Here is a 70,964-nt window from a genome sequence, read left to right as displayed (position 1 = left end):
TGGGGCTGGTTGTTACTGCAGCATAATTCGCCTCTCTTGACTGACAAAGCCCGTCTCCGGAGAGCTGCCGGAACAAGGCTGTTCGAGGCATTCTTCGCTTACCGTCAGTGCCGGCTGGGAATTGCAGGCCTGGACGTCGGGTGGAGGCAGAGGCCTGAGGTTCTGCTGAGCGCCCCGTGGCTGCTGGTGTGCACTCTCCAGGAACCACAGAGATGCAGACGCCGGCGAGCGAAGGCTTTGGAAGAGAATGGGAGGCTGTTGCGAACCTTCCCCCATATCCGACCTATAGCTTCTGGACACTGTAAGACCCAGACCAGCCCCAACTGTTTCATACATTCACTGTTCTCCGCTCAGGACGGTGGGAGCTCGGAGTCTTTTAATGCCTATGGGATTGTTGTAGGGTAGAGAAGAGGGCCGTTCTACAAGAGACCTCTGAGCTCTTTCTAGTTTAAAAAAAAAAAAAAAAAAAGAATGAATGTGTAATAGGAAAAGCAAACAAACAAAAACTACTTGAGATTCGGAAACGGAAAGACCTGAGTTTGAATTCCAGCTTCCCTACTCACTCGCTGTGCAATTTTAGGTGAGTTACTTCACTCTGCGTGGGCCTTGTCTGAAAAATGTACGAGAAGCAGGAACACCTATGAACCACTCCTGGTTCTATGAGGAGGAATTTCCCCCTAAATACCTCTCCCACCTCCCCATGGAGCCAGCGTTAGTCATCTGGTTGTTGGGCAAGAGCCGCCAATCTGCGTTTTGCAGTTGGTTGGAGTTGTTCTCAGGGTTTCTGAGCTGAGGACATTGGCTCTTCTGCAGGTGTCAGTGGGAGGAAGTGACTGGGTGAGGGGTCTGTTATGCCCACTTGTACTTCACCCCAGAGGGGAGCTAGAAACTAGAATGCTACCAGACCTCTCCCCGTCTCCCTCTCCCTCTCCCTCTCAGTATAACTGTCTCTGCACACCAGCTTTCTCCGCTCTCAGTTCATCTGGCTGAACACAGGCCACCATCAGCCCGAGTTTATATGTCATGTTTCGAGTCGCAGTGGTGTCGATTCCAAGCCCCAGTTAAGAGCACGCAGGAAACAGTTGGCCCAGCTTGGGACAGGCCTCTACCCCTGGTCTAATCAGCTATGGCTCAGCATCCAGAGACGCAGGGTTCAGACGTGACTGTCAGGACACGCTCTGACGGCTGGGGGCTTCGGGCCTCCATTAGTTTCCTGTAACACATCAGCACAAACTCAGTGGCTTAAAACAATGCAAGTTTGCTGTCTTACAGTTCTAGAGGTCAAAATTCCAAAATGGGTCTCACCGGGCTAACACTGAGGTATGGGAAGGGCGGCGTTCCTTCCTGAAAACCCGAGGGGAGAGTCCACTTCTTTGCCTTCTCCAGCTTCTAGAAGCTGCCCACATTTCTTGGCTTCTGGCCTCTTCCTCCATCTTCAAAGCCAGCAATAGCGGGTTAAGTCTGTCGTACAACCTGCCACTCTGACGACTCCTTTCTCTTCCACATGTAAGGACCCTTGCGATGACGTGGGGCCCACGCAGGCCACCCAGGGCCGTCTCCCCATCCGAAGGCCGGCTGACTGACAACCTTAATTCCGTCTGCTGCCCCAGTTAGCCCTTGCCGGGTAACATACCACAGTCACACACCCCAGGCCTTCGGATTTGGACGGCATTCCGCCTGCCACCAGGACGGAACTCCGCCAGAAGGACAGGGTGCTCATGAGCCGGGCAGACACCCTTGCGGGTCTTCCCAGATGAAGAGGGAGATCCACCCATGATTTTCCATTTCTCAAAGGATGTTTCTGGGCCTGCTCCTTGTTCACACTCCGAGGGGCTGCAGAAGTAAGGGAAATGGAAGCAGCGCCCTGGAAGGATCTCCTCTAGCAGGAGGTTCTCACGTGCCCAGAGCACAAGGCGGCGTTGGTCTGCAGTCTTCTAGCCTGTTCTACCTCCCTTAAGGAACTATCCCACTTTGCTTAACCCATCTTAAAAGACACGACATGCAACAATGTCATTAACAGTTTCCAAAGGCCAAGGCCTCCCTCTCCCTCCACCCCCGCAGGTTTGGAAGTTGATGCTACTTCTCCCCGGCACTCACTTGGTCCACCCCAGGAGTTTCATAAATCACCTCATAAAAACTCATTTACTGGTTTCCCCAACATAATGGCAGAAATAAACTGCTTGATACACGCTTGGAAACTCCCTCCAGAAAATGTGTACGGCGTTTTGTTGGCACGGCATCTTGGTTTCCTACCTGGATTCCTACCACTTTTGCTTTCTGACGGTGTCTTCCATAATTAGGACGACTGAATCCTCTACTTTTTATTGAGTTGGATGGCAAATCACAGAATAAATGCTTTCCTTTGCACTTTAAAAGGATTTAATGGGAAAATATTTTTCCTACATCCTGTTTCAAGGGGAAAATGTGATTTTAGGGGACATTTTATAGTTCACAACAGGATATTGAAGGGCATTTGGTTTTGCTTAGTTTATTATGACTGTGTTTCTCCGGCATGAAGTGGTGGGTTTTTGTGATTATTTAGATAAGTCTGGTTAAGGGAGGTGGATAGCCAGAGAACTGTGGAAATTTAGGACTGGAAAGGGCCTCAGATGTCATGCCGGCCAACTCCCCTCGTGTTTCGGATGAGAAAGCAAGTGACTTGTCTAAGATCACACATTGAGTTAGTGGGAAAAATGAGATTAGATTCTTTATCCTCCAGCTGTTTAATGCCGTCAAACCAGGGATTTTTTTTGCAGTGTGGATGGGGGGAACGGCATGCATATAAAGGGAACCGTGTGTTCTGTACCTGTAAGTGTTTTTGCATTTGAGAATTGCGGTGATTAGTGAGTGTGGGTTTGTGTGCGTTTCATCTGCCCACCCACCCACCCTCCCTTCCTTCCATGCACGCCTACACCTATTCATCTGCTTATCCATCTGTCCAGCCATTCACTCATATTCCAGACGCATTGTGTCCGCTCAGCCAGTGTCGCTCTGTGGGCCCCGAAAGTGTAAAAACAGACCGGAAGGCCCCGCCTTGGAGCAAGTCAAAGACTAATGGGGCAGACAAGTTTATACATAGTAATTATCATTAAACACAACAGGTGCAAAAACAAAGTGAGCTGTTTTAGACAACATCGCTGAAGAATTAAAGTAAAAAACAGCTTTAACCCTGGCCAGGCGGCTCAGTCAGTTGGAGCGTCATCCCATACACCAAAAGGTTGCAGGTTCGATCCCTGGTCAGGGCACATACTTAGGTTTCAGATCCGATCCCCAGTCGGGTCACATATGGGAGGCAACTGAGCGATGTTTCTCTCTCTCCCTCCCTCCCTCCATCCCTCTCCCCCCATCCCTTTCTCTCCCTTCCTTCTTCTATCTCTAAAATTAATAAATGTATCCTCAGGTGAGTATTAAAAACAACAATAACGACAAAAAACGTCTTCACAGATCACCCACCTACTCTCTGTAAATAGGAAAAGGTTATGAATGAGAACATGAATTAGATAGAGGACTTGACCCCAGAAATAAGGTTGTAGAGAAGGTATTCTTGTGATCCTGTCTGGCCATTTCCGTCATCCTAGTCTTGATGGACGTGTACAGAGCCAGAACCAGGTCCTGGCCTGGCATTGCGGCAAGTTCAAATCCCAGCCACTCATTAGCAGTGAGAGCTTTAGAAGTTAATTCTTCATCCATGAATTAAAGATAAAAATATCCAACAGGGTTGTAAGTGTTAAATGAAATGATCTACATAAAGCACATAGCAGCTTCTGGCACAAACCTAGTAATAAAAATATAACCATTTTGGCATGGAGGGGGTTGTGGATGATAACAGACAGGTTACCCTTCACAGCCGGAGGTGGTAGAGAGTCTTCTTCAAATGGTGGATGGAGCCTTGGTTCACTTTGAATGTGGAATGTTCAAGATGAAGGCCTAGACAGCGCCCTGGATGAATGTTGGAATTAAAGGAAGCACTTAGAAAGTAATTGGCCACCGTGGTTTGGGTCAGCCTCAGAGAATGTTTCTGGGAGTTGGAGTATTTATTCTGGAGACGACAAGCCTTAGGGGTGGATGAAATAACGATCCTTAAGCATGTGAACCAGGGGACAAAGAGCAGCTGTTCCCTATTTCTGCTCTGGACTGAATGAGAGCAAACTGAAGCATGAGGGATCTAGGCTCAGCCTTGAGGCTCCTGGATGCTGAGGTTGTTGGACCTCAGAACACGTTCCCAAGTTCAGTATCAGACGCCGCCTCTTCTGACCGTGCATCTTTACGTGTAGGCGCGCTGACTGCGTGTAGGGATGGCTACACTCTCAAGCTCTTCCCAAACTGGGGCATCCACAACACTGACTGAATCCTCCAACACAAGGCCACGCGTCTCAGGCAACCCCACACCACTATCCCAGACCTTGGTCTATCATGAGAAAGGATTGAGACACCAGCTAGATGATCGCCTCTGGCATTCTGCAGTTCGGACATTCCACAAATACCACGGTTGCTTATGTAGGCTACTCCAGAGACCAAGCACCGCCCCTCTTTGAAATTTATTAAGAAATTCTCTGTAGGGCTTCTTTCACCAAAAGTGCATTTAATAAAGCTTGGAATTTCCTCACAACACATTTATTCTTGTTGCTATATTTTTAGGTCTCCATTATGACTTGTCTTCACCTTTCTGCTTTGTCGGCATGAGGCGGGCCAGCACGGCGGGGTGCCGAGGGTTATCAATAACCAGGAACTGGTCACACCGCTGGAGCCCTCCCCAACCCGCCCAGAAAGGCCGAGTTTCTCCTTGTTAATTTAGGAAGCCTTTAAGCCAGTCACTGGTTTTAATAATTATTCATTAAAAAGGCAGGCAAATTACAGCTTGAAGTTCAAAACTGGACATGAAAGTCTCACTGTGACCATCAGTGGTAATAGTTTTGAGTCCCTCTCACCCAAAAAGTACCTTCTGATGGGTTAGGATTTTGTTTTAAAAATGGATTTAAAGTTGAGTGGCTATCACTTTGGAAGAGATTTTGAACAAAGAACCAGTATGTTGGTCATTCAGCTGTGATCAAATATGCCCCTATACACCCCAAAGAATTATTGTTGGAAATGCCTAATTTATTATAAGAATACATTAATTTAATTTATAAAATCCCTAATTATACCCCAAGGGCTTTCACAGGCCGGATGCCCCCATTACAAGGCACAATTACAAATGGGCCCAGTCTAGCTCTCTGTCCCTTGTTGTGGCCGGAAGGAGCCATGGTTTCCATAAACAAACAGACTTGCTCTTATCAGGTAAGTCTCCCACAGAGTCCAGGAGAGGGTGTGAGTCCTTCACTTCAAGCTCCTACCCAACGCAGTCGGCAGAGGGAGGGGCGGCCGAGGCCGCCGCTCTGCCCAGCCCGTGTCCCAGCCCCTGGGGCCAGCGTGGACCTTCGCTCTCCATTCCTGAGGCGCCCCGTGGCCACCCTTCCGGTCTGCCCTCAGAGACCTTTTTCTTTCCTGCCCCTTCTGACTCCGGGGTCCGCAGAGGCCCTGGAGGCCCCCTGGGGTGCTACCCCTCCTGGGGTTGTCAACCATCTTTACTTCTGCTGCTCACGCGAGGACTACAGGCAGGTTGCTCTGCACCCCAGGGCGGGCTGTGTGAGCCCCAGACCTTCCATCCGAGCTTCCAGGGCATGCTCCGCTGCCTCCTTCCCCACCGGCGTCTCCTCCTCCTCCCAGGCAGTTGTAGTCCCTCTGTCTCTCTGCCCCGTGGGCAAGGTAGGGTCCAGGAAGGGGGAGCTGAGAGCGTGGTGGAACATCCCATTTCCCACAGGTAGACAGACTGAACATTCTTGCTCAGGTGACTGGTTGTCATTAACCGGGGCAGAGGACGGTGACGATGATGATGATGGGGTAGCAGAGAGCTTCCAAACACTGTTTTAAGTGCTTTATGGATAATAAATCACACAATCCCAAGACATTGGTAATCTTATCATTGCCATTTTAGAGATATGAAAAAGTCAAGGCACAGAATGGTTAAGACACTTGCCTGAGGCCACACAGCTAGTAATCACGATAGGAGGGCAGCGTGGAACCCAGGCAGCCCAGCTCCAAAGCCTGGAAGGCCTCCCGGGAAGAGGGCCGCCATGCTGGGAGTGTCTGTGGGCCAGCCCGGGGGAATGGGGAGTAGCTACCGGAACTGTGCTTTGAGGCCAGAGGGCCCCAAAGACCAGGCCCAGGGGCCATCTCTCCTCTCAGGTTCCTGGCCAGGCCAGGCCAGGCCAGGCCTCCCCGCTGGGCTGCTTGTCCAGCTCTGCCTTGCTGGCCGCCTCAGCCTCGTCTCCTTTCCTCCATGTCGCTCCCTCCCACCCACGCATCCTCATTAAAACCACCCAGTACCGCCCAGGCGTGCCCAGGCTTCCTCTACACTCCCTGCCCTCGGACTTGCTCCTGCTGCCAAAGTTTCTGCCTCGCCATCATTCCGTTGCCCGCCCGCCTGCCCGTCCAGCCCCCGGCCCCCGGCCCCTGGCCCATCAGCGTCCCTGGGGGGAATCGGGCTCAAGGGAAAAAGCAGGCGCAGTTAGAGGGGCCCTGTCCCGGGGCCAGAGCACCCCCCCCCCCCGGGCGGCTCTCTTGGCCCACTCTGCCCCGCCCCATCTCTGCTCCAGCCGCTCGAACAGGGAGAGGCCATAGCCCCGTTCAAAGAATAGAATTTACATAAAATAGTTTCCAAAGTTATTAAGGGAGCAGACAGTGAAAGGAAACCTGTAATTAAGGAGGTTTTGCACGCATTTGATATCTTTCCACTGGCTCAAGTATCGTCTTCCTGAATGAATGAGGTCTGGGGAAACACTGGGTACAAAAGGATACTCCGCTTTCAAGACTTGGGGCGTTTGTCGTTGTGTGTGGGGCAGCGGTGGGGGCAGAAATCACAGGGAAGGGTTAGAGGCTGATCCTACGTGGGGACACACAGGAGAAGGAGCCTGTGTCTGTATGCAACTAGCTATCTACCCGTTGATTTTACTGTCCATCGTCCATCCATCATCTGGCAAACTCGCTATCCACCCATCCTTTTAATACTTACATTCTACCTTGTTTTCAAAAGCCAGAGATCTGGACCCAAGAACAACCAGGGGGAGAGCAGGTCGGGGTCGGGTGGGTAGCAGGAAATGCCCAAGATCAGCTTCGCTTGGGCCGAAGGCCACTCTTTCCTGAGCGACAAAGAGACACCACTGGGTTTGGAGTCAGGCACCGCTGGTGTTGAATCCTGACTCAGCCAGTTCCCACCATTGACGAGTCCTTCATTTCATTTCTTTGTCCCTAAGCTCAGAGTCACACTTAACCACTAATGGGCTAGGAGGTGAACGGCCCTGTTAACAACATGCGCATTACGTGTTGCCTGTCATCAGGGCAGACAGCGGCTGTTCCATCCATTCTGTACGTCTCCTCTGAGTGCCTGCTGTGTGCCAGGCACTGCTCTCCAGCAGGAACTAGGATGGGGAAGCGGATAGCCCTGCCCGCACTGAAATTTCTCCCCCTACTCATGGGCCTTTACTCATTAAAGCCCCTGACCCAAGGTACAGGGTAACATGCAATTCTCCTAAACCTTGGAGGCCAAGCAAGTAAGAGGATCAAGACCCAGAATCCCAGAGTCACATGCTCATGTGATTTCATTACAAAAAAGTAACAGGAGGTTTTGCTGTTTGTTGTTTTTTAGGAAACTTATAACTGTTTATATAAAAGAAAAAGTAAATATAATTCTATGTTTCAGCTTCAGGCGTTTTTTTCCTGAAACCCACAAAGGGTTGTTTTCACTTTTTCAGAACGTCTCCCGCTCAAACACACACTGCCCCCCGCCTGTCTTGCTTTTTCCTCCAATGGAATAAGATAAACAAACTCTGCCTAAGAACATTGTATGAAAAACACACCAGCGTAGAAAACATGTCACCCCTCACACAGTCGAGAGAGTGCAGGATTCACCCGTTTCTTCGTTCATTCATTGATTCATTCGACAAATGTTTGCTAACAGATACTGTTCAACAAGTATTGGGCTGGCCAAAAATTTCGTGTTTTTTTCCGTAAGATGGCTCTAGTAGGGCTTAGTTGTCTTTAACTTCATTCAAAACAATTTTGTTAGATTGTATTTTGACAGCTGTCATATCATTGTGTGTCTTTAAAAAACTTATCAAAATTGGTGAATTTTTGTGTGGCTATTTTAATATTGAAGTTGGAAGAAAATATGCAAGATTTTCAGTATATCTTGCTTTATTATCTCAAGAAAGGTAAAAACACAACCGAAACGCAAAAAAGATTTGCGCAGTATAAGGAGAAGGTGCTGTGACTGACTGAACGTGTTAAACGTGGTTTGCAAAGTTTTGTGCTGGAGGTTTCTCCCTGGACGATGCTCCATGCTCAGGCAGACCAGCTGAAGTTGAAAGCAATCAAATCAAGACGTTAATTGAGAACAATCAACACTATACCATGTGGGAGATAGGCAACATACTCAAAATATCCAAATCAATAAAGCTATTGGTGAAAATGAAAAATGTGTCTCCTATTTTACGGAAAAAACTGAACAGACTTTTTAGCCAACCCAATACTACGTAAGCCTTAGTAACAAAATGGCCAAAAACAAACGGCTCAGGCTTCAACGAAGAGGCTGGTACACAGGGAGACAGTGGACTTGCTCCACAGTGACCCTTTAATGAGGTGACACAGACGCAGAAGCAGCGGGCATCCCCCTTGGGGGCAGGGAGAGGGGAAACGGCTCCATGGGGTCAGCGCCCCCCCATTAGCCACCGCTCCTTTCTTCTTTCCTCCCTCTCTCCGTCCGTCCTCCATCCCGCCCTTCTCTATGGACATAACCAATAGAGGGGAAGTAAATGTCTGAGAGTCCAGACGTGGGGAGGGCATTACCATCTAGACTTTCAGAATAAGATTCTCAGGGCTTAGAACTTAGCTTCTATTCTCAAAATGTCACTGGGTGCTTCGCTCTCTCCTAGTGGGGCAGCATAGCGAGAGGCTAGGAAAATCCCTTGGTAAATGGAAAGGGGAAACTGGGGCAGACAGTAATTTACAGCCAGATTCAGGAGGTCACCAGGGCGGGGAGTCCGGGGTGCCTAGCCACGGGCCACACCGGTGGTCTCTCCTCCTCTGGCATGTCGCTGGTCACCAGGTTTAGACCCCTGGCCTTTCCTTCCTGCAGATGACATCCAGGCCTCAGTTGTGTTTCAGCTCCAGGCCCAGAAAAAGCAGCAAAACAACATGGGCGATGCCAGAACCAGCTGCAATGACTAATGACGCCCCGCCTTGGCCACAGCCAATCGGTAGAGACCACGACCCTGAAGGGGCACACCTGGAAAAGCTTGTTTCTGTGGATATTCTCCTCTAAGACCGCCCCTAATCGTCCAGCCTTTAAAAACCCTCAAAGCAAGGCCCCAGCGCATACTCTTCCTCCTAGGAGCCTGCCCACACCTTTCTTCCCCCGCAGGCCTACGTCTCCTATACTCTAAGGGACCCCACGGGACTTGCAGCCAGGGGAGCAGTGGGCAGAGCAGCTTGTCCCAGGCTCACCCCCTGAAACTGCCTCCAAGGCCCCCTCTTCTCTCACTCCCCAGTGAGCTGCCAGCAGCCCTGCCTAAGCTCACTCCCTTCCCATAGCATTTCTAGGAGCCAAAGCAGCCCCACCTGGGCTCTCTCCTGTTGCTTCTTCAGTCCTCAGCTTTAATAAATGTACTCTCAAAATCACCTGGATGGGCTAAGGTTGTGGGTTCAATCCCCGGTCAGGGCACATAGGAGTACCAGCCAATGAATGCATCAAACAGTGGAACAAAAAACTAATGTTTGTCTTTTTCTCTCTCTCTCTCAAAAAAAAAAAATTTCCAATTAAAAGAAATCACCTAGACTCATAAAATCTTTCTCGTAGAAGTCAAAACCACCACAGGCCTGCCTGAGGCAGGTCCTCTCTGGGTCTGGTCCCGCCAGAAAAACTCCAGCAAGGGGGAATTTTGTACTTAAATACCTCCATAGATGGAGAACTCCTCCTTAATGGGAAAGTGCGTTCTAACCCACAATTTGTTCATCCAGCAAATACCTACGAAGCCCAGCACGTTTCTGGTTCTGTACCAGGCCCTGTCCCGGCTCTCCAGCTGCTCCCAGCCTTCCTTAAGGCCGCCTCGCCTGCCCTGCTGTCCCCCGTTTCCTCTGCTGTGATGTGGCATCTTGTTCGGTCACCATTTGCCCTGTTTCTCCCCAGAATTGAGCTCCAGACCTCAGGTGTGGTCTAACTCATACGCCTCTCGGGTCTCCCGCTCTGAAAACTGTGCTTGTATTAAAGCAGCTCAGAAGCTCATTAATGCTCTCGGCAGCCAGGCCCCAGTCCTGACTCCCGGGAGCGGGTACCCCGTCCTTTGTTGCATGTGCTGCTGTTAAGCCTCACCTCCCCCATCGTCTCCTTGGGTAGGGAAGTTTGGGACAAATGTTCTGAGTCCAACACCTGCCCTTGTTAAACAGTCTTATTACATTAGTCCCCTTGTTTCAGCTTCTCGAACTTTTGGATCTTGTTTCCGTTACCCAAGAAGACCTCAAAAGCGCCGCATCTCCTGTGAAAAAGTATATGTGTGTGGGTGTGTGTCCGCATATACACATGTGGGGGCAGCTCTGAGGAGCCCACCCTCAAAGCTTTCTGAACGCAGCTTTCCGAACACTCCTCCATGAATGCAGCTCATTCATACACGAATTCATTCTGCAACATTTATTCGATATTCCCTAATAAAACTGTTGTTCTCGAGAACTTTTTGCCTTGGTATTACAAAGAAAATGAAGCAAAGTAATCCATCCAAAGGAGTGACTGATTGGTAGTATTCACTCTTAACTCTCCCAGGGTGTTTGCTTGTTACGTGAAAATGTTTACTGGTGGCACAGAGGACAGTGATATCAGGAGTCAGCGGACGCTCGTTTCAGTGTTCAGCCATGACAGGGACCTCTCAGTGCCCTACCCAGCCCTCTCCTCCATTGGAGCTTCCGGAGAAGGAGGCTGGCTACCCCAAGGTATAGAAGTGTTCAGACACTCTAGCCCTGGCTGGTGTGCTCAGTGGATTGAGCGCCGGCCTGCGAACCAAAGGGTCGCTGGTCCGATTCCCAGTCAGGGCACAGGCCTGGGTTGTGGGCCAGGTCCCCATTTGGGGGCACGCGAGAGGCAACCTTACATCAATGTTTTTCTCCCTCTTTCTCCCTCCCTTCTCCGCTCTGAAAATGAAATAAAATCTTAAAAAAAAAAATTGGGACACCATGCAAATATCATATTAAAGTTAAACTTGAAAAAAAGTGGAGAATCTTCAGCATACACTCTGCTGATCCAGTTACCCACCAGTGAACTGCATTGAGCTCAGAACCCTGAGATTCTCAGGTCTTTCTCCAGCCTCAAATTTCTCCCTTGGTATTGGAAGAGCTGTCAGACTTTGGCTCAAGTCTGTTCCTTACCCAGGCCATCCTGGGCTCCAGTACAACTTCAGCTCACCATGTTGGGGTGAGTACAAATGGCCTGGGGCTTGGGCCGGAGGAGTCTGGGTAGGATAGGAGTAGCAGAGCTTTAGTGGAGCTGGCCTTGGGGGCATATCTAATGGGATAATAATACAGGGTTACCCAAAAGTGGCCTCAGGGCAGGACCAGCAAAGAGGAGGGATTTCCTGGGGGAGCAGAGGCGCTGCTGGGTCAGGCAGCGAGTGGGACTTGGCCTACCTGCTGTCCTTGTGTCCCCTCGGCCCCTGTCCTGCTCTGCTCTCCTCCCGCCCCCCTTTCTGCTTCCTCCTGGGACCTCTTTCTTAATAAGTCCCTTGTCCACTAATTCTTGTCTCAGTCAGCGTCTGGGAAGCCTGATCCAAGACACTGTCTACCCCACCCCTCTGCTCCCTGCTGCCTGGCTCCCAGGCGAGGCTCGTGGTCCAGCCAGGACTCCAAACACCTGGTCTGGCTCCAGATTTCCCGTGCGAAGTAAGCCAACGCGGGCGTTGAACGCAGGAGGAAACTTTTGGGGAGTGAAGGAGGACCTTGGAGAAGGGGGTAGGAGCTTAGTAGGTAGAACATGAGGGGAGGAGCCTTCCAAGGAGAGGGAATAGCTTCTGGGGTGAGTGGTTGCTGCAAAAGGCCACAGATCGGGGAAAGTGAGCGTGATGGGAAAGTGGGAGAGCGTGAGTGTTGGCTTAGATTGCCCCCCATGTTTCCATCTGAGACTGACCACGTCCCTTACAGAGGCCCCCACGCCCCCACCACGCACCAGCTGTCCTCGTGAGTGCCCGCGGCAATAAATCGGGGGCGCCCAAACGTTTGTGCGCCGAAATGGACAAAACGCATTGCGTTATTGACCCCTTTCGGGGAAGGTGTACCCCTGACCCCGCGCTAAAGGAGTCGCTGTGAACCGCGAGCCCCCGCGCCCGCAGCCCTCGGTGTCCAGGGCATGGAGGGGCCGGGACGGCCACGGCGCCCTCTCGGCCGCCTGGCCCCGTCGCTACGCGGGCACGGCCCCACCGGGATTGCCTAAGGAGCTGGCGGGTCGCGCAGACTTTGAAGTGCGGACGCGTCTAATGAGGGGCTTGCTGGGCGGCGGCATCAAGTGTCAGCGCCGCCCGGAGACGCCGCTGGGCAGACAAAGGGCTCTGGGCCGCCTCCCGTCTAGGGGACGCGCAGGACAAAGGCGGAGACGGACGCGCGGCGGGGTCCCGCGCGCCCCGTTCCTGCCCCCGGGCGCCCGTTCTGCTGTTCCCGGAGCCCCCCAAAAGTTTTCCCAGGCGAGAACTGCTGCGCAGGGTACCCTAACCACAACAAGCACACGCTTTTGCCCAGCGCGGGCTCGAACGGAATTTTGTTTGCGACAGTGTGCCCTTGCGCGTCTCCTGCAAGGTGAGATATTCCGAGTGCAGTCCTTGCTTTGCACTGTGGCAGTAAGAATTTACAGCGCCTAATTTGCGGGGCCCTCTTTTAAATCTTTTAGCCTCTCGTAGCCCGTGTCCTCCCAACGCTCGAGGCAAAAGGAATGGCGCGCTCCATTGCGCAGGTGCAGAAACCGAGGCCTGCGCTGCACCGCCGGTCACGTGTTGCCGCCGGACTGGTCCGCTTCGGGGCCTCCGAGTTGGTTATCTGGCATCCCGCGTGCGCCCGCCCTTTATTTTGCTTGCTTGCTTTATTCTTTTTAAGTAGTGCATTAAGCTATCATTTCTCAGGTAGTTTTGTGCCCTCTTAAACTTTGCATCCCAAAGGCAGTGCGGTTCTGCCCAGCGGGAACCCACTGCTTCCGCCCGCTGGGCATGGGAGGCCTTCAGTTTCTCCCAACAAGCTCCTGCAGTTGGGGCTGCTGACTCCCCGGAATGTCTCAGAAGGGGAACTAAAACCAAAGTTGCCCCGGGGTTTCTGGCAGGGCAGGCTGACACTGGCCCTGAGCTAGTTAGGGCACCAGGTGAGGGCACCAGGTGAGGGCACCAGGTTACGGCAGGATGCGGCCCTCAAGCGGCGCTGTTTCGGAGGGCCCGGCCCTCGTCACAGCAAGTCCCTGAGAAGAGCAACATCACACACATTGCACAGAGCCTTTTTTCTTACACAATTTTAAAGGATTTTTAAAATAATTTTAATTTAGCTTTTACTTGGCTATAAGGCCCTAATTTACAGCGGCTGCGATTTCTGAGGATTGAGCAAATTGGGAAATTCTTGCAAAGTGAGAAAATCTAAGCCGTTTTCACATGTAATGAAATTTTTAGGAATAATTAATTTAGCAATTTAATGATGTTGACACGGTGCTACCTTCTGTAGACATTTAATTAAACATTTATTAATTTTGACTTCGCAGTTTTCTTTTCTCATGGTAGAGCCAAAAAATGACTATTCCAGGTCTCCCAACATTTTTGTTGGAAAGCCCTCCTAGCAACTCGTGATTCCCAGGCACTTCGCCTAAAATACCCAACGCCTAGTTTTAATCTTGCCCACCCCGCCCCATTCTGCCCATCCAGATCCCGCCCACCCCGCGCCTGCCCCGCCCCCACACTGGTTCTGGGCGGGGACACCTCGCAACCTTCAGGAGTGTGGCCTTCCAGGAAGCGGGACTTGCTTAGCTCAGTCCTGCTAGGTGGGGGCTTTCCCAAGGCAGGGCCTAACTGTAGCCACATCTCCATCACCACCTACCCCAGACAGAAAGAGGACACTCGTCACTATTGGTTGAATTGTGACTTTCTCATGGGAGGGGAGGAACATGGATGTGAGACAGAAAGTGTACGGGAAAAGGTGTGGGGGTGCAGGTGCTCCTACTAGTGCGGGGTGTCTCCAAGGAGGCCTCTGCCGCTCTCTGTTCTCCATCGGCCCCTCTGGCGCATGAAGATGCACCAGGAGACTGCTGACCGGATGCCCCTTTCAATCTACGGGTTGGCCACCGCTTTGAGGAGAGAAGACAACTCCCTCCCTTACCTTGCTCAGCCCCCTTTCCCCTCAGCCCACCTGAAGCAGAGGCCCTGGCTACAGGCAGCTGTCGGTCAGGGAGCCTCGGAGCCTGGGCGCTGGAGCCCAGGCCTGGCGCACACGCGCTTTGTGACTCAGCGGTCCCTCGCCGTCTGTGAGCCTTTGTTTCCTTGGCAGTAAACCAGAAGCTGAGCAAGGGCTGGGCGCATCGTCTAAGGATGCTGTTAAAGCACAGCCTGATTCTGGAGGCCTGAGGTCTGGGATCAGGTAATGCCATCGACCCTCCCAGTCTTTGGACCAACTTTAAATAGCAAGGACCGAGGGGACCTCTGAGGTTACTTCTGGCTTGGAAGGGCCAGCCCTTGAGCCCTGGCAGCAGGCACGTGGAAAATGACAAAGAGTTGTCTAGATTTGGGCCAGGCAGGGCAGGGCAAGGCAGAATATAAAATGATTCCAAAGGGTCCTTTCAAGCAACAGTTACAAAAATCGTCACCGTCATCGTCATCATCTACAACAAACATTTGTGCAGGGCTTTTCACCGGCCAAAGCAGCTGTCACATCCTTGAACCCAGCTGACCCCTGCATGCACCCTGGTGGGAGCGGAGGCGGCGGCTGGGGAATCTATTCAGCCTGAGCCAGAGAATCTGGGCAGGAGCACAATAGCCTCCTAAACTATTGTTTCCCAGCGGCCCTTTGATTCTGGGAGCTTTGTTTTTCTGGTGCCTGCTCTCTAACCTCGTCCTCCTTTGTCCCCCCCTGCGCCCCCTCCCGGTTCCTCATTCTCCCCTCTCCCAACACGCTCTCACACAGTGTCGGGGGAGAAACCCAGTGTATCCACCCCCAGATTTCCCACTTTTGATCCTCTCCCCTCTGACCAAGTAGAAGTCGGCACAGAGACCGGAGTCCCGGCCCATTCGGGGGCGATCCGAGGCAACTGGTCTCAACTGATTTCGTCTCTTCCGCGCCCGCTCATCTCACTGGTAACGATGGTCACGTTCCCTAAGGTGACACTTGTGGAGGATTTATACTGCAAGGGGCTCTATGCTCAATGAGTCCATCCTTACCACAAGCCTAGGTAGGAAGACCTAGGACTGTCCCCACTGAGTGATTGGGGAGGACAAGCTTTAGGGAGTTTACCTGCTTCAAGTCAGCCAGCTGGTCCGCGAGGGAGTCAGGACGTGAGACCGTGGCTGACCGACACCAGACATTACTGCAGGATCACGGGCAGCTGTAGGAAATGATACAGACCTTGTGCGCTCTTCATCCAGTCTTTCGCAGTGATAGCATTTTGCAAAGCCCTGGTACGCTCTCACAAGCAGGATAGTGACGTTGGTACAATCCACCGATCTTACTCGAATTTCCTCAGTTTTACTTGTACTCATGTGTGTATACACATATACTTAGTTCTATGCAACTTCGGCACATACCTAGGTCTGCACATTTAGCAGCACGGTTGAGATCCGGAACATCTCCCTCCCGCAAGGACTGCTCGTATCGTCCCTGTGACGACACCTCCTCCTCCCCCCATCCTGCACCCTTAACCCCTGCAGCCACAAAGCCTGTTCTGTTCCAAGAATGTCCTATAAATGGAAGCATACACTTGTATGCTTCTGGGACCGGTTTCTTTTCACTCAGCGTAACTAACTCCCTTGCGATTCACTCAGGTTGGCCCTTTTTTACTGCGGAGTAACAGGTGGTCCACGATACGGACTCACTACGGCTGGTTTAGCCATTCGCCCACTGCAGGGCGTTGCCCTTCATAGCCTCGCCCACCCCTTCCCCTACCCCCCACCATCCTTAACTGCTGGAAGCTGCTCCTCCACTCTCTATCCCTAGGTTATTTATGGAGGTTACTGTAGTGGAATAACACAATGTTATCCTTTTAAGCTTGGCTTTTTCCACTCAGCATAATTTCCTTGAGGTTTCCAAGTTGTTGCATGAATCGGGAGTTCATTCTTGTTTATTGATGAGTCGTATTGCAGGGTTATGCGTTACATGGTGTCCCCCAAGCAGGTAGTTTGAAGTCCTAAGTCCTGGTGACAAATATGTTACCTTCTTGAGAAACAGTCTTTGCGGATGTGTAGCCGAGTTAAGATGAGGTCCCTGGGAAGACCCTAACCCAACAGGCCTGGTGTCCTTTATAAGGAGAGAAAACAACACAGAGGGAAGGGGCCATGTGACGACAGAGGCAGGGGTTGGAGTGATGCAGCCACAAGCTGAGGACGTCTAGAGCCACCAGGAGCTGGAGGGGACAGGGAGCGTTCTCTCCTGGGAGTCTGGGAGGGAACAGGGCGTGCCAGCACCTTGAATTTGGACCTCCGGCCTCCAGAACTGTGAGAGAATAAACTTCTTTTTTTTGTTGTTTTTTGTTTTCAACTACATTTGTCTCTGCCTACCCCCAACTTCTGTTGTTTTAAGCCACCCAGTATGTGGCAATTTATTACGGCAGCCCCAGACACTGCGCAAGGGACAGAGGTGCCACTGTTTGTTTGACCATTTACCCGTCAAAGGCAATTTGGGTAATTTCCAGTCTGGGTCTATTACGAATTGCCTACTAGGAGCTTCTGTGTACAAGTTCCCGCAGGAAAACCAGTATTATTTCTCTCAGAAAAATGCTGTGCTTGTTTTTAAGGATACAGATCATCAAATTAAGGAAGATTCCTTTTCTTTCTAGCTTGCTCAGGCTTCTTATCATGAATAGGCACTGAGTTTACCAAATACTTTCTATCTGTTGAAATGATCATAAGACTTTTCACCAATATCTTTTTAATATAGTGACTTACATTCATTGATAATTGAATGGCAATGCGATCCTGAATTCCTGGAATGAACCCAACTCATTTATGATGTGCTCTCTTGTTTATGCTAGAACACGTTGGGTTTGATCTGCTGTAATTTTGTTTAGGATTTTTTACCTCTGTGTTCATGAGGGAGGCTGGCCTGTCCTTCCCTTTTCCTGCAACGCCTTTGCCAGGTTTGGGAGTCAGGATCATGCAGGCCTCATCTGTTGGGACTGTCCCCTTGTTCTCCATCCTCTGAAAGCGTTTGTTTACATGGATGTGAGCTCTGCCGGAAGTGGGGTTGGGATAATTGTTGCAGTCTTGCAGGCCTGGAGGTCGCTTGGTAAAAAGGTTTTATTTACAGACTCAATTTCTTTAATAGACATAGGAAATTCAGGTTTTCTACATCTTCCTACGTACCATTATGAAGTTTTAGTTTACAATCTGTACGTTTAATCTGTTTCCAAACTTACCAGTATAAAGTTGTTCATAATGTCTTTTTATTATCTATTTAAAAAATGGCAGCATTTGTAATAATGTCCCTTTTTGGAAAATGGAAATGTGTGCTTTCTATCCCTCTTTTTCCTCAAAATGCTTGCCTTGTCTACCAGCCTATGTGCCTTCAGCAGGTTCCCAAAGGGTCCTGAGGACAGAACAAAGGCAAAGATGCCATGATCTGATCTGAGAAACAGGCCGCCCAAGATGGGGAAGTATCTTCATTTTCTCAGGCAGCCACAACAAAACACCATGGACCAGGAAGCGTAACCAACAGACATTTACTTCACCGCAGATCTGGAGGCTGGAAGTCCAAGATCAAGGTGCCACCGTGGTTGTATCCGGTGAGGTCTCTCTTCCTGGGTTGCAGACGGCCACCTTCTCGCCGGGTCCTCACGCGGCCCTTCCTCTGGGCACGCAGAGAAGAGTGAGTGCTTTGGTGTCTCCTCTTCTTCCCGTAAGAACAGGAGTCCTATTGAATTAAGTCTCCACCCTTAGGACCTCTTTTAACCTTGTCTCCTTACAGATCCTGTCTCCAAGTACAGTCCCATTCCGAGGTCCTGGAGGTTAGGACTTCAACATAATTTAGCGGGGGACACACGTCACCCTGTACCGTTAGGCTCTCCAAGGCTACGGTTAGTGGTAGAAACGAGACTGAAGATGGGACAACCCCTCGTACCTCCCTGACCCCAACAGCGAGTGTCCCATCAGAGAACATGCCTTCTCGTCGAGTAGCTGCTCAGTGAGCATCTTATGGAGCCGAGTGAAACTGAAAGAGCTGTCACTGGGATGTCTTATCACTCTACAGTTTTTGCCTTTTGTAATGTAAAAACTGAGGCCCAGGGAGGGTGAATGGGTTGCCCACGATGGCACAGCAAGTTGGTGTCTAGAACCCAGGTCCCCCGCCTCTAAGCTCAGTGCTCTCTCCCCTAACCCCCGCCGGGTGGGCCTCTTCCAGCCCTTCACTCCCTGCTAAAATCAGAGAAAAAGGGAGCAAATCCCTACATCGGGAGGCAGCACCAGCTCATTTCCTCTCACAGGATATTTGTGCTTAACTCCGCGCCTGGCCGGAGAGAGAAATCTAAGCCATGTGTGTGCGCGCGGGGCTCTCAGCGTTCCGCAGGGCTGGCTGGGTGGGTGGGGGGCCGGGGCCGAGGGGCAGGGTCGTGCTGGGGAGGTGGATTTGCCTGGCCTCCTGATTTTCCCATCCCTGACCCTAGCCTTGTCTTCTGATATTGGTGTGAGCGTGTGCATGTGTGTGCGCCCATGTGTGTGTGCAGAAAACTTAAAAGAATTGGACTGGGTTTCTGCATCTAACACTCCAGTTTTCCAGCCCCAAATCCTAGATGAAAGGAAGGCCAAATTAGCTCATGTCTTCATATCCAAGTTACAATTTAAAATAATAAATGAAAGAGAAATGTTCCTTACAATGTCCAGAAAAAAAAGGATTTCGGTTTCTTGGATGGAGTTGAAAACAGCCTTGTCCCAAAGCGAACACCTTTCCAAGGACAGGAGCAGCTCTCTCACTGCTGGTTAGAGGTGCCAAGAAAGCTTCCTGAACCTTCTGAGCCTGTGCCACTTTTGACCTTGCCAACCAGCGGCCGGCTGGTGCTTGGCGTGTCACGTGCCCTCTCGGGGCTGCGACTTTCTCGTGGGCATTAGTTCGTTCGTGGAGGGGTTAGTGGTGGGGGGCCGGGCCCCCCTTGCGGTACAGCACAACCTGCACAGGGGCCCTTCGCAACCCTCCGACCTGGCCGTGCCTCAGTTTCCCTGTCTGCAGAGGGGACCATGACAGCGTCCACCTTAAGGGGTTTCCGAGAAGATTAAGTAAGTAAAGCTCTCAGGTGGTGCGCGGTGCACTTTCAGCCCCAGACCCAGAAGGCTCTGGAAGCTTTCCTGGAGGCTTGACCAGCAGCTCGAGACCTGAGCCTTTCCTAAGTCACTAGCTCTGTGGCAGTATTGTTTTCAACTTTGTCCTGAAGATAGAGTTTTTTCTTAACATTTTAAGCACTGAAATCAGCGTGAGCTACTAGCCCCACTTTTACCGTTCCAACCTGCACTTTGGAAGGGTGGGAGCCAGGCTCTCTGGTGATGAGCCACAAGCACCCCCCGCACCGCCCGCGGCCCCTTGAGCGGCTGGGCGACCTCCAGGAGGGCAGGCGTTGCTCTTGGAGACCCTGGAGAGGCCGAGAGCAGGCTCTGCCGGAAGGACGGGGTGCAGGCGCGGGAGCCGATCCCCCCCCACCCCGCCCCCCCGGAGCGCAGCGCCAGGCCGGTGCTGCTGCAAGCCTCACGCCGGCCCTTTCCCATGGCGCATCGCGCTCCCAGACTGAAGTCTAGCAGAGGGACAACGTGGCCGCGAGTCTCCCACAGCTGCTGTCACAAATCACCACGAACCAGTGCCTTGGAACCACACGAATGCAGGGAGGGGCAGGCAGAGGCAAGAGCGTGTGCAGGCCGATGAAACCGCTCCGTGGGGCAGCGTGATGGTGGGCACACGCTGTCAGATGTGCATCAAAACCCATAGGATGTACACCGCCGAGAGCGACCTTCAGGGGACCTTGTGGCTGACTGAGTGACTCGGGTCACGTGCCTACCTCTGGCAATGGCATTCGTCAGAGCGACTGAGACACAGCGGCGGGGCCCACGGGGCGGACGTGCTCACGCAGCAGGTGAGGGGAGGGGCCTGAGCGTCTGGGCTTCTCACCGATTCCAAGGTGGTGCTGAGCGGCAGCTCGGACCATACTGGGAGCTTCTGGGCTAAGGGAGGTGGTGTTCCTCCGGCCGGGAGTCCTCTCACATGGACTCCACGCGGCAGGAACTTTCCTAAACGGCTGCTGGGGCGCAGGGGCACTAACGCCCAGGTTGTCTGCGGGGTCTACCGTGTATGACCCCGTCCACGCCGAAGGCGTGCTCAGAAATGGCAGAGCCGGGCTGGGGGAGACCATGTGGTCACCGAGCCCCATGGGGTAGTGGGTCCCGAGTCCTGGTGGAGGGTCCAGTGGCCTGGCCACCGACAGTCCCGCAGGGACCGCAGGCTCAGGGGGCCCCTGGAACGTGGGCTCCCAGCGACGCCGTTGTTGGGACAATTTTACCTGGATCTTGAAGGCAGAAAACAAGCCAGAGGGAGAATCTGCTTTTAATTCTCAGAAACGAGGAGCCTGGATCAAATGACCGGTGGGACCAGCTGACTGGCCCAGCCTGCGATCCTGCGTGCCCGCGTCCCGCAGCTAATGATGTCATAGCCCTGGGCTGTGTCGGCGCTGCGTAGCTGGTTGATGGGGTTAATCAGCTCATGTTAACATGCTGATGATCATGAAATAAAGACGACCATTTCAATAGGAGACTCCGGGCTGAGGGACTGAAGTGAAATCATTTGGACTTTTACAAAGGTCACGGTTGAATTATCACAAAACTTCCTTTACTCAAAGCAGATGCTTATTAAGATTAATTTAGTGTGAAAAGTGAACCAGACTGAGTATAAAAGACATTGTCTCCTCAATTATGTAACGGGACACCTCCTCATTGTCCTCTGCTCACTGGCAATGATTGTACTCCTCCTCGGGGACATTTCAGCGCACAGCTGAGTCGCCGCGCAATCCCTCTTTTGGGGATGCTCAGCGAGCTCTCCCTGTTCACACGCAAAGTGGGCGCGGACAAAAGGGGAACATCAATTGGGCAAATACGGGCTGAAGCCAGGGCCCATGTTTCGCCTAAAACCATGTACTCAGCAGTTCCGAGAGATGTGCCCCTTGCGTGAAGACGGGAAGCAGGCAGGGGAAACGACTTTGCCTTCTTGGGACGAAGAGGCGCTCGCGTGCTGGGGTGTGGCGCCGGTCGGGGGGCGTGTGGGCTCAGGGAGGAGCCCTGGGCAGCGCTTCCGATGAGGACCCCATTTATCAGACTCACCTCCCTCTGGGCCCCGGCAGTGGTCTGCGTCTTCTCCGCATCTTCTTTCACCTTGAAGTAAAGAATTTCTGCTCCCCTTGTTTGTGAGTGCATTACAACACGTTCCTTCTTAAAATTCTTTTCCCTTTGCTTCTGAGACTCTCTGGGGCCCTGCGCCTCCTACCTCTCGGCCTCTCCTGCTCCCTTCCCAGAAGCCTCTTCCGAGGGGAGCCTCTTCTGGTGGCTGCTGGTCCCCAGGGCTCCACGCTCTGTGTCTACTCCCTGGGAACACTACTCTCCCTGGACTCAGTTTGTCCAGTCCTGTGGTTTTTACCGTGACTTGGCGCCTAGAGATGCCAGGGAAGCAATGCTACCGCCCTTAATAAAATGAAACGAGAGTCTCCCAGGTGAGCCCTGCGAGAATTTCCTGGTGGGAAGGGGTCGAAGGCCACGTGGTCCCTGTCTGAATCTTTTTTTTCCTTTGGATTCTTGCTCTGTTCCCCTCTGCAGCATGTCAGGAAGGGCCTGCCCTTCTCTGACCTACGAGGGAACAAATCCGTTCCCCCCAGTGTTCCTAAAGCACAGCTGTGATGAGACACTTTCTTAATAAGCGGCTGCATACAAAGGCAGCCGGGAGAGGAGCAAGCGCACTGAGACCGAAGAAGGCAAATGACTTGCCTGCGAGGTCTAGGCCCGCCCAGCTGCATGAGCTCTCTGTTTCTGTGCAACCAAGGACCTCGGGATGTGGTGGCATCACCCAATCGTTTGTCCTCCTCAGGGTTCCCGGGGTTTCCGAGGTCTCCCGCGGACGTCCCTCACCAGAGGCCCTCCTGCAGTTGCGCTCATGTATCAGCGGGGGCTGCATCCTCTGAAGGCTTGGCTGGGGTTGGCGGACCCACTGCCCAGGTGGTTCCCTCCTGTGGCCGGCAAGCTCCGACGGCTGCTGGTGGGGTGCGGCTGGGGAAGGCTGGCCGGCGCCGGGAAGGGCTGTTGCAGGTCGTAGGGTGCTTCTGTGAGCTATGGAAAGGGGGGATGCTCTGGGCCGAGGCAGCCCCGCCCCAGGGCCCAGGGCTTGGGGACGGAGTCTGGGCTCGATGTCAGTCTCCTGCGTGGTCTCTGTTGTGTGGCTCACAGCCTGGACAGCCATGCCTGGGCCCTGGCTGAGAGGTTGTGGGGCAGCCGGACGCTTTTCTCCCCAGAGACGAACTCCTGGCTTCCCGTGCACGTCACCCCCGTTTGCCACTAACTCGGCGGGGGTGCCAGGACTCAGAGCTGGAGGTGCATCTGCTGCCCGACTTTTATTTGTTTATTTTAATTTTTTAATTGACATGCAATATCCTATTAGTTTCAGGTGTACATATAGCGATTCAATATTTACGCACATTACAAACTGATCCCCATGGGAAGCCCAGCTACCATCTCTTGCCATGCAGAGTTATTACAATATTATTGACTGTATTCCCTCAACTGTCCTGTACATCCTGTGACTTATTTATCTCAGGACTGGAACTTTATGCCTCTTAATCCCCTTCAGCAACTTCACCAGCCCCCTTAACCCCTCCCCTCTCTGGTAACCATCAGTTTGATCTCTGTGTCTGGGGGTCAGGTTCTGCATTCTTTTGTTTATTTGTTTTGTTTTTCAGATTCCATGTATAAGTGAAATCGCATGGTGTTTGTCTTCTTCTGTCTGACTTATTTCACTTACTATAACACTCTCCAGGTCCACGCACGCTGTCATGAGTGACCAGCTTTCTCCTTTCTCGTGGGTGACCGGAATTCCAGTGGGTGGACAGAGCACACTTTGTTTATCCATCGTCTGTTGACAGACACCTGTGTTGTTTCCACCTTTTAGCTACCGTGAATTGTGTCGCTGTAAATACGTACGTGCACATCTTTGGACACCTGTGCTGTTCTTTGAGGGTGTATCCCTAAGAGTGGAACGGTTGAGTCGTGCTGGAATTCAACGTGTCACTTTTTGAGAACCCACCAAACTTGTCCACAGCAACTGCACCATTTTGCCTTCCCATCAGCAACGTACGAAGGTTCCAATTTCTCCACATCCTCGCCAACACTTGTATTTCTCATTTTAAAACATTAAAGCCATTCTAGTCGGTGCGAAGTGGTATCTCGTTGTGGTTTTGATCTGCATTTCCCTGATGACATATTTTCATGATGCTTGTTGGCCATTTGTATACCTTCTTCAGAGAAATGTCTGCTCAAGTCCTTTGCCCATTTTTAGATAGAGTTGTCTGTCTTTTAGTTACTGAGTTGCAAGTTATTTATACGATAGCCCCCTTCTCTGCGGGGCAGATGTTCCAAGACCCCCAGTGGATGCCTGAAAATGCACCCACCGAATCTTATATATATTCTTTTTTTCCTATGCATACATACCTATGATGAAGTTTAAGTTATAAATTAGGCACAATAAAAGGGTAAAAATAATAACTAATAATAAAATAAAACAGCTATAACAATGTACAGTAATAAAAGTTATGCAAATGGCTTTGGGGCCATTACTAAGTAAAACAAGGGCTCCTGGAACTCAAGCTCTGTGACATTGCAACAGCCGATCTGACAACCGAGGTGGTGCCGCTAAGTGACCAAGAGTGGCAGCCTCCCCAGGGTCAAGACGTTGAACATCGCGATGATTCAGCTCCCAGGCGGGAGGGAGCGCTATTTCATCAAGCGACTCAGAACGACGCATCATTTAAAATGTGTAACTTTGTTTATTTCTGGAATTTTCCAGTTGGTATTTTCAGACCCTGGCTGACCGTGGCTAACTGACGCTGTGGAAAGCAAAATCACAGCTAAGGGGCGGGCGCTACTGCATGCCTTGGGTGCTACCTGACTTTTATTCTTCTACGTCAAAGGTGCGTTAGGCTAAGTATTGTCATTTGAAAGGAAGAGAAATCCTCAGTGTAAATATTTTCTCTCTGACTCTTGCAAATGTCAAGAAGTTACTGAGCACCTTTGAGTGTCAGTTTCCTTATCTGTGAAATGGGGGTGACGAGAGTCCCTGCTGCCCAGGGTCGCTTTGACGATCAGATGAGCTAATATGTGTAAAGTGCTGGGACAGCGCCCGGTTTGTAATGTGAGGGCCCTGTAATGATTAGCTATTATTGTTATTATTACTATTATTTAACTAGCACAACCATTTTCGTGAGCATCTTCACTTTATGTCCTAAAGATGCGCAGAGGTGAGGAGGACAACCCCGTTGGCAAGGTCCCTTAATGCTAAAGTCATGTTCCTTGTGACTTTCAGATTTCTCCCCCCTGCACCCACTGGAGGTAGGTAAAATGATGTCCACCTGAGGAAGCGGGGCTCAGGGAAACTGCCTACCATCCACAGCTTGTAAGAGTATGATGGGCAGCCAGGTGCCACTCAGGCCGCTGTCCCCAGCCGTTGCCACAGCTGCTGTCAGCATTCTGTCGAATTTTTCAGAGGAAAGGGTCCCCTCGCTGAAGGTCACATTGTCAGGGAGGCCTGCATCTGACTGGCCAAAGAGAGGGTGACCCAGCTCCAGAAGCAGTCGCTGGGGGTCCTCGGAGGTGTGGCGGGCCTGTGTTTATTATAAGGAACTGGCCACGTGACTGTGGAGCCTGAGAAGTCCAGACCCAGGCGAGCCAGTGGCGCCCGTCCTAGTTCAAGTCCAAAGGCAGAAGCCCCATGTCCCAGGTTCAAGACAGTCAGAGAGAAGGAACTCTTCCTTACGCAGCCTTTCAGTCCACTGAAGCCTCCCAGGGGCGGGACGAGGCTCCCCCACGCTGAGAGGGCAACCTGCTTTGCTCCATCCACTGACTGAGATGTCAGCTTCATTGAAAGGCCCTTGGAGATGCATCCAGCATCGTGTTTAACCAGCTATCGGGCCACCCTATGGCCCTGGCAAGCTGACACCTAGAACGAACCATCCCAGTGAGCACTTGCGCCTGCAGACGTCTGACCTTCCCCCTCTGGGTGTTCTTTGGCCGCACTCGGCAAAGTGTTGTTGACTGTTGACTGGATGACCAGCTGCTCAAAGGGGCAGCTGTGTCAGATACCAGATACTTTTCGGATGTGGGATTCGGGACATGCCATCGCACGGGGGGCTGAAGCAGCCTTCCACGGTCCCAGAAACGTGGGTACGTCTCTGCACTGGGTTGAAGAGCGTACCCTAAAACTCCATGTCCTCCCAGAATCTAAGAATGGGCTCTTATTTGGAATAAGAATTTGGCAGAGGTAACTAAGTTAAAATGAGGTCCTACTGGATGAGGGTGGGCCCTAAATCTGAGTGTCCTTTTAAGAAGAGGACACACAGAGGTGTACAGAGGGAAGGGGGCCCTGTGAAGGTGGAGGCGGAGCCCGGGCCCCCCGGGGCCCCGGGAGAGGCAGGAAGGACGCTGCCCGAGAGTCTTTGGAGGGAGCGTGGCTGTCAGCGTGCCTCCATTTTGTCCTCTGGCCACCTGAACTGTGAGAAGACAAATGTCTGTTGTATTAAATCCCCTGGTTTGTGGTCATTTCCAATGGCAGCACAGGGAACGAACACAGTCTCTGTCTTGAATAAGCCCCCCCGGGCCTTTCTGTTTCTCAGGGGTGATTGCTGGCCACTGTCTCCCTCCGGGACACGCAGGCGGCTTGGCACGTGTGCCTCTCATAGGCCTGTCCCCTGAGCTGTGGATGCTCGGTCCCTGCCGGGTTTCCGTAGGCCCTGTCTTAGTTTTTCATTTCCTGCTGCTTATCGGGGGCAGGAGGTTCAGATTAAGTCTGAGGAACTTGTTTGCATCTTAGACAGAAAAGACCTGCTGACGGAGACTGGCTGCGTGGTGGGCGCGGGGGCTGAAATCGGACCCACGGGGCCGCGTGGATCTGGACACGCGCTTTCCTTGCACTGGGCACAGCAGGCAGGACCCCGCGATCCGGGAGCCTCTGGTGCCCATCGCGGGACAAGTCACATGCGATGTTGGGGACCTTGCAGGCTTCCCATCCCGCCCTGATGTAAGGAGTTTTGTTATTTGTTTTCTAATTGTGATGTAAACACACATCCACAGAAGACAGTAAGTAAACTTGTCTTCTTCACAGAAGACAGTAAGTGAAAGTGGAAAGTGGCAAAAATGGCCCTTGATGTCGAACCGTTATTAACATGGTCTCGGATCTGCTTTGCTCCTCCTGTGTGGACACCCATGCATGCGCCCTCCGGTCTCTGGGTCTGTGCTTATAGTTTAAAGGATGCTGTGCACGGCACCCGCACTGACTCGCCAGTGGCTTTTGCATTTTATAGCAGGCTGTGCATGTCTTCCCTCAGCCTGGCTGACGGGCCGATGGCCGCCGTTTTTCAGGGGCTGTGTAGGCGTTGGTTGTCGCCTGCCCCTCCCTCCCCCGATGCCCCCATCGCTGGCACTGAGGTCCGAGTGCGCAGGTAGGAGGACGGACACCCCCTGGCTGAGTGTGAAGGCGAGAGGTCAGTGTTAAGCAGTCTTTTCTCGTGCCGCTGTTTTCCAAGAGACGAAGTGTGTGTGACCGCCGTGGCTGTCGCCTTCACCGGGTCCCCCAGCCGTGCTCTGGGATGAAGGAAAGGCAGCGTTCAGGCGATTGGCTGGAACCCTGGACTACAAAGTCCTGGGAGTTAAAAAACTTGAGGGGTGTCTGTCCTCCATTTTTCACTGTGGGAACTTGGAAAGCAGGGAGAGAGGAGGTCATCTGAACGGCGCTGTTGACGGCGGAACAGACTCGAAATGTTTGCTGAGCACTGGCCATGAGCAGGGAGGGGCACGGGGCCGCGTCCAGACCCGGGGCCCGCGGCCCGTATTTACATCTCACCTCCACTCACTCCGTGAACAAACCAGGTAGGCTCCCTGATCTCCGTCTGCCTTAGTTTGCCCCAGCGTATTAGTGGATAGCTTAATGCAACAGAAATTTCTTTCCTCCCTGTTACGGAGGGTAGAAGTCCCACGTCCAGGCGGCAGAAGACTTCCAGTGGCTGGTGGCGCCGGCAGGCCTCGGCGATCCGTGGCTTGTAGCTCCGTCTCTCTAATCTCCGCCTGTGTCCTCGCGTGGCGTCCTCCCTTCTGTGTGTCTCTGGGTCCAAATTCCTCTCCTCTCTTATAAGGCACCCATCCCTGGATTCAGGGCCCACCCCAGTCTCCTGTGGCCACCTCTTACCTTGATGACATCTACCAAGACCCTCTTCCAGATGAGGTCACATTCTAAGGTTCGGGGGGGGGCCTAAATGTGGGGGAACACTTATTTAACCCAATGCACCCATTCTGTGGAACGAGATTAACCTGGGAGAGTCAGCGAACACACACAAAGCACTTGGAACCGCGACCGGCCCCACAAAGCTCTCACAGTGGTGGTCGTCATGGTGCAAGGGCCCTTTGGAAAGGCTCCGAGGAAAGGCTCTACGTAAGTGGCCGGCGAAGCAAGTTCAGGCCAAGCAAGTCAGTCTTTTGAGTCTGTATGTCTTCTATGCCAGAATCAAGTTTTCCCCTTGCAATCCTTCCATTAAGGAATGGTTTATCTGTCCATTTGCTTATGTGTGGAAAATGCATAAAAATTTATAAAATCAACCCATTTATTTCCAGACGAAGGTTAGCATTTTGCCCGGAGTGAATTTTTGTGGCCGAGTTATAAAATTCCAAAAGTAAGGGTTTCTAATGAAACTGCGCTACCCTTTAATGAATATCGCTGCCCTCGCTATAATAAAGAATGTACAATATTTGGCATGATGCACTCTGGAAAAATCGCCTAATATGTAATATAAGTGATTGCCCACTCCAGGAGCCAAGCTCTGTTTCCATTTTGTGGGGTAATTCAGCTCAACAAATATTTATTGAGCGCCTACAAAGTCTCCATCACTTTGCTGGGCAGTGGAAATATAAGACATGGCGGGGGGGGCACGGTTTTGTAAATAATAATGAGTTCTCGACTGGGTGTGTGCTGGGCACTGTTCTAAGTACTTGATGTACCCACACAATCCTAACAGGGTCCCCACATGCAGATGGGCCACCAGAGGTACAGGAAGAGAGGTCCGAGTAATTGCCCGCCACCACGCAGCCAACGGCTAGAAAGGCAGGGTTCATTCACATCCATGAGGCTGGGCGCCAGAGTTCACGCGCTTCCCCGTGGCCCCGGCCAGCTTCATTGCAGAGCCCCAGTGCAGTGTGGGGTGCGCACCGGGGCTGCAGAAGCTCCCAGGCTCCTTGGAGGGGCGTCTTTACAGAGAATCGGAGCCTGGGCTGGTGAAGGAGAGGCGGCAAGAGAGCACAGTCCCTGACCTGAGAAACAGCATGGTGCGGCCCTGGTCCAGCGGCTAAGCTGGTTGGAGCATCGTCCCCTGCACCTAGAGGTTGCGGGTTTGATCCCTGCTCAGGGTGGGTACAGGAAGCAACCGATAGGAGTTTTTCTCTCTCTTCCTCTTTCTCTGAAATCAACAAATATATCCTTGGGTGAGGACTAAAAATAAATAAATATGTGAATGAAACAGTATGGTTCGTGTACACGTGGGAGCCTCGTGTCGGGCGCTGTCAGAGCCACATCAGGGGAGGAAGGCACCAGGAAACGGATCCGGGGGGTGGGCCGGGGCGGCTGCGGAGCAGCGTGGACAGCGCCTGGAGGAGCCTGGAGATTCCCCTGCAGAAGGGAAGCCAGGCCCGGGGCTTAAGGGGGAGAACGGCACACGCGTCTGCCTATTAGCCTTCTTTGCTCAAACTGGAGTATCCCAGGGCAGGTCACCTGGCTGTTCTTTTGGGGAGAAAGAGAGAAGGTGGAGGGAAGTTGTATCCATTTCATCTTTCAGCCCCAAAGGCGTGAATGGCACCAGTTGTTGCCGAGCAGGGTGCTCCTGCCGGCGTGGAAAGAACCGCACGCAGCGCTTCCGAACGCCTCCTCTGCGCCCGGCGTCCCTGCAGCGGTGGCGTTGCACGTTTCAGCTTCTGTCATCCTCACCAGGACTCTACTCCAGGGAGCACTATGGGTGCCCCATTTTTTAATGGGAAAATCGGAGGCTCGGGGAGCGTCCTCAGCATCTGGACACGGAAAGGGGATGAGCCAGGGTTTGAAGCCGGCGAAGGGCTCCATTCGTTAGCTGAGTCCGCCATTCTTCAGCTGATGGTGTTCCCCACAGGCAAGCCATGCCACCCGTGTGGTGCACGGACTGAACGTGTCAGACGCACCGCCCCCAGTCGCGTGTTCAAACCCTAACCCTCGCGGGGGGTGGTATTTGGAGATGGAGACTTTGGGAGGCGCTGAGGGCTCGATGAGGTCATGAGGGTGGGGACCCATGATGGGATCAGTGTCCTTATCAGAAGAGCACCTGCGAACTGACTTCCGGTGCGCTCTCGGCCGAGAGCGAGACGGAGGCCGTCTGCAAGCCGAGAGGAGAGTCCGCATCCCAAAGCCACCCACAGCGCTCCCTCATCTGGACGCCCAGCCTCCAGGACTGTGAGGGGGAAAGGTCTGCGGGCGGAGCCCCCAGCCTGGGTGTGCTCAGCAGCAGCCGGAGCTCGCTCCCGCAAGGAGCGCCCAGAGGCGGAATCCAGCGGCCCTCTGGGTGCGTGGGGATGCACGCCCGCTGGCTGCTGCTGGCTCGGTGGCAGACCCCAGCGAGCCCTCTGAAGTGGCCTGTGCGTGTGTGAACCTCGGCGAGATGAAGGCAGGGCCACGTCTGTCCCGCTTTGGAATGACGGGCACAGTTAAACCCCTGGCACATCCTGTCGGAGGAATGTGCCCAGGAACAGACACTCAGGGGCCGGGATCCACACTGCCGGTCACAGGCTCTGCATAAGCCAGAGTCTGTGTGGCATCTCTGGGGCCTCAGTCTTCTCTCCTGTAAAATGGGGGTGATAATCCTTACCTCTCAACATCAGAGTGGCCTGTATAAGGAATACTGTAGGTAAAGTATCCAGCACCTGGTGAATGTTTAATAGGTGGTGGGTATACATTAATATTATAAAATTTGTCTTCAATACCTAGCATGCCTTGGCCAGGGGGCTCAGTTGGTTGGAACATTGCCCTGTATGTGAAAATGTTAGGAGTTCGATCCCCAGTTGGGGTGCGTATGGGAGGCAACCGATCAATGTTCCTCACCCACACCGGTGTTTCCCTTACGTCCTCTCTGAAATCAATAAACATACCCTCAGGTGAAGATTAAAAATAAAACCCTCTGCCCTCTGCTTATCCACCCCTCCCCCACTCTCTCTTACCCACATATTTAAAAAACAAACAAACAAACAAACAAACAAACAAAGCCCAGCTCAGGCCTCCCCACCATTTGAAAGCTCTCCCTGGCTCTCCCCGCTCAGTTCCCCCCTGTGCCTCACACACACCCAGGTGGTGGCCGCCTCTCGCGTTAGGTAGGAGTCACCCGCTGACCTGTCCGCCTGCTCCCAGAACGCGCCAGAGCCGCTGGTGCTAACTGGCCAGGCTTGGGGCAGCGGCTGGGAGGAAGGGCTGTAGACGAGGCAATGGAAGGAAGGAAGGCCATTTCAGAAAGAGGTGTGTTGTCCCACGAGAGGGACTGGCGGTCTCTGGGAGAAGAGGCAAGGAGCGAGCAGGGGTGCCAGTTGTGCAGGAGGAAGGAGCAAGGGAGGTTTCGGGGTGAGCAGGGCTGCGGAGAGCTGGGGCATTGCCCCGGGTGCCCCTGTGGACCCCGGGGGGTGTGGGACAGGGAGCGGCTTGCTCAGATTTGCTCACATCAGAACCCTTGACAGCTGCGTGGAGATGCCCCAGCACCGGTGAGACGTGAGGAGCCGGCCCAGCAGGGGCCCTGGGTCCCAGCCCAGCCTCTGGGTGACCCCGGAGGGTTCAGCTAGAGGAGGAGGGTTGTTAGTGCCCCCACAGGCGGGCTCTGTGGTCCCCGGAGCTGCTCCAGGAACCCCCTTCTCCCCTACCCCTCAGGGCGATGGGGAAGCCAGGGCTGGAGATCGGAGGCTTTCTTCTACTTTTTTGTCCCGTGATCATTAGGTTTGCTGATAAGCAGGATTATTAATTAAAGGGATAAAGTGTATGCTTCCAAGGGTGATTACCGTTACTGTAAATCAGACTTAATGGCGGCAGAAATTCATTAGGGATTCACTTCCTAATGATAATGAATTGGTTGGAGCAGATGTCAGGCGCGGCCGTGACCGTAATTCTAATTCCAGGCTCCAGGAGGGGACAGCGCCCGGGACGGAGGAATCAGAGCGGGTGCCTTCCCGGGAGCATGGGCTTCCGCTCTGCGGCCAGGGCCGGGCGGCCGCTCTCCGTGGGCTGCGCCCGAGGACGTCGGGGCCTTTGCTTTTGTCACGCTGCCTTCCAGGCCGCGTGCCCGCTCCCGTGCCCCTTGAACGTCACCTCCCTTGGAAGCTTCCCCTGACTGCTCCTGGTGGGCTGGGGCCCCTCTGAGCCTGAGACCCCGACCACACTGCCGTTCCCTCGGGGTCAGGCACCGGCTCGTCTCCACGTCGGCGAGCCCGGCTCCTGACACAGGGCGGGTTCCTGAGAGCTGCCCGGGGTAACGCGTGATACGTGAGCGCGGATGTGTTGCTGGCGGTATCAGGCGTGGCTTACCCTGCTGCAGACTGATTCCGTTTGGAACTGGGGACCAGAGAAGAGCCACCTGGGACAGCCAGGGCGGGCCCCCTGGTTGCCTGGGACATGGACTTCCCACGTGGGCTGTGACGAGTCCAGGACCTTCCTGGGCACGTGGATCCCTGGGTGAGGCGGGTCCTGGGTCTCCTGACGTTCAAGGAGGTTAACTTTGGCAGCAGAGATAAAGGGCCCCGAGCACGTTGCTAAGCCCATTCCCTCACGTGGAAAAGGAGATACCCCCAGTTGTGCGAGGACGTGAATGAATGCATCTCCTGCTCAAGTCCTTAGCGCAGCGCTTGGCACGCGATAGGAGCCTGGCAACATTAGCCGTTATTATTATTATTAATATTTGGCTGGACACATGAGGCGGAATCACCAACCTTGTGACGGCAGGAGAGCAGTTTTGTTTGCAGACAAAGATCCAGGCCCAGGCCTGGGAAGGACGTGGGGAGGCGCAGGAGGGAAGCGAAGGAGGGGCGGGGACCAAGCGGGCTCTGGAAGGGCCCCACCTGGTGGGTAAGGGCCGGAGGCGCCCGGCGAGTGCAGAGGAAGCATAGACGGCGTCCGGCCCATTCAGGGCCATGTGGCCGAGGCCATGGTCCCGGCAGCCCTCCGGAGCAGTCAGGTCAGGGAGATCGGCTCAGTGGCAGGAATGATTGTCCCCAACACACAACACAGCCGTCCTGTGTCTGCTGTGTCCAGCCGGGGGCTTGCAAAGTGAGTTGGTCCGGGTTTGGGTCCTTCGCTGGATGAGGAGCCAGGTCCAGCAAGGTCGAGAGACCTGGCCGCGGGTCACTGAGACGGGAGCCCCACCTGCCTGCCTGTGTCCGTGCCTAGAAAGCTGACCCGTTGGCCCCAGAAGAGGACATCGGGCTAACCTGGTGACCACTGAAGCGGGGGAAGTCCTCTCTGATACCGTATTTTGTTGCCGGACCAAGAGTTAGCGTTTGGCCCTGGTGAATGGCCAGAGCCTCTTGGGAATGGCATGTGTGAGTCTCTGTTCACCTTAGAAACACACATTCCCTCTGATCCTGAGTCCCACTCCTGGGAATCTGTCCTGCAGAAATGGAAACCCCGGCATGTAAGGCCGTGGGAACTGGATGTTTACTGCCGCGTGTTTGTGGTGGTGAAAACCTGAAGCAATCTCAGAGTCCAGCAGGACTGTGAGGGCTGAGTAAACGGTGGTATTCGCCTTTTTGGATCATGAAGATTTTAAATAATTTTTTAAAAAATTGACAGACTTCATTGACTTTTAGAGAGAGGGGAAGGGAAGGAGAAAGAGAGGGAGAGAAACAGCAATGTGCTGGAGATACAGGGACTGGTCGCCTGTCACACGCCCCCAGCTGAGGACCTGCCCGCAGCCCATGGCTGTGCCCTGACCGGAAATCGAACCGGTGACCTTTCGGTTCGCAGGCCGGCCCTCAGTCCACCGAGCCACACCAGCCAGGGCAAATATCAATCTTTTTAAAATTACATTTCTACGTAATAATCTGGAGTAATGTCCTTGATATGTTACGTAAAAAACAAACAAAAAGCTCCAACTTAGCCAATAATATGAATTATGCAATGCTGTAAAAAGAACAGAAAAGATATATAGGTATTCCTATTGATTTCCTTGGGCCACCAAGCGGGGAGAAGCGGCTTAAACAACAGAAACCCGTTTTCTTACAGTTCTGGAGGCTCAAAGTTTGAGGTCAGGCATTGGCAGGGTTGGAGACTGGGACTAGCTTGGTGTCACTAGATTGGGGGTGACTGTACATGGCAGGGACATATTCGGGAAGGAGCCTGGGTCCAGGCCATGCGGACCCTTCCACTAGAGACTCAGAGAGAGCGCAGGTAGGTGAATTGTTCAAGGAGCCTTCCACATTTTACCTCACTGAGGTCCGTGGGGAAACTAGTATTACCCCCATTGTACAGACGAGGAAATCGAGGCGAGGAAAGGATACATGACTCACTAAAAGCACTCAGCTAGTTAGTTGTAGGCGAGAATCCCCCGCCCCAAGGCACAGGTGTCCCGCAGGCTCTTTGCCCGGGATGCCCAAGTCCCTCTGTCCTGAGGGGCCTGCGCTCTTCTCATGGGTGGCCTTGACCTGGGTTTTAGGCCCCCATGACAGCAGCTGCTACTTCCGTTGTGTCTGGTACTGAGCCTGACACCTGGCAGACACTGGCTTCCTTCTTCAGACTCGGAGGAATGAGTGAACTTGGTGAGACAGGAAGAGAGTCCTGTGCCCATTTAACAGATCAGGAAACTGAGGCTTTGCATATGTACCCACCTGCCCAGGGTCATCCAGGCAAGTCCATACCCAGGGTCCTCTCCTTCCCCATGTGGCCCCGTGGGCCTCCCAGCAGCCATGTAACATCAGAGGTGCCTGCCTACCCCCTGCAGATGGGAAACCGAGGACCCGAGAGGTCAGGGTCCTGCCTGACTGCCTGTGGCGAGAGGGAGGAGACAGCGCTCTTCTTTGGTGACACAGGGTCTCGCCTAACCCTTCAGAGAGGCCCGGTGTTCTCACGGCACATCTGGGTGTGGTTGGCAAAGGCCCCTCGCACAACGGTTTTCTTTCTGAGTGCCTTCTTAGAGACTCATAATGAAATTGTCTGTGCTTTGCAGATCCCAGCTTGCTGCTGCGTAGGCAAGTCCTTCTCGGCTGGGAGACAGAGGCTTGTTGTTGCTTTCCTCGCAGCAGTTGGGGCAGGCGTCCCTCCCTTCGACCTCTCCGTTACTGTTTGGAAGCGAGTCCTCACGTCGGAAGGGAGAATAGCGGGGGCGGGAGGAGAAACCTCGTGCTGGCCGCTTTTGCTGGGATCGCGTTTAAGGCTCTTGACATCTCTGCTGTAGAGGTATTATTATCCCATCTTGACAGAAGAAGAGACTGAGGTTCAGAGAAAAGGCAGTTCCTGCCCAAGCGAGTGACAGGGGCCAGTGTTGCCTTTGACCAGTCACGCGTCTTGCCCTCCCTCGCTGTGTTCTGCGTGGCGCCTGCCTGCGCCCAGGATCTTTCTTCCGGACCAGTTCACCCCCGAGGCTCTGAGCCTCCCCTTGTCCCTTCCCCTTGCTGCTGCCAGGTCTTCCTAAGCCACGAGCCTCTCCAGCCCTGTCGTTGCTTCAACCACCGCTGCGTCCCCATGGGCCTCCGGAGAAGATCCACTTCACCGGCTCTGCTCCTCTCTTCCGTTTAGAGGGAGCACTTTCAAAGACGGATTTTCGTAGGAGTCACCCTTGTAGAGAAAGGACTTGATGACAGGACAGGGACAATGAGAGAGAACAATAAAAACAACACGTAGAGGGCGTCGCAGAGTTACACTCCTCTTCCAACAGGAAGAGAAAATGTGGCTTCTGCGTTTTTTGTGAGTGACCGAGCCTATGCCGCTGGGCGGCTGCGGGAAGCGGGGAGGCGTCCAGGGCCACAGCCGTAGCTTCCCCGCCTCTTCCATAACTGTGCACCTTCTCGGGGCGACACGGTGTCTTCCAGGTAGGTGCTCGGACTTTCCGCTTCTTCTCCTCTCTTGGCGTCTGCCAGGATTGGGGGCGAGGCTTCTGTGACTCCTTGGAGGCCGGAGGCTGGGCTGCCCCTGCGCCTCCCTGGCTCTGTGATGGCGTGTCCAGTTTGCTCTGCTCCGGTCCCTGGGCCTCTGTGTGGGATTAAGGAGGGCCGGCCGGGCCCAACCAGTCCTGTGGGCATCACCTGGGAGCTCGTCGCCCATGCTCTCGGCCATTTGTTCTGCTCTCGAAGTCCCTGTGTCCTGTGACTCCTTCCTTCCGGTTCGGGCCCCCGCTGGTTCCCTTTGCCCCTCGCCCAGGCATTCGGGAACCGCAGAGTCCCCAGCTGACCTTGGAGAATGAGCAGTGCCTCCTTAAGGTCACATATGGAGGCATTTCCTCTGTCCACGCTTTGCTGTCGCCCACGGCCTTCATGTTGGATGTCCCACTGCACGCGACGTGAGCTTTGCCTAGAGGCCTGCAGCCCCCCATGCCTCCGCCTGGGCAGGCGGCTCCTGAGCCTGATTCTCCCAGTCCCTCCGGGTTATGTGGGCGCCTCTGCCTCAAGGTCATGGGCGTATCCCTTCTCTGTTCTCCCTCCTTCTTCCTCTCAGGGAGCCAGATGGCTTTTGTTTTACTCTCCTTGTCTAATAGGAACTTCCTAGGTCCAGCCTCTTCATTCCAAGGCAGCCTTCTCCTCCTCAGTTCCCTGGGGCCCTATAGCAGGATGGCTAACAGGCAGGAGATTTATAGTACAATGAGGGGGACGGAAAATAGGCCTGCATAAGCTGCACAGATATTCCCGTTAGAGTAAACGGCGTGAACCGCTGAGCTTCTCGGTCGCCCCGGGCGGTGTGAAGAGGAGGGGGCACGGACTCACAGAGGTGAGGTGATCTCTCAAAGTCACATGGAAAGTTAGTGAGGAGCTCAAACTGCACCTGGGAACCGTGGCTTCCAGGTCCGTGTTTGTTCCGCTAGACAGGGACCAAGAGACTTTGGGGGGGAGTGGAGCGCGCACACTTTGGAGTCAGACAGACCTGGGCGTCCCCCCGTCCCCCAATTCTGGTAAATGACCTTGGGGGAGTTGCTTAGCTTTGCTAAGCCTGTTAACTTTGCTTAACTTTGCAAAAATTAATGCTCTTAATCCTTCAGGATTGTTCTTGCCAGTAAAGAGAATGATGTAAAGCGTGCCGTACTACATGGATCGCTAGGATGCGTTTGGCTCTACCCCTCCTCAGCTGCCTCATCTATAGTTAACTTCTCTCACATAAAACGCAGTCTGCAGACAGAGATGTCCTGGGCATTCAGCAGCTCAACAGTGTCGACAAAGACATCGGGTTCTGTCCATCTCGTCTGGTCGCCACCCATCCTCAGTGTTTTCCCCAGCTCCCCTCATGGTTGCAAGATGGCTGCTGCAGCTCCAGACATCGGATGCTCACATACCCACGTCCGGAGACAGAGAAAGGACATTCATCCCTGGGCATGTCTCCTGAAGAGTAAAGAAATCTTTCCCAGATGAGCCCTATCAATCTTCCACTTCTGTTTCATTCTCCAGAAACGATGACAGGTTGCTCTGGGTACCTGGAGCTACATAAGAAATTATTTCAAAATTCAGTGACTAATAACCACAACAATCATTTCTTTTGCTTCAAAGTCTGCATTTGGAATAGGGCACCAATGACAAGGACAGCTGGACTTTGCTCCATGTATAAGCCGGGGCAGCTCCATTGGGAGCTAGAGGATCCAGCTTCAAGATGGCGTATTCACACAGCTGACAAGTTGGTGCTGGCTCTTAGCTGGAGGCTCAGCTGGGTTCCTCTCGCATGGGCCTCTCCATGGGCTGCTTGGGCCTCCTAACAGTATGGCCACTGTGCTCCAAGGACAAGCATCTCCAGAGAACCCAAGGAGACTGTCTTACCTAGCATGGCCCAGCCTCAGAAGTCCCATAGCATTCCTTTACCAGGGACCCCAAACCACCCAAATTCAGAGGAAGGGAACCCAGACTCCCGGCTGTCAATAGGAGGCATGTCAAGGTCATAAAGTCAGAGACCATGGGGGAGGGGACAAATACTGATGCAAACGTTTTTGGAAAATGCAATCTGCCACACGCACCTCTTAACCAATCAGTAACAAGGAGGGAGAGACCACCACGTATGGCTCAGATCTACCTGAATTTATTAGAGCCGCGAAGGGGCAGGACCTCCACTGATGTGGACGACGTGGGGAACTGCAGTTAATTAGGTGACTCAAAGCGTTTGCATTGAGAGCTTCTCAGCAAATGATAAATGTTGTTCTCATCGGTCATCTAGTTCCGAGTCTCGGTGGACGTCTGCTGAGGCTCCCCCGTGCAGTTGTTTAGAGCTGACACACTCTCCAGGGAGAGTTTCTTGAGGGGCAGCTTGTCTTTCCCTCCTGCCTCAAGGGCTATGGTTTGATTGGCATGGAACATTCCAGCGGGGCACGTCAGGGGCGAGGGGAGCCTTTTCTGAAGCAAGCCCCCCTGTTGCTCCTTGATGCCTGTCTATTTCCTTGTAGCTGTTTTCGAGTGTTAGAAAATTGGATTAAGCTTCAATCGCATTTTCCCCTAAACACAAAAGTCCAAAATTAGTAGCACATTTCTAACAGACCTCACTTAAAGCCACATCAAATTAAATAGAGTTGTTTTAAAATGGCCCTGTATATATTGTGCAGCATGGATTGGAAAGGTTTATGAAGTGAGGTATGTTTGTAAATACTGGAAAGCTCAAAATTGTTTTGACCTTGTGATATTTGAACCATATTCTTGTAAATTGTATTCAACTTGGAATTGACATCCTGTGGATTTACAGCCCTTTCCCAGCCCCTACATATTGCTTTGGAATTTTATTACCAGCTCATTTGATGATGTTTTGTTTTCATAAATGCCGATGGTATCCGAAGTTGCCTAAGATCAAAGGGCCTTGAAGATAGAAGCCTTCTGTGAGAGTTCCTCTTCTGCTCTCAGAACGTCGCCTCTTAGGGATCGGTAAACTGAGGCACAAGGAGGTAAAATAAATAACTTATGCCACTTGGCGTGTGGGTATCTGGGTTGGGAATTAAATTCAAGGTTCCTGAGGGCCAACTGGGGGACTGGAATGAACGCGTGCTTTGAAGACAGGGGCGGGTCTGAACTCCGCACCAGGCTGCCTCCCTTCCTAGCAGTGTGACCTTGGTTGTGTCGCTAACCTCTCTGAGCTTCTGTTTCCCCCGCCCCTGGGAAGTGTCCTTATCTGAGGGCTAATGGACAAATGAAATGAGACGGAAACAAGTGTGAAGCACAGAGCCCAGGACCTGATTCTAGAAGGTTACCGGGTCCTGCTGTCTCCCTTTCCCCAACGGCTCCCTGTCCAGTCCATATTCCCCTAACACAGGCCGGTGGGGGGCGGAGGTGGGCTGGGGCGGACCCGAGTGGGAGAAGGTGGCGCTTCGTAGAGTTGCCCAAAGTACAGGCTCTTTGCCTCGGGGTGAGAAGAGGTGAGAGGGCACAGGGACTGTACACGCAGGTTCAGAAGCCCTGGCTGGCGGGGAGGAGGGAGCGCCTGTGTGCGCCTCTGCTACGGGAGATCTTTTGCCGCCATATACACCTCTCAGCACTCGACTCAAACATCAGTTCCCTCCCTCTGTCCCCGGCAACTGCCAGTCTTAGGCTTTCTAACTCGACAGATCTGTCTGTTCGGCACATTTCATGTGAATGGAATTATATAATTAATATGTGACCTTTTGTGAGTGGTCTCCTTCACTTAGCCCATGTTTTCAAGGTTTATCCATCTTGTAGAATCAGAACTTCATCCCTTGTATGGTTGGATAAGACTCCATTGTAGGGATACCCCACATCTTGCTTAATTGTTCATCCGCTGAGGGACCCGGGCTAGTCCCTACTTTTTGGCTGTTATGAGTAATGCTGCGATGGACCTTCACAGAGAAGTTTTTGTGCGGACGTATGTGTTCAGTGCTCTTGGGTATAGACCTAGGAGTGGAATCGCTGGGTCACGTGATTACTTTATGTCTGACTTTTTGAAGCCCCGCTGAATTGCTTTTTAAAACAGCTGTACCATTTTGCAGCAGCGTAAAAGGGCCCCAGCGTCTCCACACCCTCACCAACACTTGTTATCTGTCCTTCAGATTATAGTTGTCCTCGTGGGCGTGAACCGGTGGCTCGTTGTGGTTTTGATTTGCACTTTCCTAAAGATGAGTGATGTTGAGCATCTTTTCTTGTGCTTATTGGCTATTTGCATGTCTTCTCTGAAGAGCACATCCTTGGTCCACTTTACAATGGAGTGGCGTTTTTACTGTTGAGTTCTAAGAGCTTTTTAATTATTCTGGACACCAGACCTTTATGATATCTATGATTCGAAACTATTTTATCTGATTCCCTCTTTTCACGTTATTAGTGCTCTTTGATGCGCAAAGGTTTTTAACTTCGGTCAAGTTAATTTACCTGTTTTATCTTTGGCTGCGTGGGCTTTTGATGTCATATTGAGGAACCATTGCCCAGTCTAAGGGCCTGGAGATTTATGCCTATATGTTCTTCCAAGAATTATAGTTTTAGCTCTTACATTCTGGTCCTTGATTTACTTGGAGTTAATTTTTGTAGTATTTGGTGTGAGGTAGGGGTCCAAATTTATTCTTTTGCATGTGAATATCCAATTGTTCCAGCACCATTTGTTTAAAAGACTATTCTTTATTCTTTCTCTCATTAAATGGTTTTGGCACCTTTGTTGAAAATAAATTGACCATAAATGTGAGGGTTTATTTCTGAACCCTCAATTCTGTTCCTTTGATCTATACATCTATCCTTATGCCAGAACCACAGTGTTTTGCTTACTCTAGTTTTATAGTAAGTTTTGAAATTGAGAAGTATGAGTCCTCCAACTTTGTGCTTTAAAGTTTGTTTTGGCTTTTCTAAGTCCCTTGCATTTCCATATGAATTCTTGTGAGCTTTCCCATTTCTGGAAAAAAAAGAAGGCTGAGTTTCTGTAGATTAATTTGGAGAGTATTGCCATTTTAACAATATTAAGTCTTCTAGCCCATAAGCACAGGGGACCTTTTTATTTATGTAGGTTCTCTTTCATTTCTTTCAACTGTGTTTTGTAGTTTCAGTGTACAAGTGTTCTACTTCTTGGGTTAAATGTATTGTTAAGTATTTTACTCTTTTTGATAGTATTGAACATGGAATTGTTTTCCTAATTTAATGCTCAGGTTACATTATGAGCCACCGGAGGGCGAGTTCAGTTGGCAGAGGGAGCCAGAGAGCGGTGTACCAGCTCGGGGTTCCTGGTCCCCAGTCCCCGCGGTGTGTCCCTGGCACGTGAGCGGAAGCGGTCAGCGTCAGGCCTGGCCTGCGCACCTCTGGGTGGCCCCCCCGCACCACCCTTCCCAACTCCTGGTCAGGGAGGAGTCCAAGCCCGGGAGGACTGCGGAAGCCACTGGGGGCGCGGGCAGTGTTTCCTCCTCAATGACCCCGGGGATAGAGTGGACCGCACCCCCAGCAGAGAGGCCTTTCTCTGTGGGACTGTTACGGGAATGGGAGGCGTTTTATAAAGTCTCCTGAAATTTGGGGGGGTTATTGCAGGAGCTACTATTACCTCAACTGACACAACCAGTCTTATTTATGAACCTCCAGCATCAACACGCACCACACGTAATGGGCGCTCCATGCATTTTTTTTAATGTGCGCATGTTAAGCCCCTCTGGCTGGACACTTCCAAGATGTCTTTGATTTTCCCCTTCTCCTTTTCTCCAACAATTGAGCAAATTAATTCGTTCCAACATTGTCCGGAGTACAAAAAAAAAACCCCGATACTTTGGGCAAGCATCAGAAGTGGGTGTCTGCAGCTGGTAACAAGAGCACTTTCACCAGCAAAAACCTTTCGGGTGCAGTTTAAAACTTGCTTCTCCCTTTGTTTTATCACTTGCTCCCCATCCTATCCCTGTGAGATAGGTCCAGCGACCCCGTTTGACCTAGGGCGACACGGAGGTCTAGGAATACAAAGCAACTTGCCCGAAGTTCATAACGAGGACCTGGTCACTTCCGAAGGAGAAGGGAAAGTGGAATCACCCGGGACGCTTTTTAAGGACCCAGGCTGAGAGCGGCTCCCCACCCTCTGCCCGCACCCCACCAGCCACAGCTCTGTTCTACGGTCCCCGGCCGACCTGGCAGGTCGGCCGGGACATGTAGAGCAGGATGTGTCTGGGAGGAAGGAACGGGGTGGGGGACCCACAGCCGTGTCTGTGTCCCGGCCACCGCCTTTTCCAAATCTTGTCTCTTGACCGGAATCCAACAAAGGCAGATAATACAGGATCTGGCACAAATAACACACCCTTTTTATTGCAAACTCTTTTCTTACAAAGTCATAGGCATGGAATTCTGTCACATGACCATATCACACTCAAGCGCACCCTAGGACATTTTAGGTGAAGTGTTCAAATTGCTGTCTGTCTCTTGAGGGACATCCACACCATCCCTACCAACCCCACTCAAGCAGGCATTGCTTCTGTCCCACCCTGTATTTTTGGAGGGAACAGGGCATGATTCCACTGTAGGTATTTTAGGCCGTAGCCTAGCCAACGTCACCGGCACAGGTCCCTTTCCCCCTGTGAGATTTAACTTCCGCCCATGAGGCTTACCTTTCCCATCGATCAAACAGGTGCCTGTTCCCGCTCCGTGAGCCATGGATCCCGGGAGGAGGGCTGCAGACTGTGTAGCGACCCTGCGTCTTAGGGTCTCCGTGCCACGCTGGCACTGTTGTGCCTGGAATGACTGCTGATGTTATAGGGACTAAGAAGAAACACATTGACTTGAAAACTCACTGTTTTTTTGTCATGGATATTCTCAATTAGCATAAACAGGGAAATATAATTTCTATCAGGTGAGGGTTTGTGAAATACTTTCTTATGTAAGAGGTCTTTATAATGAAAAATGTCTGGAGCCACGGGATTAGCTTATTTCCATCAACAAATATTGATGGTGAGCCTTCCATATGCCAAGCACTGCACTTGGTTAGTGAACTAGAAAATACAACTCCTGTTCCGAAGGAACTCGAAGTCCAGTGGCAAATGTGTGTGTATTGGTGGAAGGGACACACACTTGTAAACAGACAATTATGATTCAATAAATATTGTCATTAAAGAAAGTACCTCATCCTTAGAAACACCGCAGGGCACCTATTCCAGCGTGGACCTATCAGAGAAGACTTCCTGGGGGAAGTGGCATTTCAATGGAGACTTGACAGTTTATAGAAGTTAGTCCAGTTAAGAGGTGGAGGGAGAGCATTCTAGGTGGAGGGAACGGGTGAAGACTTAAAGGCAAGAATGGTTAAGGAACACAGGCAACTAGAGAAAAAAAAGATAAATTGAACGACATCAAAAAGATAAACTTGTTTGTGTCAAAGGACACTATCAACAAAGTGAAAAGGGAGCCCATGAATGGGAGAAAGTATCTGCAAGGCATGTGTCTGTAATGGGTCAGAATCCAGCATATATAGGCTCCTACTAGTCAACAACAAAAACCTGATTAAAAAAATGGTCAAAGGACGTGAGTAGACATTTTTCTGAAGAAGATAGGGAAGTGGTCAATAAATATGAGAGTATGTTGACTATCACTAATCATCAGGGAAATGCAAATAAAAACCACAATGAGACACTACCCCACACCCATTGGGATGGCGACTATCAAAAACAAACAAACAAACAAACAACAAAAAACAAAATACCCAAAGCAGGAAATAACAGGGGTTAGAAGGATGCTGAGGAACCGGTACCCTGTGCGCTGCTGGTGGGAATGGAAAATGGTACAGCTGCTTTGGGAAACAGCCTGGCAGTTCCTCGAAGTTAAAAACAGGGTTACTATACGATCCGGCAATTCTGCTTCTGGTTGTAAACCCGAAGGAGTGAAGCCAGGGCTCAACCAGATACATGTACACCCTTGTTCACAGCAGCATAATTCCCCAACGGCCCAAGGTGGAGGCCACCCAAGGGTCCACTGATGGGTGCGTAGATAAACAAGGTGTGTGCTAGCTGCACGTGGAACATTACGCAGCCTTAAAAAGGAAGAACGTTCTGGCCCTCGCTAGAGCACGGCCGAACCCTGAGGACGTTATGCTACCGGAAATAAGCCGGCCACAAAGAGACAGACACTGTGTGACTCCACTTCTGAGATCCCTAGAGGAGTCAGGCTCACAGAGACAGAAAGCAGAATGGTGCGGCCAGGGGCCGGAAGGAGGGAGAAAGGGCAGTCAGTGTGGGTGGGGACGGAGCTTCCTTTTGAGAAGAGGGAGAGCTCTGAAGATCACGGCGGGGAAGGTTGCACAACTACGTGAATGTACTTAATGCCACTTAATAGTTAAAACGATACATTGCATGTTACGTATGTTTCCCCACAATAAAAAGCGGGGTACAGGCATGCTTAAGGGCCTTTGGGGGTGCTGAGTGCAACAGGGGCGGTGGGGGCGGTTGGGGAGGGCGGTGTCTGACGGGCGGGAGTGACACGGGGCCTGCCCTGTGGGGCTTGGGGACTCATCCTCCCACTGCCTCCTGCTGAGAGCTCCGGAGGCCCCGCTTGGCCCGCCTCTTGTCTCAAAGGCATTTCTGAAATGCCTCGCTCCGGAGGGCACCGCTTCCTGCCGCCGTGACTTGGGGGGATCGTCCAGGGAACTTGTCCCAGGGAATTGACCTCTGTGGCTGGCTTCCTTCTGTCCGGTGCCAGGCGTCATCTGGAACCTCTAAAAAGTTCATTTAGCACAAAGGCGGAGGCTGTGGCATTCGGGGTCTGCCCCTCATAGCGAGACCAAACTGCCCTTTAAAAAAGGAATTAATTCAAAATAAGGCCTTGGGATCACAAATCATTAACAGACATGTTCAAAAAAATGTCCCAATAATTGCGACTTCAGGGGGTTCTGAAACTGTCTGCGTTGTAAATGGGAGAATTGTTCGGGATGAAAGGAGAGGGGAAGCCGGACGAAGATTCCGACGTCAACAGGGAAATTTTTTCTTCTTCCTTGTTTTTTTCCTTTTCTTAAGCAAGAAGAGGTACCCATTTGAGGTACCTGTGTTTCGTTTTCCCTTTTGTGTCTTCTGGCTTTAGAGGGGGTGGCCACCCTCGTGACTCCCAGGCCGTGGGACACAGACGGACACCAGGAGCCCGCCAGCGAGGAGATAACAGGGCGCGAGCGTCCGGGGCCAGAGAATCTGCTCCTGTCCTCAGGCCCGGCGTCCCCAGCCTTTTCCAGGCTGACGGATGGTGCTGTTTTGCCTCCAAATGAATTATCTTCTAGTTCCTATCTCCTGGCAAGAAAGGGCGGCAACTGAAGATGCTCCAGGGCCCCCTTGAGCTAAAACAGGCTGGGTATCAATCCTGGAGGCCGCCAGGAAGAGGAGCCCATTTGATTTTAAAACATGTCCTGCAGGGGCTAGAGTTCCGGGCCCAGGCCTGCCTCCAGGTCCGGATCCTGGCGGCCTGGGCGGTTCGGCTGCTCCTCTCCCCCTTCCTCCTCGCGCTTCCTCTCCAGGCCTTCAGGGCACTTCTCACCGGTTTCTTAAAGGGGTGCAGATGACATTTCAGCCTGAGTCGAGGCCGAGCTGGGGAGCCTTCATGAATCTGTGACCCCTGGTTGCACACACCAGCTCTCCCCCTGGCCCCAGGCCCGCTGGGTGCCACGCAGCAATTTCCGCTCCCTGATCTGACAGTGACCGTTGGCTGGGGCCTCCCCTCTCGCTCGTTCTCCCCTTCTCCCCCTCCTTGCCCCGGGTCTTCTCAACTTTAAGGCCCTTGTCATAAAGTCTGGCTGGAATAGGCTGAAGGGAGACAGAAACTGATAAATTTCCTTTTGATCTGCAAAGTCACTCAGAAAAAAATAAATCACAACTGTGGGCCCACTGGGCGAGGCAGAGCTGGTGGGAACCAGAAAAGGTTCTTTCTGGAGCTCAGAGTTCCTTGCTCCCCTGGCACATTTCAGATCCAAGGTTGGGGGGACAGGAGCAGGGGCACGGTGGGGGGGGGCCCCAGGCTCAGAGCAAGGCAAGGAACCTAATTAGGTGAAAATCATTTAAGTGGTTTTCGAGGCATAGGCTTGATTTAAAGCATTTATCACCACCTAACGGATAATTAACAGCAGGACAAACGACTGAACAAAAGCTCTCTTCTATTCAGAGGGATTATGTTAATTTTCATTAATCTTATATATTACCATCTCTCCCCAAATGAATGTTATCTTAGAGGCCCAAATGCCTCCTTTGATCTCAGGGAAAAGGAAAAAAAAGAGAGAAAAAGAAGAAAGGACAGTAACCTGTGTTTGTTTGGAAAAGACACTTTAACAACAGGCTCCAAGCAGCAGGAGAAGTTTTCCGTACTCCAGAGTTAATCCAGCCTCAGGGAGAGGGAGGTGGTGGGCAGACGAGAGCCCCGCTTTCCGGCCGAGGACGGGGCGGCTCAGGGCGCATAAGGTCTTCTTCAGTCCTCTTGGTTTATTGTGGTTCCACGAGAACGTGCTCCAACGCCACGGTAACGTCGCACGATTTTGTAAGAACGCTCCCGGGGCAGAGCTGCACAAGGGCTCCCGCTGCATAATTTGTTCTTCCTGCTCACGAATCTGCAATGATCTCACAAAAAATGTCAATGAAAAAATAGAATGGACTAAAAGTATGTTTCTACCTACACACACATTGAGAAGCTTCCTTTTTGTCTATGGGGAGTGTTGGGAAGAAATGAATTATAAGACCCCATTCTGGCCCAGAGGAACGCAATGAATTAATGATAATAGTGAACTGCATTTATTACGTGCCTGGGCGTCAGGCGCTGTGCTCAAGCGCTGTGTTGGCCCCCGCAGCAATCTTACCGTCACAAGGTTGTTGATCAGCTGAAGAGACTGAGCCTCAGAGGAAAGAATGAACTTGCCCAAGGTCCCCCAGCACAAAAGCTGTAATGCAGGTGGCCGTGGGTTTTGCCATTTCTCTTCAGACCAAACCAGGGCTCCCTGAGCACCTCCAACACCAGGGCTTTCTGTTTAAAAAAAAAAAAAAAAAAGTCTCTTCCACCCTGGCTCAGTCTGGCGAGGCAAGCAATCCCGTGCCTACTTTGCAGATGAGGAGACTGAGGCTCAGAGGAGGAAGAGACTTGAACCCAGTGCCTCGTCTTCCTCCTGGGAGGCGAGGGGGCGAAGTGCTGGTCCCCCAGCCCACGGGGGTTGTCTGGAGCCCTCAGAGGCTCAGGGCTTGCCTCCAAGAAGAGGGGTCTGCCCAGGCCCAGGGTGAAGGCAGGGCCTAGATAAGCGAAGGGCAGTGAGCTTCAGGGGCTGAGAGCAGGGTGTGAGTGGAGCCCAGGGCTGTTTATTCAGCTTTAGGGGGAAAGATTTCATCCAGGGTCCTGGCTGGTGATAAAGCCATTCTGTTTTCAAACCAAACACACAGCCTTTCCTTGGAGGACTGGGAAGTTCGGGAAGAAAGATATTGTGAGGGTCTGTGTGGCTCTTTCCAGCCAGATCACCAGCGAGTATCTCACTGGGGCCAAGTCGAAAGGGACTTCCAAAGACACTGAACCTGCTGGCTGGCGGGGGACTTCAAAGGACAGTGATCCAGGAAGCCCATGACAAGCCCATTAGAAAAGCTGGCCCGGACACATCGCTGGCCTGGCCCCCTGGCCCCTCACCCTGACCGCAGGCCTCGGAGGACTGCCCCAGCGTCTGCTGAGAGGGTGCCCAAGTCGCAGAAAACCCGCGCCTCACCCGGAGGGAGCCGGCACAGGGCCCTAGAACTTTTGATATGTTCTCTCGCTTTAAGATTCAGGACAGTCCTGGGATGGAAGAGTTTTTATCTTCATGTTATGAAATCAGAACGTAAGGGCAGAGAAAGGTCTCATTCAGAGTCACAAGGCTGGTGAGTGGTTTGAGTTGTTTCAAAGCTGGTTCCACTGTGCTGAGCGGTACTGACCTGGGTGGTCATAGGCGATGCCAATGTGATGAAGGCTTCTCCTCCCCTCCTCTTCCTCCTCCTCCTCCTTCTTCTCTTCTTCCTCCCCCTCCTTCTTTCCCTTCTCCTCCTCCTTCTTCTTCTTATTATATTGTGATAGTATTCTCTAAAGATGGCTGAGCACTACCTCCTGTGCCTCACAATCTTCTGATAATGTGGACACTCCTTCCACTGAGTGGTGGGGTTTTTGTTCCCTCCCCTTGAACCTGGGCAGAACGGTGACTATAGCGGAAGTGACTTCCAAGGCTTGATCATTGGATCATAAAATGCCATGTGCATCTGCCTTGCTCTCTTGGGACACTGTCTCTTGGAGCCGAGCTGCCATGCCATCAGGAAGCCCAACATAGCCCACAGGATGAGTCTGCGTGTGTCCCAGCCAGCAGTCCAGTTGACAGGCAGCCCAACTGCCACACGTGGGAGCGAAGGTCCCCAAAGATGGTTCCAGCCTTCAAGCGCCTGTCCATGGGAGTCCGCTGGCTGAGGCCCAGGGGCTGGGGAACAGAGACGAACCCTGCCCGAGTTCCTGACCCACAGAGCTGTGAGCACAGGGAAAGGGCTGTTTCATGCAGCTGTGATGTAGAGCCCACGTGCTGCTCGGCAGCGGGGACTAGAGCAGATACAGCCACCGAGGTCACACACACGAGCATTCATTGGACGCCGGCTGCAGGCTTGGTGCTGCGTCAGAGCTTACGGAGTCGGAGGTGCAAGGCGCGCTCTTTCTGGGCCGGGGATTCTCAGCCCTGGGGAGACGGGGGACCGCAGGTTTCCAGGTCCCGCCCCAAACCTGCTGCGGTGGCCTCCTGCCGAGCCCCACCATGGCCCCGAGTTCACTGGCCAAGGCAGGGTCAGAACAAGCCCAGGAAAGGGGCAGACCCGCTAGAGTGCACTGAAGGCAGCAAATATCAATAATAGCCCTCATCACATGGCAGGGCTGGGCGTCGCAGCCTTCGCAGGTCGTGGAAGATCGAACGTAGAACACGCAGGTGAAGATAACAGACAGGCAAACGGACAGGGCCAGCCGCGTGGCTATTTATCGGCCGCTCCTGGGCCCCTTTCCTGGGGTCTCTGGACGCAGGGCTCTGTCCCATGGTGTTCTCACAATGGCTTCGGTTGTTGTTTGTTTTTTTTTTAAAGACAGAGGTGGATCAAGTTTAAGTTACTTTGCCTATCATTAGCGTAGAAAGAGACGAGCCAGGATCAAAGCCCGTGTCTCTGTGGCTGCAAAGCCCCTGTCTGTCTTTATGCCCTGCTTCCTCCCAGAGCTGGGGCTCTGGGTGACGGCCATGCTCAGGAAGCACACCGAGGGCTCAGGGGCGGGAGCTGTTATTTCTCGGCTGTGGGAGGCTGGGTCGGGCTCAGCCTCCATCCTCCCTTCTTTCCTGGCAATGGGCACGTTACTTTACTGCAATGCGCACATTACTTTACTGCAATGCGCAGCCTTTTTTGCACCTAGGTGACCAAGTGAACAAGTTCTGGCTAATGAGGTGTAAACAGAAGGCTTGTGTGGTACTCCTGGAAGGCTTCCTGAATGAGAGAGCATACACTCTTCTTCCCATCTCCTTCCGAAACCTTCTCTCAGGAGTGTGGATGCGATGTCTGGAGCTCCAGCGACCATTTTAGGCCACGAGGATGAGTGGGCCCCTAGGGGATGTCTGGACAGGCCTGGACAGTCTCCAAAGCACATCCTTTCCTAACAACATACTTGTTAGGAATTACGCTTATTCTTGTGTTATGGGAAAGCAAACAGGGGCCACAGAGCTTAGCCAGCTGCTCAAGAGGACAATGTGGGGGCGTCAGGCCCGGGAGTCAGAGCTCTCTGCCCGACCCCAGCTTTCCTTCTCTACCACACTTGGCCAGAAACAAACAAACAAACAAAATCAGAAACAAACCAACCTTGCTAGTGTCCGTATATGTGGGGGACTCATCTGTTCGGCTCTCCTGCCATCAGACTCAGCACCTGCAGCTAGAACCATCTAAGAAGAGACTTTTGACTCCTGTCTTTTAGCCCAAGTTTTGGTGTCAAACATTTTGACCTAACCTGTCTGCATTCCTTGGCCCAACTAGATCCTGGTTTTACCTGCTTCTGTCCATGGCCCAGGCTCATTTCTTGAGCCTGACCATCCAGCCTGTTTCCTCCGCCGCCCTCTTGGCCAAAGCCAGAGCTGCCTTTGACCTCCGGGGGCAACGCCTCTGGCCCCTGGGCGCCCACCCTCAGCACGACCCCTGCAGGTAACTCCCTGAGCAGGTAACGCTGCCCCGCGGGGCCCTGCCAGCCCTGCACCTGACCGCCCCCATCCTCCACCCGCCTCTCTCCGCCCGCCAGTCCTGCACCTCCCCAGGCCGCCCCTCTGGGGAGAGGCCCCAGAGAACGCTCGGCCCCTCCTGTCAGACGTCTCCCTAATTCCCCAGGGCCTGATCCTGCACTGTTTCAGTTTATCGCAAATGATTTTCCAAGCCAGTGGATTTAATTACATTACACTTAGGGAAATTGGTGCCATTTCTTAATTACTTTTATAGTTGGAAAGCAATTACTTAGCAATCACACGAAGGTCTTCTTGTGTTTCCCAGAGCTGTGCGGCCTCAAAAACTGTCTGCGGGGAGCCAGAGCCGGCTTTGAAGGGATTGGGTTTGTTCCTTTCTGGAACCACGGTAATCGGGTCCGCGGAGAAGAGCCGGTTTTGTGGTATAGCCTGGGATAAAATTAAGATGTTTTTCATCAACCACCCTGTTGTTTAAGCCAAAACATGACAGTCGCCTTTAACATCTCCCTGTTCTTCAACTTTCTGCATCTGGTCGTCGATCACGCCCTTCGATCCCACTTCCTGGCGCCTCTTAAACCTGCCACAGCTCTGCTTTTCCCTGTCTGGTCCAGGCCGCCGCCGTCGCTGACCTGACGGGCAGCGGTGGCATCATAATGGGTCTCCTCGTGCCCACCCTGGCCCCCGAAAGATATGTCTGCCCAGAACCTGTGAGTGTGATCTGCTTGGTAAAAAGGGCCTTTGCAAGTACCATTAAGTTAAGGATCTTGAGATGAGATTTTCTTGGATTACCCAGGTGGGCCCAAAACCAATGAAAACTACCTACAGAAGAGAAGGGGAGAAGACACCCGGACTACTTTCCCAGACTCCCTTGCAGCCAGGTGTGGCCATGTGATCAAGCTCTGGTCAATAGGATGCCAGCAGGAGTGATGTATGCAACTTCTGGGACACGCTCTTAAACACTGGAGCATACTCTCCTCGTTTCCCTTTCATCTCTCTGGCCGGAGGGTGGATGTGAGGGCAGGATCTGGGGATACCATCTTGGGCCACAGAAGTAGAGGTTCCCTCTTACGGCAGAGGGAGAAGATGGGTCTCCATCTTGTTAAGCTACTATTATCCTGGGTCTCTGTTAGAGCTGCCAAGCCTGAGCGGCTGGTCACATCGGTTAGTGCCCTTCACTAAATCAGGGGCTGTGAGGAGCCAGCCGCGTTGTTTATCTTTCCACCAAGAGCCCCCCTCTGTGCCAGGTGCTGTGTTGGGGAACAGTGCAGCCAGGACAGATACAGGTACGTCACCTAAGGACCCTCACGCCACACACATGGGGGCTGCAGGAGGGGCTGGGCGGAAAGGGGATCAAAGCCCCCCTGAGGAGGGGACATGAATCCTGAGCCCTGCAGGAGGAGGAGGGCACTGTGGGCAGGGAACAGAGCTGCTGGCAGAGGGAGCAACAGCGGGCAGCCTATTTGAGGCTCAGCAAGGAGTTCAGCATGAAAGGGAGACTTTTATTCCAAGAGAGCACAGCCTGGCTTCTTTCTCCGTGTCGTGGGTTGTGATCGTGGGGAAAACATTAAGGGATTGGCTGCTGAAGTTTTGGAAAGAGTCTTCCTGAATGCAGTGCTTGGAGACAGCGCCCCATAAATGAAAGAGCAGCCTGCGTGTGGGACCCTCCCCCCGGCACCGATGCTGGGGTGCTCTCCCGGGTGTGCCCGCTGGCCTCTCAGGACAGTGGCCTGCGGGGAACCTTCTGCCAGCAACACCAGTCCCTCGGGCGGGTTTGACACCTGTGAAGGGAGACGCTCTCCTGCAGCAGGACAGGCTGATTTTCTTAGGCATGCGCCTTGAAAGCACGGGCTCAAATGGCATTTTCAGAGCTGGCGTCCATGGACCCAATGAGGGCATTCTGAGGGTTCTTTCTCTCTCTTTGCTTTTTTAGGGGACAGCAGGTGAGGCTGGGGCTTTCCCTCCTACTTCTGTTCCTAGGTGGGGCTGGGGTCTTTGCAGGGACGTTGAGTTTTGTGTGCTGTAAACATTTGGGGAGGCCGTGGGGACCCCTTATTTATTTATCGCCCGTATGTTTGTTCAACGCACATCGATGAGCTGTGTGCACGGGGGTGGGAGGGCCACGGCCCCACCCTCAGGTGGTGATGTTGGTCAGTCCTGCCAATGGACAGTGGTGGCAGAGTACACAGGCTGTGTGAGGGCTGGGGGACACAGCGGGAGGCCCCGAGCCAGGCTGGGCGGGGGTCGGGGAAGACCCCCAGGGGCCTTGAGAAAGGAGCCTTGAGTGGGTCTCCAGAACTGGGCGAGAGCTGGCCAGGCCTGGCAGGGGGGCGGCCTGCAGGGAGGGACAGCAGCCTGGACAAAGGCCCGGAGGCCCCGGGGGCAGGCCCTGGATAGCGGGTAGCAGAGGCCTCGGGGCAGGGAGTCCAGGCCCAGCGACGACATCCCGGGGCTGAGCACTGGCAGGCTTCCCTGTGCGGACAGAGCGCAGGCAAGGCACGGCAGCGAGACCCGGCAAAACTGTGACGACACTGCCCGCCCCCCACGTCACGACGCCCTGAGTCTGGGTGGGAAGAGGCGCAGGTGACCGGCGCTGAGGTGCGCGGAGCGGCCCTGGCGTCCTGGGGCTGCAGTCACAGCAGGCATTTTCTCTCTGCGGGACGGGAAGCTGGAGGGCCAAGGTTGTGGTGCGGCAGGTCCCGTGTCCCCTGCAGCCTCCTTGGAAGGCCTTCCCGGGCCTCTCCCGGCTTCTGCTGATTGTCCGTCCCTGGTGTTCCCGGCTTGCAGCTGCCTCCCTCCAACCTCCCTGTGCGCCTCTGGGGCCAAGCTCCTCTCTTCGAAGGACACCAGTGCCTGGGGTGTGGTCCGCCCTCGCCCAGTGCGCTGTCACCGCACCTGGTTACACCTGCGAAGACTCTATTTCCAAGTACGGCTGAGTAATGATCAGTGAGGTCACCTTCACGGGCTCTGGGGGTTAGGGCTGGAACGTATCTTTTGGGAACACGATCCCATCACAACGGGAAGCGAACGAAGCTCACCTCTCTGCTGTCCACTTCAGCTCTGAGCCCACCGGACTCACACCACCAGCTTGGTGGCTCACACAGGCTGGCGTGGGCGCCGCCCCCGTGGGCTGCCTCTGGCGGCTCTAAAATCAGACCGATTCACCCCCACCCCAGTCCAAGCCACCCGCCCTGCAGAGAAGCAGGGAAGGAGGAACCCCTAGTGTCTTTCTGACGGACATGGACCCAGTGAAGCCAGGGACATGAGGGGAGGCATGGCCAGAGCGGAGGGACAGGAAGTCGTGCCTTCTCCCAGAAAAGGCACAGCTCCAGCTGGGACAGCCTGGAAGGAGCCAGAGAGAAGGGTGCAGAAGGAAGCTGGGACGGAAGTCCGCAGAGGGCAGTCAGCGGGTGGGCACAGCCCCGTCCTTCCCCTTACGCCCTTGTACCTGCGGGGGAGTCCCCGGTCATCAAGGCACCTTGGGCTGCACTAAAGGCGGCAGCCTGCCGTTCTGACGGGTGACCTGTCCAAAATAAAACAGAGCCAGCGTCCCCCTCGTCTGCCTGGGAGCCTGCTCACCGGCCCTGACCACCGGAGCTCCTCACTGGCTGCCGGCCTCTGCCTGCAGGCCCAGCGCCCCAGGAGGAGGTCGGCTCACTGAAGTAGCCTAGGCTGCAATGTTGGGCTGTTTGCATTTCTTGACAAAGGAAATTTGTTGGGCTTAAGCTGCCAAGGGTTTGCATCTGGATCCTATGATGTCTGGCTTTGGGAGGGCTGTGCGCAGAACGGGCTCCGGGCCTCCACCGGCCTCGTGTAATTAACTTAAGTGGCCTGAAGATGAAAGCTTATTTGCTTGATCCTGGATTAGGGCCCGGGCCGCGAAGGTAGGCAGAGCAGCCTGTGTGAGTTATCTCCCGCTATTGAAGTTTCCAAAGATACCAGCGGTGGACAGTGGAAGGCAGGAAGTTTGGGCATGTTGGAATTTATTAAATTTGCAGTAAAAAAAAAAAAAAAAAAGCCCAAAACAAAACAAAAGTGCAGCTCTGGATGCCAGCACAAAGAGGTTAAGTGGAAACATAACTTTACATAATGAAGTGGTTAATCGTATTTCGCTTTAGAAACACTAATATCACAAATGGGCCTCTGAGTCCCGGGCTTCCAGCTTCAACAATGGAGCAGAGACATTAATTTCCTGGTTTGGTGTAACTTCTGGGGTTTTCCTCCTGCGCCTCCTCCTCTGCCCGCCGCCCCCCTCCGCTGGAGAGGGGGAAGATAGCTTTGATCCTTGCTGCTCAGGGGCCTGGGGGAGGTAGAGCGGGTGGGGGGGTGGGGATTCCCACAGGTGATTTTTCGGCCTGAATTCCATTGTGACAGCAATGATTTATTTTAACTACTAACCCAGGAAAGCAGGCGCCACCGGGATGAAAACCTCCACTAGCCCCTAACAGACTAATTTTACTGTTTATGAATCACTAATATGCTTAAGGGGGGGGAGGGAGGACCGTTGGAGATAACTAAAAATAAGACTTCGAGAAAAAACCCCGCAGTGCCCAAACAGTCCCACATGGGAAAGATGACTTTGGCTTCCAAGATAGAGAACACATGGGGTCCAGATAGCCGCCCCCCACCTCCACGGCGAGCAGAGGCTACTGGCACATGAAACACTTTCATCTCTCCCAGGGAGATAAACTGGCTGCTCTGCATCGGCCTCTTTATTTACAAAAGAAAATTAAATCCGTTTTAACACTTGCACCGTTCATAGGAAACACATGTTGGCTGGTAATTGTTTTGAACTTGCTTTGGAGCCGGCGCTTGCGTTTTCGCGCTGGCTTGGGATGGCCCTGGAATTTGCATGGAATTTCTTCCCATCTCGAAGCTCCGTGAGGGGACATTCCTCGGCCAAACTGGCAGGAGAGTGCTGTGGGGTTTCCTGCCCCCGGGAGGAGGGCACTTTCCCGTTTTGCCAGAGGGCCGCCCCCTGCGCCCCACACGCCCAGGCTGCCCTCCCTTCTTATCGGGAGCTTGGGAGGGATCAAAGGACTGGCAGCCCTAATTGAGCCCCACGGGCGCCCCTCCCGCCTGGGGTTTTCACAGAAAGAGAAAGAAAAGGTTGGGTGATTTTCCTAAGGGCCCCTGATAGAGTTTTACAGCTGCAGGGGCTGTCACTCAGAATCTGGGTGTCACCCAGCCCTCCGGGACGGGGGGGGGGGGGGGGGGGGGGGAGCGGTTGCGCTCTTCAAATGTTAATATGCACGCGGCTCCTGGGGATCTTGTGAAATGCAGACTGCGATTCAGTAGGTCCCGGCTGGCCCGAGACTCTAACCCTGCCTTTCTAACCCTGCCGGTGCCAGTGCCGTGGGTTCTGGGGCCTGGGGCCAGGGCGGGAGGCCACACGGTGGTTCTCACACTCCCCAGCATCAGAAACCACCCCCCAGGGTTTGTTAGAGCAGGTTGCTGGGCCCCCCGGGGGTCCTGATTCCACGGGCGCGGAGTGAGACCTGAGGCTCCGTGTTTCTGTTGAGCTCCCGGGAGGCCCTGGAGGTTTGGGGACCACACTTCGAAAACCACTGTCCAAAACCAATGCCCTCTCTGGACAAACAGGGTCTCAGGCTGATGTTTGCCCAGGTCACATGGCTTGAGGGTGGCAGAGCGGGAGCCGGAACCCTGGTCAGGTGCTGGCTCTTCTGTCCATAGTCAAAGGCAGGACAGGGAGAAGCAGGAAGCCCGTTTGCCCATCGGGACCCCGCTCTCCAGGTACCTGCAGCGGCCACGCCAGGGACCAGGGCCAGTCTGTGAGGGACGCACCGGCTGTCCTGCAGGTCGAGCGGTCCGCTGGCTCTGGAACGCCCTTTCTCCTCCCCCAAATTACTCATTTTCAAGGCTCAGGGCTCCTTTCCCCGCTCCCAAGTCTGTCCCCTTGGCACCTCCTGCCTCTCCCAGTCATTGCAGTGGAGGGTCAGTCCCCTCCAGAACAGCAGAGAACAAGGCAGACAACGCAGTGAGCAGCACGTCTCACATGAATGGATGAACGCGTGTCTTCCCCATGGCTGGCCTGCTGTGTGTCCTTGGACAGGCTACGTACCCCCTCTGAGGCTTGCTTTCCCCGTCTGTGAGAGGAAGATGCTAATGTCTAATATCTAATAGAGATCATATTGTAAAGGACCAGGCACAGTCCACAGACAGACAGATGGTAAACGAAGCATTGCTTTTGCTGTTTTTGATGTTTTTATTATCCATCATTATTATTGCCCTTGTGTGTGTGTGTGGTGGGGGGGTCCATTATTTTTTTATTCTGAAAGGCACTCTCTTGACTAAGGCTTTGTTTTCCCCTAAGGCCCCACTTGGCATGTGAACGTACTGGGGGAGAGTTATTATCTTACTCCAGCCACTGTTAAGAGAGGCGACTGTGACTCATGGGTTCAGCGCTTCCCAGCTTTCCCGACAACTTCCCACAAGCCGAGTCACTGGGTCCTCACAGAGCTCCAGAGGACGGGCTGCGGCCTGGGGAGGCCGCCGCGCTCACCCCCCAACCCCGCCGCCCCGCCACTGGCTCTCTCCGGACAGCCAGGCGGCGCCCCCACCTGCGGGCGCAGGAGCTGCTTCCCGCGACCACAGCGCTCCTCCCGCCAGCTCAGAAAACAGGTGCTGCGGGAAACGTGTTTTCCGAGGACTGTTCGCGCTGGATGTGCTCTTTCTCTTCCAAAAGTTCTGGGGTCACATATGCTTGGGAGCCTCCTCTGGGCTGTTCTGCTCCTGAGCCTTGGGATGGGCGCCCCCCCCACCCCCCGCCTAAGGCCACGAACGTGCCTAGATGAGGAAACCCCCTTTGCCTGGGCTGAGCATGTTCCAGACTCCACCCCCGGGGCAGTCGCCTGGCTGACTCTGACCCATAGAGGACAACGTCCCGAGGAAGGTCTCTGTTTTGTTTTCCGCAGTCTCCCCGTGCCAGGGACAGTGCCTGGCCCACTGAGGGGAACATCGTCGGGGAGTGACTGCGTGGTGCCGGAGCAGCCACGTGAGCATCACTCAGCACCTTCCCAGCCAGCGCGCTGGCCTTGGGCATCTGGCACCCAGATTCCACGGCGGGCCCCACCCAGGCCCGGCGCGGGCCCCTGGCAGCCCGGAGTCCTCTCCCGGAGGCTACCTGCGTGGCGGACCCCCTCCCGCAGCCCTCAGCCAGGGCTGCCCGTCCTGAACAGCTCCCCCTGGACAGTGCTCTGACCCCTCCGATCTGCTCTGCATCGCCCTTAGCACCTGCCCCCAGCACGTTACACGATTCACTCACTGTATCTGTTGACGGCCTCACTCCCTCCACTAGAACGTGACCTCCACCCGGACGGAGAGTTTTGTAGGCTGTTTGCCTAAAACGATGCCTGGCCATAGTAGGAACTCGATTTATATTTCTTAGATGAATGAATAATTGAAACAAAGCCCATGCCCCACGCCCCTGAACCCTAGGGGCCTCAGAGCTCATGGAAGCCAAGCCCCTACCCCATAGTGGAATTTCCACTCTCCACTCTCAATACCAAATTCACAGGGGAAAAAATCCCTTGACCCACTGGGTTCTGCTCAAAGGTGTGTACGTAAAACACCATGCACAGTGTCGGACAGGTAGCAAGTACCCAACAAACACAGGCCCTCCTTTTCCCTGGGAACTGTGTCTTTCAAGGCATCTGGTAGGTGCAGCTGCCTGAGGTCCCAGAGACAGTGGGCAAGTCAACTCCACGAGCATCGCAATGGCCCAGTTGTGCCCCCCACTAAATCCTTAGGCGGATGTCCGCACCCCCAGGACTCCATAAACAGGTCTCTTAGAAGACCTGTTTCTAAGACCAGGTCTTTACAGAGGTAATAAAGATAAAATGCGGTCATTAGGGCTCTAATCCAATATGGCTGGCGTCTTTGTCAGAAGAGGAGCCTGGGACACAGACGCACACAGAGGAGATGGCCCCCAGAGGACACAGGGAGAGGACGGCCATCTACACGCCCCGGGGACAGGCCTCGGAAGGAACCCGTCCTGCTGATATCTCGCTGGTCCTGGGCTCCCAAGCCTCCAGAACAGTGAGAAGATAGATGTGTGTCGTCTAAGCCACCTGGTCTGCGGTTGCGGGGATGGTGGCCCCAGGGGACTATGGGCCGATTTTTGATGTATTGAGCTGCCCTTTTCCGAATGACAATTCTGTGGCTCAGAGATGGGAGGAAGCCCACCGCCTTCTGAGCCCACCTGTAGCTCCCAAACCCCGTGTCTTTGCCCTGCCCCTGTCATGGCTGGCGCTAAGTACTGCCCCTCGGGGTCGGGGGCAGGAGAAAAGCTGGCTGGGGAGTTAGCCCGGGGCCACACCCCATGTGCTGAGTCTCCCTAAGCGCTGAGTCCTCCTTGGCACCGTCTCCCTCTCCAAGCAGCAGCTTCTGTCTGTGGGGGACGGAGCCTTTCTCCCTGTGAGCTTTGGTGGGAGGGTGGTCTGCGGGCTTCTCCCTGCACCCTGCTCCGGAAGAAAAGATGCAGGACCTTTTCCTCCGGGCCTTGGGATGACTGTAGAAACCAAAGCCCACAAGAGCGGCTGCGGGAATAAACTCTGAACGTGCTCACCCTGAGAATTCCCGGCCTAATTAATGGCCGCCTCCAAACAGCGCTGGGCTCACCGGCCACTCCGGTCGTTGTAAGCAGAGCTGCGTTCTCAGGTCCCAGGGCATGAAGACCTGCTCTCAGGAGAGGGTGGGGGGCAGCTTAGGGGGCGGGTGATGGGCCCTGGGTCGGCCGGGCTCTCAGTTCCCTTCCAGCCCCCTCCAGAGGGCCCAAGTCTGCTTCTATTCACCCCCAGTTGAGGTGGGATTAAAACCCCATCAGGCCTTGAATTTATTGACAGCAATTTGTAGCACCGGGTAGAACACCCACAAACAAACCCAGTTAGAAGGGACCTCTGCCCTGTGAGATAACAACGCACGAAGGGCCAGCCTGCGGTGCCACCGCTGCCACAGATGTGTCTGTACCCCTGCGGAGATTCCCCAGGGTTCAGTTATGTGGGGGTGAAGACGGTGGTGTCTTTTGGGAAGTTAGCCGCTCGGGAATATCACGGGGACACCCGGGAAGGGGAGCAGGAGGGACAGACAGAGCTGGAGTAAGCCCTGGCTCCTTGCGTGCAGCGGGATGGCGGGCGGGGCACGGAAACGTCTGCGGAACTGTGAGTGCTCAGAGTTGCGGACGGAGGTCTTATGCAGACGGGCTGTGCCAGGCACCCAGTAGGTCCTCATCCTGGCAAGCCCCTCTTTCCCAGGACAGTTCCTTTTAGGGGCCTCAATCTTCCATTCTCCAAGCGAATGTTGTCGCTGATCAGTTGAGCGATGCATCCGTTCCTTTGCTGACTGCTCGAAGCATCGATTAACTCAGTTACAGTGTGCCCGCTCTGTGCTGCCAGGCGCTGGGGCTGGATTCGACTGGGCAACGTCCCAAGGATCAGGCTCTCTCTCTTATGATTTGATTGCTCTGTTTGACTCCAGGGAGGCCATTCCTAACGGACGGAGCCATGCAGGAGGGCAGAGCAGGCAGACCGCAGAGTGTCCTCGTCTGCACATGGGGACGGCACCTGGGGCCCCATCCGTGGGTGGCTCCCTTTGGACGTGTGTATTGTCATTTGCTCCCACGAGAAAGTAAGCTGCACGAGAGGCAGGGATTTGTCTGTTGTGTTCACCGCTGTGTCCCCAGAGCCTAGAGTGGTGCCATTGCAGCAGGCGCTTGGTAAACATTTGTTCAATTAGTGGGTAATATGGATGGTAACTCGTGGGCACCTTTCCTGGCCAGAATGTTTGCATTCGGTCCTCTCCGATTTTAAAAAGTCCTTGGAACAACTGCTCTCCATCCATCCCAGCTCCATCTGTACAGCATAAAACTCCCTGTTGGTGATTTCAATAATACGTTCAGTTCTGAAAAGCTTTTAATTGACTTCGTCTCTTCTCTGAGCCCTTCCTTTCGACTTCCCTTACATATGTGGCCTGGCCTCTTCACCACAAGAGAAGGGGCCTGTATGAGCACTTACTAAAGCATCTCCTGGGAACCCTGCCCTGACCATGCCCCCTCCCTTTCCGAACCACGCCATCCCTCCTCCTGGACACGCGCAGGCCACCTTACCCTCTGCTCGCTGACTTCCTTCCATCTACTTACCCACCCACCGATCCATTCCCCCATCAAACTGTTCACCCATCTACCAACCTCTCACCTGTTCACCTGTCTACCTACCTGTCTGCTTATCTATCCATCCCACCCCCTGTCCATCCCGCCATCTACCCACCCACCCACCCATCCATCCGACTATCTCCACTTTGGACTTCCTGGGAGCTACTCCTGTGTTTGTAGCCAATACAACAGAATTAAAAAAAAATAAGGATACCTAAGGATCCTTCAAAAGTAGCACTTTATTTGTCTCTAAGTCATCTCCCTGCTCCCTACCCCTGGTGCCCAGTTTCACTGAAATTCCCCCGGTGAATCTTTTTGGTGGAGATTACGTCTCTCTCCTCCATCCCCACCCCCGCCTCTCCAGGCTCCCCTGCATTCTGAGAGCGCTCTCGCTGTTATCGTGGAGTTTCAGGATCGCCCAGATGCGGCCCCTGGTTTGTTCGTGACCAAGCAGGTGGGCTGGTGGGGCGGCTGCCTGTGACCCCGGGTGGCTTCTAGGAGGAGGAGCGTCCCCAAGGTCCGAAGTACCTCCCCTTGCAGATGGTGCCTTCCCTGGGGCCAGGTGTCTTGGGCCTGAAGCTAAGAGAGGTGGGAGGCATTTGCAGTGATTTGAAGCTAATTTCAGGTCATGTTTTGTCCCCACTCTGCCCTGGAGTTTGTAAGGGACATTTGGGGGTTGGGTTTGGTGTGTAAACAACACATATTGTATGGGGGCATTTCTATTAACAAAAAGAGAGAGAGAGAACAGTTACCATATGATGTATGGCTCTACCAACTCCCCAGAAATCACTAAAATAGACACAGGAAGAGAGCCTCTCAAATAAATAAATAACGAAAAAGGCAAACCTTTTGGAATTAGAGCTGATTGACATCTAATATGAAGTCAGGAATAACGGGCCGCAAAGATGGCTTAACAAATAATTAGGGTTAAAAAAATTAATTTCTCAGCTCAAAAGCAAAATGAAGAGCAGAGCTTCCTGCCACGGAGCGGACGTTCTCGTTCGAGACAGCCGTTTGAAAGACGGGCGCAGCCTCCGCAGGGGCGACTTCTGACACGGGGACTGGAGTCCAGCCCGTGGGCGTCTCTCCGCCACCCTCCACAGCAACACCTCCACTCCCCCCGTCATTGACTTTGAGGGCAATTTCGGTATCAACGCAATGAGCACTTTAGAGAGAAGCCGTTTCATAAGATTTAGGTCGGGACCAAGCCAAACATACCAGCCCGTGGGAAAGACCCAGCGTTGGAAACAGCACCTGCGCGGTCCGCCTTCGGCGCCCCTGCCCTGCAGGACGGTTCACGGCCGTCCCCTCCCCTTCCCAAAGCCGGCACTGATTTCTTCAAGGGACGTTGGCAATAGGGTGTTTATTTTCCAAATACCACGTTACCGCCTTCTGTTGCTCCTGTTCTTCAACCCTCACTTGTAGTCCGGCTTTGCTGGCGCTGTTTTAGTCTTTGGTGCTCACTAACCACCACCAAAAAAATAGGTTGGTTTGAATTTTCTCCTTTTGGAGAAAAGAGGAGGGGGACTAAGCTGGGACGGTGTTTGCCCTTTGAGAGCCCACATCTTCCCCTGATTCCACAGGGGACAGGCTACCTCAGCAGGACGTTTATTTCCAGAACTTTCCAGAAAGGTCCTCAGCTAACCCTTCAGAGGATTCTCACAACCATGGCTTCCCGGGGGGAGCAGACTTCTTTCCCAGAACCGAAGTGATGAGCCTTCTCTGGGGCCAAGTGTCCCAACTGTCCTCACAGATGGGACTTCCTGAAAGGTAGCCTCATTCCTGAAAAAGGCGACTTTGTAAACGCACTTATGGGTGGTGGTCAACACTTTCACATCGGTCTTTCTTCTCACTGTCTCAGTTTCCCTCTTGAATGTCCTGTTATTCAGCTTAAATAGAATTCCCTCTCTTCTTCTCTCTCTTTTTCTAGTCTTCGATTTTTAAATAAACATTACTGGTAACTACGGTTCTTATTGACTAGGATGTAGCCGCCTGTCTTACGTCTCTCTAAGTGTGTTGCCTCCCTCCCCAAGGCAATAAATTCTGTCTTGATAAGAATTTCCTTGGCATTGTGAGCCGGGAACCTCGTTCCCTTGGCAGGCGGGGGGCTCCCTCTCTGCTGGGGTGAACGCAGGCGCTGGGGTGTGGCATATTCCTGGGGAAAACTTAAATTTAAATCAGCCACAAGAATGAAGGCAGTAAAAGTGCCAGAGATGCCTTGCCTTTGAGGTTAAAAGCCTCTTGTGTTGATATTAGTGCTTCTGAGCCACAAGCAGTAAAGTCTGCAGAAATGTATTTTCATGGGCAGGAAATCCCCAGGCTAAAATTTAAGTGCCCTACCCCAGTGCACTTCTCAGTCAGGCTTTTGAAAAGCAAGACATGAGATGAAATCGCAGATCACTTTAAAATATGCTTATTCTTCTTGGAGGTGGGGGTGTGTGTGTCTTTGCTGAATTCTTTAGATTCTCAAGCAAAAATGTCTGTGCTGAATTAGCACCTTTATCCCGCCCCGCCCCTAACTCCGGCAACTTTCCAAGCATGTCTTCTCTTTTCCTTAAAAACTGGAGTCTCTCTCCTCGTCCATTGTGCAACTCACGCTGGCAGTTAGGAGAGGCTATAATTACTGAAAATAGCAGGACAGCTTCGTTATTGCGGACCCGTGACTGTCAGCACATAGTTCAGCTAACAGCAGCCCTTCCTCACCCCTCCCGTACCCCAAACCATCCAGTGCTAACGCACGTCTTCAAGCCATTCCACAGAGTTGGAAATGCTTGTGGTTGACAACAAAAGAAAAGGTCTTAGGAAACATACTTTGCAAAACATGTACTTCCCTTGGCCAGATGCAGGGGTGTGTTCGGCCCCGCGATGGCTGCGGTTGGCATGCAGTTCTCAGGTCCTGCACAAGAGGGCACTTTGGTATCCCATTGCACAAGACCCTGAGGCTTCCGGGGTGTGCGTGTGGTGGCGAGGGATTGGGGCGGGGCGGGGCGGGGGGGGTGGGGGGAGACTTCTGGTAAAAGTATGCCATACCCCAGGCCTGCTTACTCTTGACAAAATTGCTTCTGACCACAGTTAAGAAGAGGGAAAGTTATATTTTGCAGATTCCTTGTCTTACTTACACACTCAATTGCATGGAATTTTGTAGTCCCATGGCTCAGTGTCTTCGAGCTCATGTCTTCTGAGGAAGGAACTGGTGTTGTATCGTTTTGCACTGTTGTATTCAACAGTGTGGTATCATTGTGCACACAGTCACTGTGGGCAAAACTAGGACAAGAACAAAGGCTGTCATCCTGTCTTAAAGCGAGCGCTGCCTCCTTCCCAGCCTTCCTTCCCATCTCGTGAAAACCGTGTTTCTCCCCAAACCCCGCCTTATGCCTTGGTTCCTGAGGCAGAGCTAAACCGAGCTGGAAGAGGAGAAAAAAATAAATCTGATTAAGGTAATCCCCTCTGAGATATAAATTAATCACATCGTTCCTACCTTAGCCCTTTCAGAATTAAAAAACAAATAAAACTTAGTTGAAAAGAGAGCACCAAATTTAGACTATAAGTAATAAGAGTTCTAGCACTGGTTGAGTGATGTGGATAAAAGTTTTTATGTCAAATAGATGTGGGTTCAAATCCAGAGCTTATCACAAGGTGACTCGGGAACAGAGACTTTTCTGTAATGTACTCTGTGAATATTTCTGGAGTGCCTACTATGCGCAAGGCTCCAGGGATGTAGTAATGAGCAAAACCAGACAAGACCCTCTTCCCAGCATCTGTACTCTAGGGGGAGACAGACAGAAATCAGTCACAGCAATGCACGTAAATTCACAACGGGGGCAAATGCTACTGTGGCGGTTCCTAGTGACATTCTCCAAAGAGTGTGTCCCCCTATCCCTTGCCAGATGCATGACAGGACCCCGCACTTTCCCATTCCCTTTGAAGTTACACGTGCCCGTGACTCGCTTTGGCCAATGAAATATGAGCGTAAGGCTCATGTGTCTCAGTGAGGAATGAGGGGAAGCTTTAAAGCATGTCACCATTTGGCGCAATCCTTCTCACTGGGAATGTGCAGAGATGAAGCCCCTGCTAGGTCTGGGTCTCAGGGTGACCATGACGAGTTAGCCCTGCCCCCCACCCCCTGCCACCCTACAATGAACACACAGCAGGAGGGAGAAATAAACTTCAACAAAACACTGAACAGAAGGGCCTGTTTGTTATGCAGCAGAGCCTGGCCTATGCTGATGGATACCGCTGCCCTGGGCAGGTACGGCAGCGTTGTGAAGGGGGCCGTGGGGCCTGTGCTGGGGAGGGGAGGTTGGGAGAATGTCTGAAGGTGGAACAGCTGAGCTGAGATCTGGGGTAGAGGGCAGGGGGCCTGGAGGAAGAACCGTCCAGATTTTGGACTAGGGGGCCGACGTGTGGATGGAGAGAAGTGGATGGATTGACCTCTCTGAGCTAACTGGGAAAATGGGGCTGATGGATTTACAGAGAGGTGAGCCACACCAGGGCGAGGGCACCGGGCCTGAGCCCATAGGCGCTCCATGCGGAGCGGCAGCCCACCCAGCCACGGGCCGGGTGCTGCGCGAAGGGCTGCACGCGAACGCACTCGTTCAGTCCTCACGCCGCCCTGTGAGTGAGATGTCGGTGCCTGAGTAGTGAAAGCGGCACAGAGAGGCTGAGTCGTTTGCCCAGCACCACTCAGCTAGTGAGTGGTAAAACCTCAACTCGAATCCAGTGTCCGTGATTTCCTGCTTTTTTTTTTTTTTTGTCACTGTTATTGATATGACCATGGTTTTAAATCATAAAGGCGAGGGGCCTTGTTCCCCACAACAAGCCATATCAGGAGTAAGTCATTGCCAATTTAAAGCCCCATGTGTGATGATGTACAAGCACTTTTAAGGGCCACTGATGTCTGTGTCAGTCAACTATGGCCTGATAATGCCATGTGACAACCAGCCACAAAATTCCGTGGCGCTCGGCAATCCATTTATTTCTCAGGGTGTGTGGTTCCTTGAGGCAACACCGGCTCAGCTGGGAGGCTCTGCGTCTAGCTGCGCTGGGCCGGGGTGCCAGCCCCCAGCGTGTCCCATGTTTGGGACCAACCAGTGCAGGGTATTGTAGGGCTCAGCAGGGCTGCCGTAACAGAGGACCACAGACGAGGAGGCTTGAACGACGGAGATTCATGTTCTTATAATTCCAGAGACTACAAGTCTGAGATCGAGGTGTGGGCTGGTTGGCTTCTCCTGAGGCCCCTCTCCTTGGCTTGCAGACGGCCGTCTTCTCTCTGTGTCCTGACGTGGCCATCCGTCTGTGGGTCTGTGTCTCAGGCTCCTCTTCTTGTAAGGACACCAGTCCGATTGCATTAGGATCCACCCATATGACCTCATGTTAACTTAGGCACCTCTTTCAAGACCCTGTCCCCAATGGCAGTCAATACACTCCATTGCTAAACATTTCTCTTTTCTGAGTTCAAAGTGGAACGTGCCTTCCCTAGAAAATTTGGCAAATCGGAAAAATCCCGTATAAAATCAAAAGCCGAGATTCCACACCTGGATGTTTTCTTTAAGCAAAGTTCTTTCCACCCATATTACCTCTGCGCAATATTTTCTTTGGATAATTATCATAACTTTATGCCTGCAATTTCTATCTTGATATTTCCCCCCTTTCCCCCATAGTCACCAAGGCTATTCTCACGCCATTAAGCTGCTTTGCAAACACCAGTCTCATGGATGGCTGTAGGTCCCCTTGTCTGAGGTGAGGCTTATTTTCCCATCCCTGTTTCTGCCTCTATAGGTCACCCTCGGGTTCCCAGCAGTGCCCTGTGTCCTCCCTGACTCCCTCTGTCGGCCCATTTCTCCCCTTGAGCGAGTCACCTATTCCCATAAATGTCTTAAGAGAATCAGAAAATTTTATGGAGGCATTTTCTTTCATCCCACGAGGGCCTCAAAGCCTCGCTCCTCCTTGGAAAGTGACTTTGCCTGGGAATCTAGTCTTGTTTAAAAATTTAAATTTCTATTTATTTATTTAGAGGGGATGGGAGGGGGAAAGAGGAGGAGAGAAACCTCCATGTGAGAGGGAAACATTGATTGTCCGCCTTCAGTACACACCCTGACCTGGGACCGAACCCGCAACCCAGGCATGTGCCCTGACTGGGAATCGAACCGACGACCTTCCAATGTGTGGGACAATGCCCAACCCACTGAGCCCACTGGCTGGGGTTGGGAAGCTAGTTTTTATTAACCCAGCGATTCCACCGAGTGAGTAGGTGTGAAACATCATCCACTCCATTTACCAATGGAAACACTGAGCACAGAGAGGCCGTTTGGTCTTTGAAGGTAGAAGGAACTGGCTTTTTCTTTCCCGTTGGCTTATGTCCTTGTCCCCCAAACTTCTGTTAAGGAGAAGTGCTTTAGTTGCTTTTCTTTTGATTCTAAACAAAGGCTAACATCAGGTGCCCCCTAAGCAGTGCATCCGTTACATTACAAGCGCCAGGAGCGCAGGCTGGACAACAGGCAGACACACAGCTCCGTTCAGCCTGCCCGCCCGCCGTGCCCGCCTTCAGCGAGCTCAGCCTGCCTGCCTCTGGGTCTCGCTGCCAGCCCCTGCCGCACGCTCTCCTGCCTGGAGTGTCCCAGCCCCTCTCCCCCAGGCCAGATTCTTGCAAACACACCTTAGCGGTCACTTCCTGCAGGAACCCTTTTTGTCCCACCATGCAGGGGTGCAGGGCCCCGCTGTGAGCTTGCTTCTGACCCTACCAGTCGTCAGCGTCTGCGCCCACGTCCCACCCAGGTCTGCAAAGACCTGAGTAAGAGCCGGGTCTCCCTCCCCGCTGTGTTCCCGTGGCCCAGGGCCGTGTCTGGGACACGGGAGGCACTCGAGTGTGTCTGAACGAGGGAACCTCCTCCATCACAACGGTCTTACCATGAGGATTTTTGTGGCATAACATGGAGAAAAGAGACCACGGGAGATAGAAATTTTGGGAGGGAGGAAGGCAAAATTAAGTTAAAATGTTACAATGATACATACCCTAATATGACCAGCTGGTTGGAGCTTTTGGCCCACTTAGCAGTTAACTTTCTCATTGTAAAAGGACACTAGGCATGCTATTTATCCATCCATGTCACATGCGTTAGTTCCAGCGAGGCGAGCCCCCGCCCCGCCCCCGTCCCCTGGGAATACCCAGAAGGACCTTCTTCGCGAACTCTGAGTCATCAGGGGGCTGGGACCACGTGAAGCTGGGTGTGGCAGCCTAACGGCCTCTCTCGGGGACAGCGAGGTCTTCCTTTCCCCTTTCCCTTTTCTGTTCGTCACCCAGGTGTTCACCAAATATTTGTTGGCCCCTGTGGTCGGCGGCTTGCACAGACGGCCCCCCATGACCCCCACCTCCTCTATGAGCCTCTCCCCTCGAGCGTGGGCTGGACCCAGTGGCCCCTGATAACCTTAGAACATGGCAAGAGCAATGTGATGTCACTTCTGTCATTAGGTTCTAAGAGACCTAACTGAATTCTGTCTTGCTAACCAATACTTTCGATCCATTCACTTCCTACCGTTAATGAAATCAGCTGGCACATGGGAGCGGCCTGTCCTTTAATGGAATCAGCTGGCACGGGAGGGAGGCCCATGTGGTAAGAAACTGCGGGTGACACGCTGAGGCGCTGAGGCCTCAGTCAGCCACCACGGGGATACCCACGGAGTGGGCGGCTCCTTCCCCAGCTGGGCCCTCAGGTGAGACCAGAGCACCCGGCCCACCACCGTGATCCACCCGGGGACAGGCTTCATTAAGCGGAGCATCCAGCTAGTGGAGCCTGGGTCCCTGGCCCTCAGAGCCAGGAGATAATAAACGTTGTTGCTTCAGCCTCCTAAGTGTCGGGGTGATGCGCTGTGTGGCAGTAGGTCACTGAGACAGGACCTGTTCTACCTTGTTGCCTTCGCTACTTCGCACAAGCACTTTGCATCCATCTTTTCCCCTCTCCCATTGTCTTCCCCCCGCCCTGCTCTTCACAGGGAATAAATGGGTCAATACTGCATTTTCCAGATTGCCTCGCTGCTAGGGCTCTGGATGTAACTTAGGTTCGGCTGGGGAGAGGTGCTGGCACGAGGTTAGAGAGCAGGGTTCGTTCTGCGGCCGTGGACGGGCAGGCTCAGGAAGGCGAGAGCTCTCGCGGCGGCCGCACTGCGTGTCCCGCTCTCGGCTTCTCAGTTTGGGGCGAGGGTGGGGGCTGCCGGGGAATCAGCACGGATTTCCCACCGTTTCCCAGTTCAGAACCAAGGCAGTTGGGGGGTGGCCTTGAAGCCAAAAGTCCAGGAGCGGCCCCATAACATCCACTCCCTTAGCTTGTCCAGGAATTTTGGAAGCACCTGTTTTCCCATAGTGAATACCTTTCTGCCGAAGATACCCAGACACATTTCTGTTTCCTGCACTGAACTCTGCTGACACAGGTACTCACTGCTCAAGACCCTGGGACCACAGGAGAACCTTACATAGTTTCAGATCTCAAGATGCTCGTACTCTAGTGATGGAGACAGTAATGTAGCTGGTATTTAAGTCTATAATGTACCTGCCTCTGAGCCGCTCCTCAGAGGCAGGGTCGCCATGAAGTTAACAAAGACGATGTACCAGGGTCCGTTGCTTGCGTGGGCCCCGTCGGAGGCTCTGAGAGAGGTCTTGCCATTTTGCTTTTATAATTTCGTGGAGGTTTTTTTCTTAATGAGAACCCCCTTGAGTTGTATAAGCTCCTGGCCCCTCGAAACTTGCGTCAGGCCCCACCTCTGGGAATCCCACCCACGTGATGGCTCAGCCCCGCAGCCTCGTGGTGGAAATCTCCGCTCCCACAGGCAGCCGAGGCCGAGCCCCGCAGCCTTACTGCCTGCCAGACATCACCTCCGGTTGTCCCTGTGGTACTTTCAACTCAGCCCTCGCTCTTCTGCCCAAACTCGCCTTCGCTCTGGAGGTTCTCTTTGGTCGAATGGTATCACTGTCCACCCCGGGCCCAATCCAGGCACGTGGGGTCTCCTTTCACTCCCCCTTCTTGGTCCTGCCTCATACACGGGCCCAATGTGCTATAGAACATTTGTGAGAGTGAGAATAAGTGAAAACAAGCACATCTGGTAATTCTGTCACCAGAAGGGTGGACTCAGGGGGAGGATCCGCCTGGACCCAGTCAGAGAATACAACAGGAAGTGGGGAGCCTGGAGAGTGACCCCAGAGTCTGATCCCCGCAGCAAAGTCAGAGGGAAAGGGGGAATGAAGATCGTCAGGTGAGCCTCCAGATGAAACTCAGCCGGAGCCCAGGGACAAGAAGGAGCGGGGAATGGCTCAGAATTAAGGTCGGGAGGGAAGCATGGCCCAGAGCCCCCTTTTTCCTTGGTGCCTGCTCCTTACAGGATGGAATCTAAGTGTGAGCTCCTGAGCAGATCCTGAGATGAGCATTTGACTCAAGTAATTTATTTGGGCGATGACCCTAGGAATCTCAGGCAAAGAGAGGGGAAGTGAGACGGGAAGAGAGGGAAGGCGATAAAGGGGGTGAAGGGGCAGATCCCCACTGTGGGCGATGGGACCTGATCCCCAGGAGGCTCTGAGAGAGTGTGCGGAGCACCCCAGCATCGCCCCATGAGGGGCGGGTAGCCTGGGGACTTCACCCTCTAGTGCTTGTCCTTCCCTGGTTCAGGCCGGCTCCTGGAGGGTCTGCTCACTGTTTAGCATCCCCTCTTCCCCCGCCTTGTCCCATTTACAAGGCAGCCGAGCCCCTGCAGCCAGAGGGACAGGAAGCCCTTGGCTTGTTAGAGTACGGTCTGCTGCAGCCTCTGGGGGCGAGATCCTATGAGGGCGGGGACATTGGTGGCTTTCGTGCTGGGGGCTGTTTCTGTCGTCTTCAAGGCCGCGTACCTTCCATGAGGTGCACTCACCCTTTGGGCCGCCTGCCTGACCTGTCTGGGGGGACTGAGAGGCCCCGGTCCTGCTGTTTGGGTCACAGAGCAGCCAGCAGCGGGAATGGCGCAGACTGAGGAAGGAGCTGCCGGACTCTGAGCCCCGGGTTTAAAAGCTGACTCCGCAGCTTGACCGCCACGTGACTGACTGGCCGGCAATTCCTTTGTCCTATGAGCCTCAGGATTCTCTTGCGGAAGCCGGGGATGACAATAGTGCCTACTTTGCAGGGCTCTTTGGAGAATCACGTCAGTCCCCAGCAGCACCCTCCCTCCCCCAGCGCTGGCTGCTGAATGGCCATGGGGCTCGCTGGATTCTGCCGGCTCCCGCTGTCCCTCCCACTGTCCCTCCCGCTGTCCCTCCCGCGAGCCCTGACCTTGGCCTGGGCGCTTCCCCCAGTTCCCAGCTCCTGCTTCCGCTCAGCTGCACCCTCCTCCGTTTGCTTCTGTCCAGAGCGTCTTGTTTAGCGTAAGAAGTCCACTCTGTGCAGGCTGCTGTGGTCACCAGACAAGGACACGCCAGCCCCTTTGAAGGGCCCTGGCTGGCAGAGCTCCTGCCGCGGTGGAATGACAAGCCTGCGGGAGGCCCCACGGCCCAGGCCGCTGGGCCCGCGTTTAGACAGTTTCTTCTGCTGTGGGAGGAAGAGCCGTGGTGCCAACGCGTCTTGCCTGGCCTGTGGCTGGGCAGCCAGACAGCCCCTCATCTGGAGCAGCTTGTAAAGTGGCCGGCAGCTCCTGCGGAAGCTCTGCAGGGAGGGATGTCCGGTGGGCTTCCAGGCTCCCCTGCCCCCGACTCCGGTGCTGAGGCATGTCCTCCACACTCCAGGGCGGCTTTGGGACACCTGGGCTGGGATGTGTTCTCTCTCCCCAGGACCCACACGCCTAGAAGACAAGAGCAGCTCTGGCCAGGTCTTCAGGAGGCTCAGAGAAGTGGCTTTCCTTCCGTTGCACCGTTAGTGAGTGACAGTATCTGGGAGGGTGAGAGGGCTGCCCGGTCCAGGGGAGGGCAGGACTCACCTGAACCTGCCTTCGCGCTCGTGGGTTCATGGGAAGTGGG

The sequence above is a fragment of the Pteronotus mesoamericanus genome, unplaced genomic scaffold (genome assembly GCF_021234165.1).
Source record: "Pteronotus mesoamericanus isolate MK-2021 breed Mesoamerican mustached bat unplaced genomic scaffold, CSHL_Meso_final contig_68, whole genome shotgun sequence".
NCBI lineage: Eukaryota > Metazoa > Chordata > Mammalia > Chiroptera > Mormoopidae > Pteronotus > Pteronotus mesoamericanus.
Note: the sequence above shows the minus strand (reverse complement) of the source record.